This window comes from Bubalus bubalis, chromosome 7, assembly GCF_019923935.1.
Source record: "Bubalus bubalis isolate 160015118507 breed Murrah chromosome 7, NDDB_SH_1, whole genome shotgun sequence".
Taxonomy (NCBI): Eukaryota; Metazoa; Chordata; class Mammalia; order Artiodactyla; family Bovidae; genus Bubalus; species Bubalus bubalis.
This window is the reverse complement of record NC_059163.1, coordinates 19,532,949-19,593,896: the sequence shown is the minus strand read 5'-3', so window position 1 is coordinate 19,593,896 and position 60,948 is coordinate 19,532,949. Positions and strand designations below refer to the sequence as shown.

The window sequence follows — 60,948 nt, the reverse complement described above, 5'->3', positions numbered from 1 at the left end:
TATTTTTTAAAAATTAAGAGTCTGTGTCCACTCTCTCTTGAAACCAGGCAGACCTTTGCTACTTCCTCAATAAAGAGAGTTCAGCAGAAGTGAAGCTGTGTGACTCCTAAAACTAGATCATAAAAATGTCACTCACTTCCGTATGGTTTTCTCAAGTTGGTTGCCCTGGACACCTAACAACCCCACGGTGACACAGTCCGAGCAGCTGGTGGCGTGGCTACTGTGGAGAGGAACCCAATCCCTTAGGCTCAGGCCCGGCTGAACCATAGCCAAGAGGCGGCACTCTTTCCCAGCCTTGGTTGAGCTTCCCCAGTTCACACTGCGTGAGCAGAGGCAGAGTATCCTACCCAAAGTATGAAAGTCACTCAGTCGTGTCTGACTCTTTTCGACTCTCTGAACTGTAGCCCACCAGGCGCCTCTGTCTATGGAATTCTCTAGGCAAGAATACTGGAGTGAGTAGCCATTTCCTTCTTCAGGGGATTTTCCCGACCCAGGGATTGAACCCAAGTCTCCTGCATTGGCAGGTGGATTCTTTACAATCTGAGCCACCAGGGAAGCGCCAAAGTATAAACTCTTTTTTTTTTTTTTTTAAAGTAATTAATTTATTTTTGGCTGCACTGGGTCTTTGTTGCTGCACATGGGCTTTCTCTAGACGCAGCTAGCAAGGGCTGCTCTCTAGCTGCTTCTCATTGTGGTGGCTTGTTGTGGAGCATGCGCTCAGTAGTTGTGGTGCACAGGATTAGATGCCTTGTGGCATGTGGGATTCTCCTAGACCAAGGATTGAACCTGTGTCCCCTGCATTGGCAGGTGAATTCCTATCCTCTGCACCACCAGGGAAGTCCCATAAATTATTGACTCTTGAGTAGAAGAAATGGCTGTTGTTTAAGCCACTAAGCAGCAACAGCTGACTCTGATAGAGCAGCCACAGCAAATAGAATGTGTGGATAATCATTACATACCCTGGACAAGTGAAATGAATTCTCTTCTGCTGTCTCTGGCTTTGTCAATCTGTAAATCTTCTATTAATACTTGTCTTCTCCCCAACCTCAACCTCCTCTGAAGAGTTGCTCCTTCTTGTCTCTAGCAATTTCCTTCTAGCATGAAGTAGCATTTAAGGGGGTTTTGATTTTAGGAGGTTTCCCTGATGACTCAGATGGCAATCTGCTTGCAATGCAGAAGACCAGGGTTTGATCCCTGGGTCGGGAAGGTTCCTTGGAGAAGTCAATGGGTACCCACTCTAGTATTCTGCTGCTGCTGCTGCTGCTAAGTTGCTTCAGTCGTGTCTGACTCTGTGCGACCCCATAGACGGCAGCCCACCAGGCTCCTCTGTCCCTGGGATTCTCCAGGCAAGAATACTGGAGTGGGTTGCCATTTCCTTCTCCAATGCCTGAAAGTGAAAAGTGAAAGTGAAGTCGCTCAGTCGTGTCTGACTCTTTGCAACCCCATGGACTGCAGCCTACCAGGCTCCTCCATCCATGGGATTTTCCAGGCAAGAGTACTAGAGTGGGGTGCCATCGCCTTCTCCGACTCTAGTATTCTAGTCCCTGGAAAATCCCAGGGATGGAGGAGCCTAGTGGGTTACAGTCTGTGGGGGTCACAAAGAGTCAAACACGACTGAGCAACTAACACACAGGGAACTGGCCTGGTATGAGGGAGCCTTAGCCACTGGGAATATATGGGATACAGCATAATATCAAGAGTGGGAAACTGAGACTACTAAAAACTGTCTTCAGCTACATCAAAGATTAAAAAAAATTTTTTTTTATCATAACTTTAAAGTAATTTTAAAATAAGCTACATGGGAAGCACATTATTTTGCTTAATAGCAGAGTTCCACACCCGTTCCAATCAACCTTGAGTATTATTGGAAGGACTGATGCTGAAGCTCCAATACTTTGGCCACCTGATGCAAAGAGTCAGTTCATTGGAAAATACTCTGATGCTGGGAAAGATTGAGGGCAGGAGGAGAAGGGGGCAACAGAGGATGAGATGGTTGGATGGCATCACTGACTCAATGGACATGAGTTTGAGAAAGCTCTGGGAAAATAGAGAAGGACAGGGAAGCCTGGTGTGCTGAAGTCCATGGGGTTGCAAAGAATCGGACACAACTTAGAGACTGAACAACAACGAGACCCATTCTGCATCTCTGGGACTATGGTTTCTGGGACTAGAAAGCTGAGATGGAACTAAATTGCTCTGCATCAGAAAGGTATGTGGGCTTCACCCCCGTGTTCACTGCAGCATTATCTACAGTAGCTAATACATGGAAACAACCAAGACAGATGCATGGATAAAGAAAATCTGTGTGTGGGGGTGTAAACATGTACACATAAAGGCATTATGCTTAGTGAAATAAGTCAGACAAAGAAAGACAAATATCATATGATCTCACATACATGTGGAATCTAAAAAACCAAACCAAATCAAAACCCAAAACACCCAGATTCATAGATACAGAGAACAGATTGGTGGTTGCCAGAGGTGGGAGGTGGGCAAATGAGGGTGGTCCAAAGATACAAACTTCTAGTGAATAAGTCATGGGGATACAAAGTACAACATGCTGACTACAGCCAGTAACATTGTACTGCTTATTTTTGATATTTACTAATATGAGAAATCTTTCATAATTTGTGGTTAAGCCATAAAACAAAACAATTTATAAAATAGTATGCACATCACCCCATATTTTCATAAGGAAAATGACTAGGAAAAAACTCCAAATAGTTTCATTTTGCACAAATGTCTTATCTGATTACAATTCTTGCCACCTTGTATACTTTTGAACCTAATCTAGTGACTTCTTGACACAATATTTTCCATGTGCTGGGTGAGTAAGAAGGAAATTAGGGCAAATATGATCTGTCTCTGTTTTCATGATGCTTATCAGTTACCATCAATGCAGGTGTTAAAACAAAACACAGAAAGATGAAGACTGCTAGGAAGGCAACAGACAGGGTATTCTATAAGTTTTTATAGCAATCCTTGGAAGCCTGAGTACTAGGGCCAGGTTTTAAAATTTTATTTATTAATTCTTGGCTGCACTGGGTCCTTGTTTCTGCATGCGGGTTTTCTCCAGCTACGGCAAGTGGGGGCTACTCGGTAGTTGTGACGCGTGGGCTTCTCAATGCAGTGGCTTCTCTCGTTGCAGAACACAGGGTCCGTTTCCCGCAGGCTCAGTAGCTGTGGTGCATGAGCTTAGTTGCCCCGTGGCCTGTGGAATCTTAGTTCCCTGACCAGGGATAGAACCTGTATTTCCTGCATTGTAGGCGGATTCTTAACCACTGGACCACCAGGGAAGTCCTAGGGTTAATCTTTATAAGAAGAAAAAAAACCTTAATGTACGGTCATGAGCAACAAAATAGGACTCAAAACCCCGCTCTCTGGGCCCAGCACTGCCATTCTGTATATATTGCTGACCTTGTAAATGCCATTTCACTTTTCTTTATTGCATACTTGAAAGTTGCTGAGAGAGTAGATTTTGAAAGTTCTCATCACAAGAAAAAAATCTTGTAACTGTGCCGTGATGGATGTGAAGTAAAATGATTGTGGTGACCATTTTGCAATATATACATGTATCAGATTGTTACGTTGTATACCCATGGACAGAGGAGCTGGCAGACTACACAGTCCATGGGGTCACAAGGAGTTGGACATGATTGAGTGACTTAAGTGCACACACACACACACACACGCACACATACACACCCCTAATGCAGTGTTACATGTCAACTATATCTAAATTACAAAATGAAATAAAATGCCAAGTTAACCTGGGTGAAAAAAGAAAAGAAAAAGAAAGTGGAGTCCCTGTGGCTGGCTTGCTACCAGAGATGACTTGGGAGAGGACAGAGATGTGCAATGAGAATTTTAATTAGGTGGTTTGCTGTGTGGTTTATGGCACAAATCCTCCCTGTGTGTATAAAATCTACAGTAAACTCTGCATTGTTAGGCAATTAATTCCTGGAAATGATTTACTGTGAAGACCTGCCAAGGCCGATGAAACTCCCTGGGGGAGGAAACCACACTTTCCTGGGGTGAGGAGCCTTGCAGGGTAACACCTGGTCTCTGGGTGCAAGGAAAATCCAAAATAACAAAAGCATTTTGACAACATTTAAAACACTTTTTGTACTGGACATTTTCAAACTTATGTAAAGGTAGAAAAGTAGAATGAAGCATCTCTACATACTCATCATTCAACTTTGACATTTTGACAAACTTGGCTCATTTTTTAAAAGAAACCTATTGTATGCTGTGTGGCAGCCTGGATGAGAGGGCAGTCTGGGGGAGAATAGTTACATGTACATGCGTGGCTAAGTCCTTTTGCTGTTCATCTGGTACCATCACAACATTGTTAATCAGCTATGACAGGCTCGGTTGCTCAGTTGTGTCTGACTTGGAGACCCATGGACTGTAGCCCACCAGGCTACACTGTCCATGGGATGATCACAGCAAGAATACTGGAGTGGGTTGCCATTTCCTCCTCCAGAAAATCTTCCCATCCCAGGGATCAAACCTGTGTCTCTTGTATCTCCTAAATTGGCAGGTGGATTCTTTACCATTGAGTCACCTGTGTGCATGCTAAGTCACTTCAGTTGTGTCTGATTCTTTGCAACTCTATGGACTGTAGCCTGCCAGGCTTCTCTGTCTGTGGGATTCTCTAGGCAAAAGTACAGGAGTGGGTTGCTGTGCCCTCCTCCAGGGGACCTTCCCAATCCAGGGATCAAACTCATGTCACCTGGGAAGCCCCTAATTGGCTATACCCTAATACAAACAACAACAATAACAACAAAAACAGAAGCATATGGGAATGTTAATTCCATGATGAAGTATTTAAAGACACAAGAATTGTTGAAGAAATTAATTTTTAATGGCAGTCATCTTAGAGAGGAGCACTGTATTTCTTTCAAAGCAAATTAAAAATTAAAAATGTTTTGAAGCCATTTGAAGCCATATGATTAGCTGAATTAGTTTCTAAGATTTAAGGTGAGATAGCACTGAACAGATGCAGTATTTCATTGCGGCATTTTCTTTCACTACCATGTGAACTTGACCTGTAGAAATCAGAAAAAGAAAGACTAAATCAATGAAAGAATTCCATCTTTACATTATCCTTGTTCCAAGTATCAAAACTTTCATTCCACTGCTATCTTACTGCCAAATTGCTACATATTTATTTATTTTTAAATATTTATTTATTTGGCCATATGGCATGTGGACTCTTGGTTCTCTGACCAGGGATTGAACCCACGCCCTCTGCAATGAAAGTGCAGAGTCTTAACCACTGGACCTCCAGGGAAGCCCCCAAATTGCTACATATTTAAAATCTATATATAAAAAAAAATCTATATCAAATCATGACCCCTGGTTCAGTACAATTTACTCAGTTGGTCAAGAAGTTCATTCAGGTTTTTCCATAAGATTTTATGAACATTTTGGTCAACCCAATATTTGAATGAGTCTCAACCACTAGCTAAGATTCAATGAGTTGTCTAGGTTAGAGCTTACTGTGCTTCCTTGCTTGAAAGTTGCATCTATTTATTCATCCACAATAGTTATTAAGTGACTACTATGTCAGGTACCATTGCTATGTTAGGTAAACCAAAAGAATGCTCTGTAGATTGCCAGCGATAATTTCTCTTATCAAATGTCAGTGAATCATCATTCACACTAAGGTAAGAGACTCTAAAAGGCAGAGCTCCCAGGACAGTCTTTTTCATTAATTGGATAATGGACCAGTAAATTACCACATTCTGTGTAGGAGACTACATAGATATTCATTGGAAGGACTGATGCTGAAGCTGAAGCTCTAGTAATTTGGCCACCTGCTGTGAAGAACTGAATCACTAGAAAAGACCCTGATGCTGGCAAGGTTGAAGGCAGGAGGAGAAGGGGATAACAGAGGATGACAAGGTTGGATGGCATCACCAACTTGATGGACATGGGTTTGAGCAAGCTCCGGGAGTTGGTGATGGACAGGGAAGCCTGGCATGCTGCAGTCCACGGGGTCGCAGAGTCAGATACGACTGAGCAACTGAACTGAACTGATGTCGGGGACTAGGGTTACTTTGGCAAAATTCTGAATTGCATTGGTAACAAATGGCTTTAAAGAAACGTCACTGCTTGGGAAGAGAAACAACAGTTGTGTCTCAGGAGGCAGGTTACAAGGAAGAAAAAGAATAAGAAAACTCACCATCTGGACTCTGCTTGTAAATGGGTTAAGCACATCAGTCATTGAGGAAAGCAGTCAGAAGACAAATACTAAGACACTAAAACGGCACTAAAAGAAATGAGCTAAAACGTTCATGAAGAGGACACAATTTTGTGCTGCATGTGGCAAAAGAGCTGAGAGAGAGACAGATTGTGCCCATGCCAACCGTTGGCACAGATGAATGCAGTATCCTGATCAAACGCTCTCAGAGACCTCTCGGGAGATAGGACTTTTAGAGAATAGCCCTTTCCAGGTGATAATAAAACTTGGATGATAAATTCCATGGGATTGGCAGTAAGAGACGGAAAGACAGGACTGAGAAGCCATCGTCCTCTTGCCTAAGAAAAATAGGAAGAACTAAGAAGATTTAAAATGTGACCAGGAGAGCTTAGGAAACTAGGCTTATGAGCAGTTGCCCAGCTTTGACAATATCACCACCAAAAAGGCAGTACTCTTCTTCCTAAACGGGAGCTTTGGGCATTTTAGATAACTGGTTGAATTGTCCACACTTCATTCACAGAAACTAAGGTAGCTTTCTACCACTTTGGAGAATGTATTACTCTTTTAATATTGTGGTGTTGACAAGGACATATCACTAGATCCATTACACAGTCACGGTTAGTGTGACGTCTCAGTGGGTTACTGTTGACAGCAGTGGACCTGAGATGTAGGCTTTGGGAAATGAATGTTCGGTTGTACACATATCTCTGGTACCTTCAATCATGATGCTGTGAAGATACACATGGAGGATATGTGGCACGTTTATCTGGTACGTCATACGGCCACTCCACCTGTGGCAGACATCCTAACAAATCCCAGAATTCTTTCCCATCCAATCAGGGCTAGCCCTCTGTACCCAGGCTCTCTGGGAAGCTGAGTCCCAACTGATTGGTGCAGGCTGGCCATTGAGAGTCATTTGCCCTCCCTTTGCCAAGGGCCATCTCATGGATCTGTGAGATAGAGGACCAAAGAAATCAAAGATACCTTTGAGACTTCCTTTTGCTACTCACAAATCAAAGAGGTCCTGCCAACTTACCAAGCATCTTTTATAAGGCATTCATTGCTTTTCTTTTTTCAATATCTCGCTTGAGTTGACAAAGGGCACAGTACGGTAAAAATGCCAGACACAGGAAATCCTTGCAAATGGATCCCTGTTAAAAAACAAACAAATAGATCAACAGGTAGCCTGTGAATAGTCACACAATTCCCTGCACTTGTTTCACTTTTCAAACCTCTTTAAAACATACATTTTATGTCACTTGTTTATCATGTTTATCACTATTTTATCACATGTTTATCATGTTTAACACTATCATGTTTATCACTATCAATGTTTATCATATTGTCACTTGTTTACTGCTATTTTTCTTTTAATAAAAAAACCATTTATTTATTCATTTATTTTTGGCTGTGCTGGGTCTTCGTCACTTTTTTTCAGCTTTTCTTTAGTTGCGGTGAGCGGAGGCTACTCTCTAGTTGCGGCGTGCAGGCTTCTCATTTCAGTGGCTTCTCTTGTTGCAGAGCGTGAGCTCTTGGTGTGTGGGCTTCAATAGTTTCGGCTCCTGGGCTCTAGAGCACAGGCTCAATAGTTGTGACGCACGGGCTTAGTTGCTCCATGGCATGTGGGATCTTTCCAAATCAGGGATAGAACCCATGTCTCCTGCATTGGCATGTGGATTCTTCACCACTGAGCCATCAGGGAAGCCCATCCCTATTTTTTTTTTTTTTTTTTTGATGACCAAGTGAAGTTAACTGACTTGCTAACTAAATCTCATAAACTGGTGGCAGTGACTGGTCTTTCTCCTCTCAAGCCAGTACCCTTTACATAATAACATACCGTTTCAAATGATCTGCAGGTTACAATCATAGCCACAGTTCTCTATTATCTGTTCTAGAAGAGTTCTCTACTTTTTTCCTTTTTAGAAACCTTTTGATTTACCTATTTTTACTGATGTGGAATGGTTCCCTTTAAAGCCAGGTGTGTAATGCACCAATTTTTCCAATTGATTGTGAGTATAGGGCTAGGTCACACATCACCCTGTATCCCTCTAATCTTTTTCATTGACATCCCTCATGTTCTGCAAGGAAGGCAGTCCATAGTGAGAGAGGATATAAACCTTACTGGCAAAAGAAGAAATTAGAGAATGAAGAGTGTCTAGAAAAACTGTAGAATGAGCTGCTTGGCAGAGTTTTGAAGGCCCTCTCCATGGGAGGTCCAGTTGGGTCTTTGATGACCCACGGCTAGATATGCCCTAGAAGGGACTCCTGCTCTGTATAGTCAGCACTGGCTGATCCGAGGGGTCTAATCTGATGAGCAGGTTATGTGACTGTGTGTCTTGACTAACTGATATATTTTGCACTCCATTTTTGGATAGCACTTAGTTTTTAAAATTTAAAAATTAAAAAAAAATTTAAAATTTAGTACAATTCCCAATTTCCAGTGAAAAGAGAGACCCAGAGAGAGCGAGCGAGCAGGAAAGGGAAAGAGAGTAGATTTAGCCTATAAAGTTTGGGAGTTCCTAAGTGGTGAGAAAAGTGATTTACTTTTCGTAAATTTTTTTCCTTGCTGTAGTGATTTTGATTTTTATCTGATGGAGAAAGTGTGTGGGACAAAGACTGGACAATGAGATAACCATGTTAGAATCTAATGTCTTGACCTTCATCAGATAAAGGAACGGATACTCAATTTGAAGACAATTTGGTCCCTTGACCATTTCTTTTTCCCTGAAAAATCATCCAAATCCTTTAACCCTTCCTCAAAGTGCTTGTTTTTTTTTTTTTTTCCATGTTTGAGTTCATTATTTATATTTATTCATCTTTTAAGCTTTTATTAAACCAACATTTATTGAATATACATAATATGTTATTAATACAAAAATGAAAATATTCATCAAGGATGTAACTAGTTTTCTGTTTCAGCATGTCTATGCCTGTCTTTATCTCAGGAAGTTTGTAGGAGAAAAAAGTCCCGCTATTATTTGCTGAGAAACCTAGGGAAACCTTTAGAAAACACACCCTAATTCTAAGTCTGTTTCATAATACAGATATAGAAAATATTGAGAAGAAAAAAATTCCTCTTTCAAATGAGAGGACATGAACTACGGGTTTAAACCATGCTGAAGTTAGCAAGGGACATAAACGCCTTGCTCAGAACAGCTTCTTGGGAAATGGTCCCAGAAACAAAGATTTTTGCATTCATCACTCTGTTTGGGAAAGGGGACTGGTGCTTCACTTGTTTGGAAGCTGTTTAAAAAAAAAAAAAAAGAAATCTGGTCATGAGGACTGGTTACAGAATCACTGTGCAAATGAATGAGTTGTGGTACCTGACTCAATACACACGGACTTGGGAAGACAAGATGGTTAAGTGGGAAGAACCAGGCCTGGCTGTAAGTCAGAATAAACATGAGCCCGTGGGGTGGGGTGGACTGAGAGAGTGGCATAGACATATATACACTACCCTGTATACAATAGCTAGTGGGAAGATGCTGTGCAGCCCTGGGAGCTCAGCTCAGTGCTCCGTGATGACCTAGGGGCGTGGGATGAAGCATGGTGGGTGGGAGGTCCAAGAGGGAAGGGTTTTTATATATATACATAGAGCTGATTCACGTTGCTGTACGGAAATGAACACAACATTATAAATTTTGTTTACATTTCAATTTTAAAAAATAAAGTAATAATTAAAAAAAAACCTTGAGCCCAAATTTCAGCATGTCCATGTTCTATGACCTTAAGGCTTTCTCATTCCTACTTTTCATGTCCACGAAGTGGAGATACCACTGCCTGCCCCGCAAAGCATTTGTAAGTAGTATATGAGCACATATATGTCCAGGCAGTATTCCAGCACATAGGAGTTCAATCTGTGGTTGTTTCTTCTCTTTCTCCTCTGCTGTGGAGGTTGTGGCCCTGGCCAAGGGGATGGTCTCTTGCCTGTCTGTGTCCATGAAGGGAGGCGGAGGTTAGAGAGGCTGTGCTGGGGCAGCCTTATAAATGTTTGCATAGATGTAAAGGGGGAACAAAGCAGAGAACCTGAACTGTACAAATCAGTCCTAGGGTTTATTAGCCATTTTAGAGGTCTGTTCTAAGAAAGAACACTAGAGATACACTGTCTATAAATGCACGTATATAATAGACACCAAGAAAACTTATTATACAATCCTAGACCCTAGGAAGATCTTAGAAATCATCTTGCACAACTTTCTCATGAAAGATGAGAAAACTGATGCTAACAAATGATTTGTCAGAGAGCCCAAAGTGAACTGTTTGCTGAGCTGTTTCCAGAAACTTATCTCCAGAATTCAGCTAAGCTCTCCTTCCTCTACCCTCTGACGGACCACTTAGAGAATCTCACTCCCATACTCACAACTACATACATCCATGTACACAACTATGTGCACAAGTACATACACCCGACACTTTGCATATGGTTTTGGGAAGTTTGTGAAACAGTCACGAAGTTAAGAACCCTTGTGTTAAGTTCTGCTGCCTTTTGAGGGATGTAAATGAGAGCACAGGGAGTGCTGAGAGAGGCGGCTGAGCAAGCCCACGGAAGGAATGCAGGCTGCCCGAAGACAGCTGAGCTAAGAACAAAAATTATAATAGTGACTCATGAGCACTTGTTACTTGCCAGACCCTGTGCTAAGTCCTTTCCCTGCATTATCTGCTGTGACTCTTACTGCACCACCTTAGAGGAGGTATCATTGTTACCATTTTATCAGAGAGCCAAGGCTTAGCGAGATGAATTGTTATTGGTTACAATGAGTGAGAGGCTAAGTTTTCAAGTCACTTCTGTGTTTAAAAGCATTTTAAACGCTTTCCAGATCACTTAAAATGAAAGCTAGATTTCTTAAAATGGTCTGCAAGGTCTTGCTGTGATATTTTCTTCTTCTGTTACCATTCCCCATCTCCCACCCCACCTCCAGCCTTTCCACCTCTCTGTTGTACGTATCACCAACCTATACATTATATTCTTACTTATTCTTAGTTATCAGAGAAGGCAATAGCAACCCACTCCAGTACTCTTGCCTGGAAAATCCCATGGACGGAGGAGCCTGGTGGGCTGCCATCTATGGGGTCTCACAGTCTCAGACACGACTCAAGTGACTTAGCAGCAGCAGCAGCATTCTTAGTTATATTGTAACTGTTTTCTTCCATTAGTGTCTAAGCTCTCCCATTGACAACCATCACGGTAATAACTGATGGAGGCAAGAATCTATCACAGATGTTAGAACTAGTGGGTGAAAGTTTGATTTACATGTCTCTACAAGATCCTTATCCATTATAAAGGGGAAAGTAGCAACTCTGTGGTGGAGAATCTTGGCAGACACTATCTTAACTAAGGACTCAACGTGAGCATCACACACAGTGAGACAACCTGATGTCATGTGCTGCAAGGCGAACAGAGCATCACTTTTGTAGAGTTGATGCCAAAAGTGTATAACCGAAGTCTTATCACGAGGAAACATTTGACAAACCAAATTGAGGGATAGTCTACGAAATAACTGATCTGTATTCATTAAAAAAAAAAAAAGACAAACACTGAGAAAATCTTCCATATTATAGAAGAAGTGAATGACAGTTGTCATTCAGTTCCAGTGGTCCCAGTTCATCTTAACCCTCCCAGCCCCTGCATGATTGCAATTTTCCGTTCACAGAATCACTTGCCAGGCTCTGCCTGCTTCCATCATTAGATCTCCCTTCAGATTATTCCCCACCCACACCCTCTAATACTGTCCACAGGTGCTCTGTGCCTCAAGTGATACGGGCACACACACCCATGTTACCCTATCTTCTTCTTCAGGAGAGGGCGAACAGCTGGCTTAACTCCTCAGCGTCTCCATCTCATCTCTGCAGCTTTGCCACCCCTCCCTTGAGGGAGTTCTAGGGAAGACAGATGCCACAGACACCTCCAGTCAACCCCAGGGGCCCTTACTCAGCTCAGCTGAGGGCAGAATTTCACATTTTTGTTGCCCTGGATGGTCAAGAAAGAAAGTAAAGGCCAGGCGCTGGCGGAAGCTGGTCCAGACAACTGATTTTTTTTTTCCATCTAAAGAAAGTTATTGGGATAATTGGTAAAGTTTAAATAATACATTGAAACATGTATAATATCATGTATGAGACGAGTAGCCAGTCCAGGTTCGATGCACGATACTGGATGCTTGGGGCTGGTGCAGTGGGACGACCCAGAGGGAGGGTATGGGGAGGGAGGAGGGAAGAGGGTTCAGGATGAGAAACACAGGTATACCTGTGGCGGATTCATTTCGATATTTGGCAAAACTGATACAATATTGTAAAGTTTAAAAATAAAATAAAATTAAAAAAAAATATAAATTAAAAAAAAATACCCACGGATTAGCTAATAGTACTGTATCAATGTTAAATTCCTTTTGATAATCACATGGTGATAAAATAAGAGAATGTCTTTGTTTTTAGGAAATACACACTGAAATAGAGATAATAGGGTATCCAGTTTATAATTTACTCTCAAATGATTCAGAAAAAAAATAGAATAGATAAATAAAGACAAGAAAGAGAGAAAATCAATCAAATCTGGTACGTTTTTAAATACTGGGGGAATCTGGGTGAAGAGTGTATAGGAAGTCTTTGTATCATTTCTGTGACTTTAAGTCTGAAATTATGTTAAAATAAAAATCTCAAAAAAATTGAAGTGAGCTCCACGAAGACAGGAATTTTTATTTCCTTTGTTCACTGGTGTGTCTTTAGCATCTGTAATAGTCCTTGGTATGTTCTGCATATTCAGTAAATCCCCGTTGAATGAGTGAACACTAGCTTATGACTTAACAAGGTTCTAGGTGCTCAATAACATCTTTTGAGTGAATGAACACTGTTTTACGAGTTATCAGTGAGGTAACTGGCTCAAAAATGTGCTGGCTCTGGGCGGATCTATATACACCCATTTTTCACCTAAGGCTTTCTAAGCAACAGCCACCCACCCTGCAGAGTCCAGTCTGACTCTGAGTTAAGCCAGGAGAGACTCTGTGCTGACCTTCATCCCTCACCTGCTCATCTCCAGCAGCTTTTTCAGAGACACATCTATTGGATCAATAAAAAGTTTTATTGTGAATATATCCCAAGGGATAGATAGATAGTCTCTGTAAATCATTTATAAAGTTTAAGATGTGGGGGTAAGGGATAGTTAGGGAGTTCGAGAAGGTCATGTACACACTGCTATATCCAAAATGGGTAACCAACAAGGACCTACTATACAGCACATGGAACTCTGCTCAATGTTATGTGGCAGCCTGGATGGGAGCAGGGTTTGGGAGAGAATGGATACATTTATATGTATGGCTGAGTCCATTGGCTGTACACCTGAAATTGTTACAGTATTTTTTATCACCTATACCCCAATACAAAATAAAAAGTTTAAAGTTTAAAGGAAAAAATGTTTAGGATGGCAGTGGAGAAAAGGCTAGGGTCAAGTCATGATGGTGAGGAGGGCAATCATGGAGATGCAGTCAGACTGAAGGAAGGCCATTGGGCTGTCGGGGTGACTATTTCCTGGTGGACATGGGTTACTCACCGGGATGCCGTATCGGGTCCGATACATTGTCCTCATGGCGACACTTGATCCGCACAGGCAGAATTCGTTCATGTCAGAGGCAATCTGACACGAAAGGCACAGGGGACAGAAAGCCCCACAGAGACCTGAGTGCAGGGTGAAATCACAGAAATCAGTCAAGATTGTAAGGAGGCTGACTTAATCATACCTCTTCCATGGGCTTCCCGGGTGGCTCAGTGGTAAAGAACCCACCTGCCAATGCAGGAGACATAAGAGATATGGGTTTGATCCCTGGGTTGGGAAGATCCCCTGGAGGAGGTCATGGCAACCCACTCCAGTGTTCTTGCTGGAGAATCCCATGGACGGAGGAGCCTGGCGGGCTACAGTCCATGGAGCTGCAGAGTCGAACACAACTGATCACACAAACACACACACACCGCTTTCAAGAAAATATATACTCAGGAAATGGCCTTAGTGGACACTTGGTGGAAACAATGGGGTCACCTGGCTCTTTATATCTTGCTTCTAGATCCTACACACACTGGGGAAATTTGCTCGTCATATGACTGATCAGACTTAACTGCAAAAACGCCTGCCTTGCCAGGATGGGAGGGGAGTCTGGGGGAGAATGGATACATGTATACATATGGCTGAGTCCCTTCCCTGTTCATCTGAGACCTGTCACAACATTGTTTGTTAATCGGCTATCACATCAGATCAGATCAGTTGCTCAGTTGTGTCCGACTCTTTGCGACCATGAATCGTAGCATGCCAGGCCTCCCTGTCCCAGGGCTGATCTTCAGAATAATCGGTTATACCCCCATACAAAATAAAACGTTTAGGAAAAAAATTGCTTAAAAAATAATTGCTAACTTCTCCCCCCGACAACCTCAACTCATTAAATCATCAAAATAGTCATCCAAAAAAAAAAAAAAGTTCCTGCCTTGTTGATCTGAGCATGTCCAAATTATCTTTCTTCCTTATCCTTGTTTACATTTGGAGCATACGGGAATAGGAAGTTTGTGGCGTCGGAATGTCTGAGCAACCCTCTGGAAACTGTGGGAAGGTGCTTAGGATCAGAAAGCATTGAGTAAAGAAATAATTGAAAAAATGAGAAAAGCAGTAGGAAACAGATTATAGATGGTCATTCTGGCAAAGAGGAAAGTTTTATTATTGTTATGAGGATTGAAGCAAGTAAAAGTTAAGGGATATTGACATAAAAACTTAAAAAGTATAGTGAAGTTTCACTTTTAAGAGTCTGTGTGAGACAAAAAATGACCTAAGAAAATAGTGACAAACAGGAAACTGTTCTCAAACGTGCTGAGTTCAAGCTTATTTTGAAAAGCTCTAGGGTGGAGTTTTGTCATGGCTGTACCCTAGATGAGATAAGAAAACTCTTATTTTTTGATTGATGGTTTTCAGCCAAAGGCTATCTCCACAGAACTTGGAACTTCCATCATATACACACACACAAAAGAGGCTCTTTCTCAAGACAGTGGAAAGACTAGCCACACAGAGAATGTCTACATCCCTTTGGGCAATAGACTCTGAAACAGGAATTTGTCTTACACCAAAGTGTGTTTGGTGCTGTGAAAGAATTTAAGGTTAGGAAAGCTAAAAACCCGAAAGCTTCCTGAAATGCACCGACCACAAGAGTCACAAGAATATTGAAATCTGGAAACACAGACTCAGCCCTGTAGGGAAAAGAGGAGTAAAGGGAAGAGTGGAGAAACACATCAAGAACACGGGGATGCTAATGAGGTGGGAAATATAAAGCCCGATGATCGATCTGGATAAGGATAATAAATTCAAGGCAGGCAGGTAAAATGAATGAATAAAACTGGTTGAAAAAAACACAAACCAGCCAACAGTGGATGATGGACACGAATATGGCAAACTCTAGAGTGGAGGTCCCTTTGAAGAGGGTTAACTAAGGGGGTTAGAAGACTCTTAAGAGTCCCCTGGGGGGGAAGGGGGGGCTGGTGAAAAAAAAAAAAAAAGAGTCCCCTGGACTGCAAGATCAAACCATTCAATCCTAAAGGAAATCAGTCCTGAATATTCCTTGGAAGGACTGATGCTGAAGCTGAAGCTGCAGAACTTTGGCCACCTGATGTGAAGAGCGGACTCATTGGAAAAGACCCTGAGGCTGGGAAAGATTGAGGGCAAAAGAAGGGGGTTGCAGAGACTGCGATAATTGCATAGCATCATGAACTCAATGGACAGGAGTTTGAGCAAACTCTGGGAGATAGTGAAGGACAGGGAAGCCTGCTGTGCTGCAGTCCATGGGGTCCCAAAGAGTCGGACACGACTTTGCGACTGAACAACAACAGCAACAAGTCAGCTTGGCAGCAGCTGACTTCTGCCAGTTGAGATAGAGGACTCCTCTTTCCAGATTTTCCAAATTTTCAAGAGAAGCTGGAAATCTAGATGAGAAAGCTGCATTTTTATGTGGAATCTGATCTGAGAGGCACACCACATCCTGTGGCATGCGGGATCTTAGTTCCCTGACCGGGGGCCCCCTGTACTGGAAGCGAGGAGTCTTAACCCCTGGACTGCCAAGGAAGTCCCTGGCATCTGACTTTTATATGGTTTCTACTGTTTTAAAGTTAATACAGCAAGAGGGGCCATTATGTACAGGACAGACATAACACATCCACTAGTAAAGTCTGCCCAGGTGTTCCACCTTGTGACCGATGATCTCTAGAATAACACGTGGATCTCAGTGAGAGGATAAGCAAGCCATTTTTGTTATGGCAGTGACTGCATGATTGTAGCCCAGGAGAAAGCAAAAGCTACGTTTACTTACAGATCCCTATGTCATCAAAGCAGTCAAAGGGGCCGGTTTGCCAGTCACTGGACGCCGAGACCGCTGAGCCGTAACCTGGCTGCGAAACAACTGGGTTCATTTTCAAGACTGAGTTCAAAAGGGTACTGCCTGTGAAAACAAAACCAAAAAATTATTTAACACCTAACTGTGTTGGTTGGATATAACATAGATATCAATTCAGAAAGCATTTCACTGCACCTCCTTTGGTTGGAGTCAGTCACATTCAACTAACTTGGCATGACATTTCCAGACTCTTGCTGATATTTGAGAATTAAAAATACAAAAGATAGAAAAGCAGCATAAAAGAGAAGGGATGAGGATTCCATTCTCAGGTTGTCTGGTTGTGTATGTGTGTGTGTGTTTTCCCCATTCACCAATTCCTCTTTTATCAGCAAGATGATTTTTTTTGTGTGTGCTATTTTCAAGACAACTGTTTTGCATTTAAAGTATTTTTATTTAATGGTCATTATAATCAGTTTTTACAAAGCAAGTTCATAGGCATTCTCTCAGTTGCTCTGTAGGAGAACTCTGTGAGATAAAGTTGTTTACTTCTCCATAAAATTGGTGTTATGAAAGCAGATGTTTCGGGCTAATGTCAGCATTAGCCAACTAATTACTAGTGGTATCCTGACAGCTAAAGTTTAACTTGGAAAAAGATGAATTTCTCTTTGCAAATGTTTCTCCGAAAAAAGAGGCTTTAAGTCCCACAGAAAAACCCAGTGGTTGCAAAACCACTGGGAAAGGGTGTCCTCCCTATACTTCTTACATTTCATTCAGTGATCAAGTTAAGTCTTGTGCGCTGTTACCTAGTAAGAACTTTCAAGAGAGAAAATGTCTTTGATTTCCTTAATGACTAATGCTAAACCTTTCTCTTTTCTTGTATTGACTCTAACTATGCCGTGCTCTATAGTTTTTAATTTTATTTTTTAGTGTTTCTTTATTTATTTGGCTGTGCTGGGTTTAGTTGAGGCACACGGGATCTTTGATCTTCGTTGCCGCATACAGAATTTTTAGCTGCAGCGTGTAGGATCTAGTTCCCTGACCAGGGATCGAACCTGGGACCCCGGCCTTGGGAGGAAGGAGTTTTAGCCACCGGATCACCAGGGAAGTCCGCGTGCTCTGTGGTTTGGTCCCGGGTCACTTTCAATACTTCCCTTCACTAGTTGGAGGGCAACCTCTACCCACATTTCCCGCTGCTTTACTCCCTTCAGTCTTCCTCCCCTATGTTGCTAAGGAAGTCTCCAGTCAAAGATTCTACCACTGTGCTTCCCAGTCCTGACTGTGCAGCACGTTCATCCTCATGCTCGGTTGCAGATAGATACAGTAGATATGCACTAGGATATTGCTGAACTAATTAGCAGAGAGGTGATGGTTAAGAGTCATGAGAATGGATAATATTCCCTTGCCTAACCGAGTGAATTTAAATTCATGAAGGGTAAGACACAACTTTTCAGTTTTTATGTAGAAGTGTTTTGTATTTCTCATTATAAAGGAGTCTTATTAATTAAAATATTCTACATAGAAGTTATTTTCCACTGGCTTGTTTACAGATATTCTGTCTTAGAAAATCACTGTCACCTTGTTAGCTAACATTTGTGATATAACTTATTTAAATACAATAGAAAACTTGTTTATAATCAACAAAGTTTTCTTCTATTTTTAAAAAATTTACTGTGGGTAAGAACCAGTTGAGGGGGTTTTAAAATTATACATCCCTAGAAATTTGGATTTAACTTACAAAGTCTAGAAAGGGATTGAGGAATCTATGTATTCAATAAGTACCAAAGTGCTTCTTAAGGGAGAGGGGCTGATAAAAAAAAATAAGAGTGGTGAAGGGGACCAGCTGTTTTATTGCCTAATCTGACTGCTTTTAAATTTACATCGTATTTGTTTGACTGCTTTCCCAACCACTGATTCTTCTGAGAACCAAATCAAAAGAGGATAAGAAAATAAGAGAATAATTCATTCAAAATCTTTTTATCCAGCGAGTCTGGCCTTGTTTTGGTATTGGGTGTAGGTACAAAGCCAGAGGGGAGATATCAGAACTTTGAATAAGGAGGAGAAACGAAGAAGAGAACTCATCAGGTAGGACTCTCCAGTAGTGAAATAAAAGACCTAAAACCGCAGAGACACTTGCATAGCACCAAAGACAGGTAGAATAATTCACAGAGGAAGTGGTGGCATTCATTTTCAATCAAAACAAGTCTGTTCTAGAAAGAGATTCACAGAATTAGAGAAGGAACGTATGGTTGCCCAGGGGTGGGGGTGGGGGGAGGAGGAAAGGTGGGGGAAAGGACAGTTAGGGAGTTGGGATGGACATGTACACACTGTGATATTTAAAATGGGTTCAACTAAGGTCCTACTGTAGAGCACAGGGAACTCTGCTCAATGTTACCTGGCAACCTGGACAGAGGGGAGTTTGGGGGAGAATGGATACATGTATATGTATGGCTGAGTCCCTTCGCTGTTCGCCTGAAACTATTATAACAAATAAAAGTGTAAAAAAAAAAAAAAGAAGAAGAAGAAACAAAAAAAACAAGTCTATTCTGTGAATCTCTTTGACCCCATGGGGGGTGTAAGATAAACATCTGACCCAGGGACCTGAGCTGAAGTCCAAACATATGATTTGGGAACAGGTTTCTTGTTTTTTTTTTTTTTTTTTTTGATCATTTGTTCTGGAGAAACTTGGGAAGGCTGACTGGAGAGTATGTGATTCTTGTGTAGGCAACATAGTAGACATTCTAGACAGTGAAAATAATGTGAGGAAATGCCTAGGGGGCAAAAAGAGTGTGGAAGGCATGAGGAACAGTAAAGAGATTTACTTTTTGGACCAGGAAACAGGGTCAGAGTGCATGACAAGGGTACTTCAGGATCTCTTATACTCGCAGCAGACATTGCTAATCAATCCTAGAATGCTCCTGCGGGATGTATCTTCACAAGACAGGGTATCAGATGCTCCTACTGTTTGATCAGAGTTGGCACATGATACGTAAGAAATAGTTAACAAATAAGAGTAAGTTGTATAGGTAATGTGTGGTTCAGCTCTGAATGTTATAGATATACTCCTGGCCTCACGAAAGCGACCCAGAGGGATGGTATGGGGAGGGAGGAGGGAGGAGGGTTCAGGATGGGGAACACATGTATAGCTGTGGCGGATTCATTTAGATATATGGCAAAACCAATACAATATTGTAAAGTTAAAAAATAAAATAAAAGTAAAAAAAAAAGTAAAAATAAAATAAAAAAAAATTATTTACTGGGAAAATCAGTATAGTTAACATATACAGAAAGCTGCTTCTGATACAGGTGTGTGTATACCTTTAAAGAAAGAGCAAAGTAACAGCAAGACTATGTTCTTGACAGAAAACTGCTTTATAATAAAAAACAATGTTTTGGTTATCAGTATAGGTAACCAAAATCAGTTTAGCCAATATATCAAAAAGGAAAACTGTCCTTAAGTACTTCCCTAGAGACCCCAAAGCTAAAACTTACTCCGGGGCAAAAATTGTATCTTAAATATTCTTCTAGTGCTTCATATATTTGTTGTGTTGAGTTGTTTAGGGTAAGGATAAAATTTTCTGGGTTTGATTTAAAAAAAAAAGAGTGAATAATTTCCTAAATAAGAAGTATTGATTAAAAAAAAACAAAACAAAACCTGGAATGGGCAAATGCTGCCATTGCTATATATGAAAACATCTGTCCTGGTATGTATTAAGTATCTATTAATTCAATTCCTAGTCTAACACAGGGACTCATGCCACTTGCTTTAAAATCCCTAAATTCCCTTTCTTAAAGTAAAATTTTTAGAAAAAGTGAAAGTGTTAGCTTCTTGCTGCTGCTGCTGCTAAGTCACTTCACTTGTGTCCGATTCTGTGCGACCCCATAGACAGCAGCCCACCAGGCTCCTTGAGTGTCCCTGGGATTCTCCAGGCAAGAACACTGCAGTGGGTTGCCATTTCCTTCTCCATGCATGAAAGTGAAAAGTGAAAGTGAAGTCGCTTAGTCATGTCCAACTCTTTGTGACCCCATGGACTGTAGCCCACCAGGCTCCTCTGGCCATAGAAATCTCTAGGCAAGAATACTGGAGTGGGTTGTCATACCCTTCTCCAGCGGATTTTCCCAACCCAGGAATCGAACCTGGGTCTCCTGCATTGGAGGCAGATTCTTTACAGTCTGAGCTACCAGGGAAGAGGTATAGTTTAAAAACACCCTACAATGTATGTGTGTATGGATGTGTATGTGTGCATATATGTGCTTATTTACAGATTTTGCATGTCTGAATATCAGAGATAGACCTTCACTGAGGGGCAATAGAGGTCAGTGATTCTTAAATTATGATGTGCTCAGGACTCACCAAGGAGTCCTTTTAGAAAGCAGATCCTTATTCAGTAGATCCAGAGTGAGACCCAAGATTTGCCTTTTTAACAAGCTCGTGGGTGGTGTCAACGCTATTGGCATCTGGCCCACACTCTGACTTGCTAGGGCCTAAATCACGGTTAGGAACCGGTGGAGACAAATGAAACTGGATTCAAATCTATTTTCCACCTGCTCTGTGTTCTCAGACAATTACTAAATTCTCTGAGCATCAGTTTTAGCATCTTTAAAATGAGTACAATCTGACTTTCTTCTTTGTCGTGTTAATGTGATGAGACCATGTCTATTAAACCCCGTGTTCCCTGTGTGTCAATGACCTGACATTGTCTGTTTTAAACTAAATGCTGCCAAGTAGCAGTGTCCATGCATGACTTATTGATACAGAAAAGCACCTGGGATCAATGGGTTAGAAGTCAGAAAGCTTGGATTTTAGTCATTGCTAGTGTTTGGGAAGCTCAAATAAGAATACATACGTGAAGACGTTTTGAAAGCTGGAAATCACCATACACATAGGAGAGCATCTAAGTGCCAGTGAACACTGATGGAAAAAATCTGAATGTGGTATGTTGTAGATATGACCATAGCTGATGCTTATATAGAGTGCCATGCGTCTCATGTTTGGTTCCTGCTTCACACTGGTCTCTATTTAATATTCACAGCAGGCCAGAGCACTCAGGGAATTAGGCTGTTAAGATTCTTTTCACTGCAGACAAGTAAACTGAAGCAAAGAGAGTAAGTGCCAAGGCCAAGGAAAAATCATGATCGCTAGTCGAACTTCTTTAATTTATAGATGAGAAAATGTAGCTTGTCTCAAAGATTGCATGTTGGCTCCACATCCTCTCCTTAGTCTCTTCAGGGAAAAGATATGGGGAGCATCTTAGGGGAAATGTTATAGGAACCAAAAGATGAGAAAGTGGACCGAGAAGCATGATCACGTAGTTAAGGTCGTGGACTCTGGCCCCAGGCTCCAGCTCTCCCAGTGACTAGCTACATGACCTTGGGTGAGTTACTTCGCCTCTCTGTGCCTTAGTTTCCTCATCTGTGAAATGCGGGATATCAATAGTACCCAGGTTAAAAAGTTGTCATGAAGATTAAATGAGTTGATGTTTGAAAAGTCCTTTGAAGGAATCTTGGCAGAGTAAATACTTCATGAATGTTAGTTAAATAAAAACAGTGGTACTTGGCCCTGGAGGAGACAATACTTCCCCCATCCCATACTTCTTTTATACTTATAGGAATTGTAAAGTGTGTGTAGTTTTCCCACAAGGCTGCAGAAGAGCACTGATAGAGGAAACAGAAAATAAGCCACACAGAAAATAAGCCCTGGCGGTCCAGTGGCCAAAAGCACATGCTCCCAAAGTAAGGGGCCCAGGTTTGATCCCCAGTCAGGGAACTAGATCCCACACGCTGCAACTAAAAAGATCTCATGAGCCTCAACTAAGACCCGAAACAACCAAATGAATAAATAAATAGTTTTAAAAATTGGTCTTCAAAGGGGAAAAAAGCCACATGTCTAAAGTGACAGACTGGCAGGGCTGCGATTTGAATTCAGTTCTAAGGGATTCCAGAAACTTCATTCTTCTTCCCGTTGACCTCTATCAATCAGGGACCAGTTGAAATGAGCAAACCCTGTTCAGTATTTTCCTAGAGGGTCCCTTCTCAGGTGAATTTTGGGGTCTCAGTAAGCTAGACAGTTTGTGACTAACTGCTTTTTTATTTTTTAATGTATGCATGTATATATGTATGTATTTTTAATATCTTGAAATCAGTCAATGAAAACTTGACCTGGAGTTTACAATACATATGTAGAGAACTGGTTCTCAGCCAGAGATGATTTCAACTTCTGGGGGACATTGGGCAACGCCTGGAGACATTTTGGGTTGTCCCAACTGGGTGACAAGTGTATAGAGGCCAAGGATATTTCTAAACATCCTGTAAGCACATTTTTTTTTTTTTTAAGAAAAATGGGGTGGAAACATGAGCCTGAAGCCTGTTGAGTGCAGTCTCCTAGCAGCCACTGATAAGCAGTCCTTGTGAGGAATGAAACCTTACTCATTGCTTCTGAGTTCAAAAATGTTCAAAGTGGGGACTCCCCTGGTGGTCCAGTGCTCCCAATGCAGGGGGTCTGGGTTCCATCCCTGGTCTGGGAGCTAGGTCCCATAAGCCGCAACTAAGACCCTGTGCAGCCAAATAAATAAATATTTTAAAAAAATGTTCAAAATGTACATGCTGGAACTCAAGGATCAGGACAGGATCTTGGTCCCCTCACAGATTTGTTCACATCTTATTCAGTAATGCTTCTTCTGTGTGGCAAGTCCTGCTGGGACTTGCCCCCAAACCTACCTCTTGTCTCTTCCTTCTGCTTATTGTTCCTAGTTGACAGTTGAACCTCTCCAGTTCTACTGTTTTCTTTTTTCTTTAAATAGCCCTTTAATTGAAATGCAATATAAAGTTGCTCAGTTGTGTCCTAATCTTTGCGACCACATGGACTGTAGCCTGCGAGTCTCCTCTGTCCATGAAATTCTCCAGGCCAGAATACTGGAGTGGGTAGCAGTTCCCTTCTCCAGGGCGTATATATACAGTAAAGGATAGAAATTGTAAACATAATTGATGAATTTTCATCAAGTGAATTCTTGAAACCACAGCCTGAATTGAGAAGTAGGATATTATAGAACCCCAGAAGCCCTCCTTACTCTTACAGGGAGTCGAGCCCTCCACCCAGAGGCAATCTCTATCCTTTCTTCTAACATCAGAAGCTCATTTCGTCTGTGTCTGAGCCTTATATTTATTGAATAATAAACATTATTTATTCTTCTATTTCTTGCTTCTTTTGCTCATTGCTGTATAATATTCTGTTTTATAGACATACCACAATTTCCTGATCCATGCTACCATTGTATTGTTTCCAGCCTGGACTGTTACCAATAATACACTACTATGAACATTCTTGTACGTATCTTTAGGGGAACTATGTATGCATCTCTGTTATATCTATATCTAGGAGTGGCATTGTTGGGTCCCAAGGTTTGTAAATAGTGCCAAACTGTATTCCAAAGTAGTGGCGCTACCTCCATCAGTAATGTATGAGAGTTCCAGTTGCTCCACATCCTAGCCCATATCTGGAAATGCCACTATCTTTCTTTTTACTCATAGGCTTCTAAAGAATCTGGGAAGCAGACACCTAGGTTTAAAATTGAGAAAAACAGAAACTAGGGTTAAGTGATTAAATCGAGTCATCACATTTATGAAAAAAATACAGATTATTCAGTTAAATTTGAAAATTATGTCCCAAGCAATATTGAACTGTGGTGTTGGAGAAGACTCTTGAGAGTCCCTTGGACTGCAAGGAGATCCAACCAGTCCATTCTAAAGGAGATCAGCCCTGGGAGTTCTTTGGAAGGACTGATGCTAAAGCTGAAACTCCAGTACTTTGGCCACCTCATGCAAAGAGTTGACTCATTGGAAAAGACTCTGATGCTGGGAGGAATTGGGGTCAGGAGGAGAAGGGGACGACAGAGGATGAGATGGCTGGATGGCATCACCAACTCGATGGACATGAGTTTGGGTAAACTCCGGGAGTTGGTGATGGACAGGGAGGCCTGGCATGCTGCGATTTATGGGGTCACAAAGAGTCAGACACGACTGAGCGACTGAACTGAACTGAACTGAATACCAGTGTAGGGGCAGTTACTGCTCCCCAAACTTATAGGAATGGGAAGTGATGGTGAGGAGGTGAAAATAGTGGGCTTTTCTAGGTTGTGTACTAGGCCCTTTTCTCCACTACCACCCCCACCCCCGCCTCCCCTGCCATAACGTCCCAAAGGACAATGGTTTATTTGATTTCTAGCTTAATTATTTAAGAGCATTTCCTCTGGGAACGTATAATTGTTCATTCATGGATAAAGGAAGGAAAACTGAAATTTATTGAGCAGTTTCTATTGCCAGTTTCCATGTTTGGCAATCTGATGTGTGATATTGCCCTTGCAACAATCTCGCTTCCTGTGTTGAAATCTGATACTTGGAGAAGTTAAGTGGCTCAGCCTGGTTCAATGCCAGGTGAGCTAAAGCCAAAGTCAGAGTTCTTTTATTCCATCAAGCCCTCTGTCTTGTGGAAGGAGTTTCATTGACTTGCCTGGGTCTCACATGGGCTCTATTTCTCTCAGCCAGTCTGATCTATCTTGATGGGGTCGAGTGAGATTGTTGCTTATCATTCATTCCCTAGGGCTTCCCAGGGCTCTTCATTCCCTTGATTTCCCCTCTTTTTTCCTCTGTCCACCTCCTTCTGGCTTTCAGCTTCCTACCAGATCATTCCATGGGTTTTATGCCACCCATTTCTGGAACAAGGAAGTTACATAAAGGCAGTTGAGAAGGCCTTGCTTTTGATCACTTTGAGATTCTGCAGCATCTAGCAACCCACAGCAGGCCTGTCTTCTAGTCCCTGGTCTAAGTGTGTGTCCCACTCCATCGCCCCCAGCTCCAATGTGTCTTAAGCAGAATTCTGCAGCCTCCACGTCACACTCGACCAGTTATACTGTTAACCAGAAAATGGCATCCCCAAATGCCATTTTGGCCTTGTTAGGATTACAGTTGTGTGTGTGTGTGTGTGTTAGTTGCTCAGTTGTGTCCGACTCTTTGTGACCTATGAACTGTAGCCTACCAGACTCCTCTGTCCATGGGATTCTCCAGGCAAGAATACTGGAGTGGGTTGCCAGTTCTTTCTCCAGGGGATCTTCCTTGACCCAGGGCTTGAACCTGGGTCTCCCACATTGCAGGCAGATTACTGTCTGAGCCACCAGGGAAGTTATTTTGAGCTGATTATTTTGAGAAACAGTAGACTCAGGAGAAGATAGGAAATAGAGTAGAAGTCATGCTTGAAGGGAAATGTATATTTAGAAAGAAGATCACCATTTGTAAGGTGGTCTCCCTGTCCTACCAAGAAAGGAAGAATGACTCTAATAAGAAATAAATCATAAGAAACTCTTGGATGGACCAGGCCCTTTTCTGCATAACAAACCTTATTCTTGCTGACCTGGCCTCCTCCCCATAACTGGTCCATTCCCAGCTTCTCTTTTGCTTTTAGCAGAAGATGATATTTAAGCCTGAAGTCTAAGCCACTGCTGAGAGTTACAGTTTTCCTTCTTTTCTCCCATGTATATGAGATATAGGTGTTAATCAACTTCTGCTTTTCTCTTTATCTTTTGTTCCAGGGCCCCAGCTGAGGAGATAGATGGTTAGAGGGAAAATTATTTTTCTTCCCCTACAGTGTCATTTTTTTTCTTTAAAAAAATTTTTTTTTGGCTGTGCTGTATGGCATGTGGAATTCTAGTTCCCTGACCAAGGATTGAACCTATGCCCTCTGCATCAGAAGCAGAGTCTTAAACTCTGGACTGTGATGTTAGGAGACAGAGGAGGAAATGGTCCCTTTTGGTTTACAGACTGGGAGTGAAGAGGGATGATTAGTCTCACATCACTATCTGACCTCCAACCCCCTGTAGCCAGCCCCAGAAACCGTCAGCCCCTGCACCTAGGAAGACATCTCCTTTCTTGATCTTTTCCAGCACCCAGCCCCCCATGGCAGGCCCGAATCTGCATCTGGAGCCAATTATCTGGATCTCATAAGAATTCACTGTTGTCTGTATCCTAGTAGGATGCTGCCTAATGTCCCACCAATTATGTCATTTCTGAAATCTTAGCCAGAACAATGAGAACTCTCAGTCATAAGGTAATTTTAAAATGATTATGCGCAGTTGATGGTATGGCATTTTCTAATGGAAGCTAAATCTTTTTATTTTTAAAAGGTCACTCGAAAACATTTCTCCTCATGATTAAAATGGTGCTCATGCCTGCTAACGCTTAAATGAGGAGCCCTCTTGTGTTTTTTTGTTAGTTGGAGGCTAACTGCTTTACAATGTTGTGCTAGTTTCTGCCATACAACAACGTGGGTCAGCCTTAAGTATACATATGGCCCCTTCCTCTGGAGCCTCCCTCCACCCCCATCTCTGTCCCACCCACCCCTTGCGTTTTTGATAGCGCAAGACTGGGAAATTTTCGGACACCAGGAAAGTTCAGTTACCCTCCTTTCATCGAGACGGTGAAGGGGACTTGGCTCACTAAAGCCTCTAATTTGGGGACAGGGTAGAGCATAATGATCACTTGATAAATTGGATCCCTCCAGGCCCCCACTATCATTCTACCATTGCTAATCTTTTTGGTGACCTAATTCATTAAGCTTCTTCTCTACTTTTATCTAAGTTATGAAGGGCTGTCAGGCATACGTGGTTCTAGGGAATGACTGCCTTTTCACAGCCAAACCCCATAAGCCTGCCCTCAGAAGCTCTTTGCAGCACAACACACTCTGTTTTCCTAATCCTTCCCTGACCCTCTCCTTTCCGTATCTGGTCAGCTTCCTCACCACTCTGCAAGCTTTCCATCTATGCCATTCCTGCTGTGAGTTCATGCCTCCACTTTCTCTATTGACCTGTCAACATTGCATCTCAAATGCTATCTCCTCCAAGAAGCCACTCCAAATCCTCCAAGTTGGGTTTGCCTCTCTCCCTCCTTTGAACTTGCTCAACAACACTTTGGTGGTGTGGTGAAGAGCCCCCTGGACTTGGGGGTCAGGATGCTGGGCTCTAACCATAGCTCTAACCATCGATACTTGGCTATCTCTGTGCCTTTTCTCTAAATGACGATGATAGTACCTTCACTTCCTTCTCCCCAGAGTCATTAGGAGAGCTAGAGTAGCTATAATAACTTCAGATATGAGCTATATCTAATTATGCATACTCTGAGAACTTCTGTTTTTTTTTTTTTTTTTTTGGCCTATTTTTGGCTTTTATTAGTGTGGTCAGTAGGTTTCAGTGATCTTTGTGTCCCTCAAAGACAGTGGCCTCCACATAGCTTAGAAATTACTAGGTTCTTGGTGGGGTTCATGGCCCAGTACCCTAAAATATGACACCTTGACATACTGAAGCTGAAGGAGCTTGCAGGCGTGTTAAGTTGCCTCAGTCACGTCCGAATCTTTGCGACCCCATGGACTGTAGCCCACCAGGCTCCTCTGTCCAAAGGATTCTCCAGGCAAGAATAGTAGAGTGGGTAGCTATTTCCTTCTCCAGGGTATCTTCCCGACCCAGGGATTGAACCTGGGTCTCCTGAGTCTCCTGCATTGGCAGGCGGGTTTACCACTAGTGCCACCTTTGGGAAAGCCCCTGAAGGAGTTTGAGAAAATAGCAAAAGCAGGAAGGTCTCTCCCTTCACCTGTCTTCCCAGAAAGCAAGAGGTAAGTAAGAGAAAGGTACCCTCTCTGAACCAGAAGGAAGGCAGACATCCTTAGCACCAGAGATGGAATTTAGGGCTAAGAATAAGCAAACTTTGTTACTTTTTCACCATTTAGTACCCCTCGGGCAAACCCTCTTATCTTGTCAACTCTTCACAAATTTATGGTTTCTTTGTCTAAAGGTATAAAAGTTTCCTGCTCTGGTCACTTCTTTGAGTCTAATTTTCTTGCAAAAGTTCCCATGAACATGTTAAAATTTAATAACATTTGCCTGCATTTTCCCTGTCAAACTTAGTTTAATTTTCAGACCCAGCCAGGGACCCTAAGAGGGTTGAGGAAAGCTTTTCCTCCCCTATATATTCAGTATTAAGTTTATTGATTCATTTATACCAGTGAGTTTCAATCAGGAGTGATTTTGCCCACAGGGGACATTTGGCAATGTCTGGTGTTTTTTTGGTTGTCACAGCTCAGGGTAGGGGGACAACAGCTTATTGGCACCTGGTAGGTAGAGGCCAGGGAGGCTCTTCCTCTCTCTCTGTCCCTTCCCTTCTCTTCCACTTCGTACCCATTCCCACAAACAAGAAATTATTTGACTCAGTAGCGTCAAGGCTGAGAAATTTTGATTCATAGTCTTGCCCTGTTTTTAAAAAGATTTGAACCATCTACTAAATTACATACAAAACAAGACACGAAAATAAAGAGATCAGGGAAAATAAAGCCGGGAGTAAATTTGGCACTTACTCTAAGATTCCTGTATAGTGCTTGGTATGGGCTGAAAATTAGTCTCTGAGCTTCCCACTAGGCAAAGCAAAGAGGGTATACAAACATTGATCACGTCCATAAAATAAAAAGAGATTGAGACCTAGACAGATTTCTCAGTTTCCTCAACAAGGAGATGATACATAAAATGCAGTGGCCAAAGCCTATCTCAATAACTCTACAATAGAAAGAGCAGTGACTTTCCCGAACCTATTCCCTAATACACAGTTATAGTACAATTCTGGGGTAGAATCAGTGAAAGCAGGAAGCTAAAATGATCCCATCCAAGTATCTACCTCTCTGATAATCTGGGATGATTCAAGATTAAAAATCAGATTTTTTAGATTGTTCAGCGAAAAATATGGATGGATATTCTTGAATATTCCTCCATGGATAGTATTTTCACCACCTGGGGTTTGTTAAGATTTGTGCAGCACTGAGGCTAAATTAGAAGTCTTTGGCAAGAATCTGAGTTCAGATACCCATCGAGGGCTGCCTATTACATGTAGCAACAGGTATGCAGAAGAAAAGGCATATAAAGCAAATGTAGTGTCATAAAAACTAAAAGATGCAAACAGGACATGCACCTGAATAGAAGTGTGGAGGTGAGTTGATGGCCATCCTAACTCAACATGGAGATAAGCTAAAGGCATACCTGCAGGAAAGAATGTGTTTTCCTTATAAATCCATTGTATTAATAAAACTGCTTTAGCAAGTGACCAGTGGGGAAGCTTAGAAAGGAGACTTGGCCAACATGGGCTGCTGCTGCTGCTGCTGCTAAGTTGCTTCAGTCGTGTCCGACTCTGTGTGACCCCAGAGATGGCAGCCCACCAGGCTCCCCTGTCCCTGGGGTTCTCCAGGCAAGAACACTGGAGTGGGTTGCCATTTCCTTCTCCAATGCATGAAAGTGAAAAGTGAAAGTGAAGTTGCTCAGTCGTGTCCGACTCTTAACGACCCCATGGACTGCAGCCTACCAGGCTCCTCTGTCCATGGGATTTTCCAGGCAAGAGTACTGGAGTGGGGTGCCATTGCCTTCTCCGAACATGGGCTACGACTGGCATTTAAATATTCATTTAAAACAAGCTGGTGTTTTATTGAGCAGTGCATCTTTCGCACACACCAATGAATCACATTTGACTGTACAACTCATCCAAGTCCAAGTTCTACACCAGAGAGCTGGAAAACTTTTACACCAGGTGTTACCAATACCCACCCATTGTGATAATAGAAGAAAGCAGTAAAATGCTCATGGACTCTCATTTTAGGTAATATGACTTCCTGGTTGGGCTTCCCTGATGGCTCAGCGGTAAAGAATCCACCAGCCAATGCAGGAGACGCAGATTTGATCCCTGGTTTGGGAAGATTACTTGGAGAAGGAAATGACAACCCACTCCAGTATACTTGCTCGGGAAATCCCACAGACAGAGGAGCCTGGCAGGTTACAGTCTATGCGGTCTCAAAAGAGTCAATATGACTTAGCGACAAAACAACAACAACAACAAATTCCTGGTCAATGCTATGAAAACAAAAATTACAATATGGACCCTTAGAGTATATAATAAGTTGACCACTTGTCTTCATTCTGATTCTGGCTCCATTGGTCTAAGTGAAGGAGGCTTTGGAATTGATATTTTTAAAGCTTCCTAGGTGATTCCAGGGTACAGGGAGGGCTGAGAATTAAATTATCATAATTATTAAAGGAAGTCTATCCAAAATGATGATTTGAGTACTGAAGTAATGGAGTGTAAGTCTTTTACACAAAGATAAAACACACATTTCCCCTCTAATTTCAAATTCCCCTCTCACTTAATTTTTCACCCCAAACATGTATAATTTTTAAAACTTAATTCAAATAGTAGAATCAATGAACATAAATCTAAATATCACAAAAATGTCAGAAGAAAATGTTTCTTCTAAATCCAGCATACAAGGCTAACCACTGTTCTTTTTAGGGGGGCACATGGCATGTGGGATCTTTAGTTCCTTGACCAGGGATCAAACCTGTACCCTGGCAGTGAAAGCACGGAGTCTTAACCACTGGACTGCCAGGGAAGTCCAAAGAGTAACTACTGTTGACATCTGTGATGTATGTCCTTCCATTTAATCCAATAAAAATTTGGTTTGTGTGTGTAGGAACACATTTTAATGAGTTTACTCCCAAATGTGGCAGTAAAACATTTTTCCTACAGGGAAAAGAAGGCGTTTTCTTTTTTGTTATAACTGGAGAGTGAGCATTTATCTCTTTTAGAATTGGGATCCAATCATTGGGCTCTAGCTCAGAATTATTATCTAATTAGTTAAAACTTCTACTGTGACTCTTGAGTTGGTGTAAAGGAACAGAAAGAGTCCTTCCAAGAAAGAGTTTGAGTTCTTCCAGCTCATCTCCCAATTTATTTCTGTCTGCAGAATAAAAGGCTGAAATATTATTGGTTGAGTGAATGGATCCTTGAGTTAAAAGTTTTAAGTCATATACAGCTATGAAAACTCTCATCTAAAATCAGATTCCTCCCTTAGGCAATTATTTTCTCAGACTCATGTCTTGCCTTTATTCTATCTGTTGTCTCTTCACCTCTTTCTTGGAAATCTTTGTCTCCAATAGGAACTCAGCAGGGGAGAATCCCAGAAAGAGAAGAGGGGATCACCAGCTTCTGGACCTACAGAGGTCTTATTTCCGCCCATGTTTGGAATATCTATTATCTGGTCTTATCAGCATAGCAAACCTGTAACTGTCTCAGAGTTAATATCTTGGCTAAAAGAACCAGAAGACCTAAGAAGTACAGGGCTGTAATTTAAAACTTAAGCTAAGTTGCTTCAGTCATGTCCAACTCTGTGCGACCCCAGAGACAGCAGCCCACCAGGCTCCCCCGTCCCTGGGATTCTCCAGGCAAGAACACTGGAGTGGGTTGCCATTTCCTTCTCCAGTGCATGAAAGTGAAAAGTGAAAGTGAAGTTGTTCAGTCGTGTCCGACTCCTAGCGACCCCATGGACTGCAGCCTACCAGGCTCCTCCGTCCATGGGATTTTCCAGGCAAGAGTACTGGAATGGGGTGCCATTGCCTTCTCCGAATTTAAAACTTGCTGCAACTTAAATTTGAACTGGAATCATCTGTCCCTTGAGTCAGGTGGGTTGAAGATCACTTACAGCTAATAGCTCCATTTACTTCAGCACAAACATCTTGAAGGGACTTAGCTGAATTTTTAAAAAGTCTTTTTTGATCAACACTCAACTTTGCTAGGAGAAGGCAATGGCACCCCACTCCAGTACTTTTGCCTGGAAAATCCCATGGGCGGAGGAGCCTGGTAGGCTGCAGTCCATGGGGTCACTAGAGTCAGACATGACTGAGTGACTTCACTTTCACTTTTCACTTCCAGGCATTGGAGAAGGAAATGGCAACCCACTCCACTGTTCTTGCCTGGAGAATCCCAGGGACGGGGAAGCCTAGTGGGCTGCCCTCTATGGGGTTGCACAGAGTGGGACACGACTGAAGCGACTTAGCAGCAGCAGCAGCAGCAGCAACTTTGCTAAATAATTTTAGATTTTGTGCTATTAGCAAGGGATGGGGTTGTGGGGGGAGGCAGCAGGAAGAGCCCTCCACCCCACTCAATGCCCACAAATTGCATTGGTGATAGAAGAAAAGAGGGTTAAGATAGTGCTGGTCATTAGCCATAAAATCAAAGGTCAAAAGTTACAGAATGGTGAATTTGGGTGGTGTCCGTAACCCAAGGGCTTCCCTGGTGGCTCAGTGGTAAAGAATCTACCTGCCAATGCAGGGGACACAGGTTCGATCCCTGGGTGGGGAAGATCCCCTAGAGAAGGAAATGGCAACCCACTCCAGTATTCTTGCCTGGAAAATCCCATGGACAGAGGAGCCTGATAGGCTACAATGGGTTTGCCAAAGAGTTGGACATGACTTAGCAGCTAAACAACAGTAGCAACAGCTGTAATCCAAAACTTGAGCAAGTCCTATCCAATACTTTCTAAGACGATAACTAAAACCATTTCTGAGGGCTCTAGTCAATATAAATGGATCTCAAAACTTCAGTGAAAATACTATTAGCTGGTGGCCACGAAACACTTAAATGTTGACAAACTTAACTCGGGAAAAAAAGCAGGAACCAATACACTTAATTATCAAACTTTTGTCCTCCTAAAAGCCTCTGGATGTCTTCTTCCAGAAGATGATTTATGCACTAGGAGGGGCAGCCGTTAAACGGACCCACACATTTATCTGCACACACACATTTATCTTTGTTCTCACCTCCCTACACAATCTATGCGCTAAGAGGGGCAGACGTTAAAAACGCACAGGCACATTTATCTCCATTCTCACTGCCTCCCACCCTATCCCCAAATGAGTTTAAAAGTAGCGTTAAGTGCCAATTTCTCAATAAAGCTGATGGCTGAACAATGATGCTTGCTCAGTACTCTTGGTTTCCTCTGCATTTTGCTAATACATGGAAGTGCACTGGGGTGGGTCTTCCGATGGATTGCTTTGGATGGTCTCGAAAGAGCTAAACTAAGCATATCTTCAGGGCTGCAATAAAGTGAAATAAAATAAAGGAAAAATATTTATTCTCCTTCCTCAAATAAAGGTAATCTTTGATGGAAATAATCAAATTACCCTGGACTTCTTTACATATGAAGGAATGTAGATAGCATACCACACGTTTTTCAGTGTGTTTAAGACCTTATCACTGACTCAGTGGGCAGGAGTCTGAGCAAACTCTGGGAGTGATGAAGGACATGGAAGCCTTCAGTTCAGGTGTGCTGCGGTCCATGGGGTCGCAGAGTCGGACATGACTGAGTGTCTGAACAACAAAAGGCGTCTCAGAGGGCTTCCCTGGTGGCTCAGACAGTAAAGAATCTGCCCACAATGCAGGAGAACTGGGTTCAATCCCCTGGTGGGGAAGATCCCCTGGAGAAGGGAATGGCAACCCACTCCTATATTCTTGCCTGGAGAATTCTATCATCAGAGGAGCCTGGCGGGCTATAGTCCATGAGATCGCAAACAGACACGACAAGGCCTCTCAAGGCTTCCCAGGTGGCTCAAGTGGTAAAGAATCTGCCTGCGAATGCAGGAGAAGCAGGAGATGCTGTTTTGGTCCCTGGGTTGGGAAGATGCCCTGAAAAAGGAAATGGCAACCCGCTCCAGTGTTCTTGCCTGGAGAATCCCATGGACAGAGGAGCCTGGCGGGCTGTAGTCCATGGGGTCGCAAAGAGTCAGACACGACTGTGTGGCTGAGTGTGAGCGTCTGACCTGATATTTTAAGATCAGCTGTTTTCAGGTCCCTTGCCTCTACTGGAGTTTGAGCTCTATGGATTCTGGCCACTCATCTTTTTATCCTAACATGATGCCTGAAACAGAGTAGAGGCTCAATGAACAAATGTATGAATACAGAAACAGTAAGTCTCATGTGCACAATTTCAAAGTCTCGAGACCAGACATCCATCTAGATGTCATGCCTTTTATCGACCATCTTTAAGAAATAAAAAAGAAAAAAAAAATCTTTTCTCCCTGACCCTTTTCTTTAAATCATACACGTGAGAAGAATTAATCATTCCCTCAACAGTGAAAATACTAAGATTTGCCTTGGTAATATTGCCCATAATAACAACAATGCAAATCAGGAAAGGTGACAATGGCCAGACTGTGATGATTTCAAAAATTTGTTTTTGTTATATAAAAACAGAGAGAATTAACTTCAGACAGTAAAATAATAATAAACTGCAATTACAAAATAACAAAGTTTCTAGAAGGAATTTAGAATAATCTGCTTAAACACACCCGTCTTAATTTCTTCTTTATAACTAAGAGTATTTTTTCACTTAAAAAATGTCTCTTCATCTTTAAGAGACAGTCTATATACATGATCTTATGAATTGCCCCGTCAAATTTAATTTAAAAGACCATTACATGTTGCAGACATGTGGCTTTTAACAAAAATTCACTTATTATTCAATTCTACCTTATATTAGTTATATGATAAGAATTTACCAGCTCAATAATTTATTAAAATAATTTTCTTTTGAAAGAGGATGAAAGAGAAAGACAAGAAGTTTGCAACATTAAAGTTATTGCAAAAATACTCACCACACACAGGCTAACTGCAGAGGACAGCAGCTCAGATCAGCAGGAAAAACCTCTGGAACACCGCACTTTTGTTGTGTAGCCCAGGGCTGTCATCAGTTAAGGCGGGGTTGGGTGGTAAGGAGGTGTGGAAAGTTAGGAGGTGGGACTGGAGGAAAGCAAGCAAGCCTGTCTTTACTGCTTGGAGTGGGTTGGGGTGGTCAGTGTTTCTCCATTTAATAAAGTGGACACTCTGTTTCATCTGATTACATTTATTTTATGTGACATTTGCCTGATAATACTGCTTCCTTAGACAGCAAGATTTATCTATGATTGGGCAACAACACATCTTACGAAGGTCCAAGTTTTATTTATTTAGAATTTCTAGAATTCATCTATTTCCTAAGGCATTTAAGGGTTTTGACACATGTTTAAAAGTGAGAATTGAGCAGCTGGCCTTATGATTCAAAAATGCTAAAGACATATTAGATTTCCTTTTTGTCAGATTGTTTTCTAAGCTAAAGCGCTGGATGGCCAATGAGAGACAAGATAAGCTATTGAAGGTTAGGGGTGCCGAGAGGGACAGTGGCAATTTTGGAGTCACCCATCTGGTGCTGGTGTGGAGCCTGGATTCCAGAAGGTAAGATTGTCGTCATGGAGATCACTGCAGGGACAATTTCATAGAAAGAGAAGGTACAGGGTTTCCCTGGTGGCTCAGTAGTAAAGACTGCCTGCAAAGCAGGAGACTTGGGTTCCATCCCTGGGTCAGGAAGATCCCTTGGAGAACAGCATGGCTACCCACTCTAGTATTCTTGCCTGCAAAATCTCATGGACAGAGGAGCCTGGTGGGCTATACTCCATGGGGTCGCAAAGAGCTGGACACGACTTAGTGACTAAACCACAACAACAATGAAGGATGCAGAGGACCTCAGCAGGGATGGAAAACAGAGGCGTAGCTTTAATGGAAGCCACCATTCCTACTGTTTAATCACAACAGGAATGGGCAGTTCTTAGAGAACGGGCACAGCGATGAGAGAGGAGCTGAATCACTTCATGAATCAGTAGATAGGTACACAGATACGCAATACTGAATATGAAAACTTCAATTGTTTCCTGGTTGCTGACGTAAACTGTGTTCATTTAGCGGAGGTTAAAACATTCCTTATCCTTTTCGATGTGACTCTAAGTTGTAGACTTTTTCCCGTGGTGTTTGAATATAAAACTTGAATGAGTTATATCACTGAAACTACTTTACATTCTCCTTGGTTAGTTGTGTGTACAGAAGAAGTTGTTCTTGGAAGTGGAAGATAAGGGGAAAGGAGTACCTGGGCACTCACTGATTTTAGGGAGACCTTCATCGAGTCTACTGACATTCATACATACCACTGAGTAGAAAACCCAGGTATCAGCACAATCGATACGACCTTATTGTAGAAGACTGGAGTGTGAGCTGAAACCATAGCACTCAGCCAGAATGGGCGGTGATATCATTCCCGTCCTAGGAGAGTTTATGGCCTGGGATGTGAGACACACCGTGTGGCCCATATAGAAAATATCCTTCCCTGGTGGCTCAGTGGTAAAGAATCTGCCTGCCAGTGCAGGAGACACAGGTCCCACCCCTGGGCGAGGAAGACCCCATGGAGAAGGAAATGGCAACCCACTCCAGTATTAAAAAAGAAAGAAAGAAAGAAAGAAAGAAAATATCCTTTTGTTGTTCCTTCAGTTCAGTTCAGTTCAGATGATCAGTCATGTCCGACTCTTTGGGACCCCATGGACTGCAGCACACCAGGCTTCCCTGTCCTTCACTATCTCTCAGAGTTTGCTCAAACTCATATCCATTGAGTCGGTGATGCCATCCAACCATCTCGTCCTCCATCACCCTCTTCTCCTCCTGCCTTCAATCTTTCCCAGCATTAGGATCTTATTCAATGAGTTGACTCTTCGCATCAGGTGGCCTAAGTAGTAGAACTTCAGCTTTAGCATCACTCCTTCCAATGAATATTCAGGGTTGATTTCCTTTAGAATTGACTAGTTTGATCTCCTTGCTGTCCAAGGGACTCCCAAGAGTCAAAGCAAGAGGTCATCAAGTTCTAGGCTACTTATTCTGTGGATCTTGGGCAAATCTCTTAACAAAAAAGGCTGTAATGTATTAAATCTCTAGCATGTGCTTAAAGCGAAAATCGTTTCAACTAATGTCATTTATCTTCATCATTTGATATTCATAGCAACTGTCATTGTTACTACTACTACTAATAATAAGGAAACTGAGTCCAGAGAAGTCAAATAGTTTCCAAGGGCCCTATAGCAGCTAATCTGAAAGGGTGGAATGTGAATCCAGGCTTATCTGACATAAAAGTCTGTATTTTTCCACTATGACTCTTAACTATAAAACAGTGGTGAAAACATCCACATCTCAGGACCCTGGTGAGGATTAAATAAGATAATATGGGAGAGCCTGGATACATGGACGATATGCAATAGAGTCACGCTTCCCTCCCCTCTCATCCCTACCCTTTCCCAGGATGAAGCCCTTTTTTAAAGGTTCTTTCAAAGCCATCTGTGTACCCCTCTCCTCCACAGTAGGACATCTTACCTGCCCCACTCTCCAGCTGGACACTGAGCCCTTTGAAAGACAGGGGGAGGCCTCTGTCACTGGCATGAGTGAAATTCAGGGACCCGTGGGGTCACATTAAAATGTCTTTAGAGTTATGGTCCCAGCCAGCCACAGGAGTCACGGTAGTAAAGAATCCACCTGCCAAGTCAGGAGACGTGGGTTCAATCCCTGGGTCAGGGAGATCCCCTGGTGGAGGAGATGGCAACCCACTCCATCATTCTTGCCTGGAAAATCCCAAGGACAGAGGAGCCTGGTGGGCTATAGTCCATGGGGTCACAGAGTTGGACATGACTGAGCACTCACTTCTCATTCACTGAGCCAGTCACACAGAAATAGGAAAAGAATCACCCAGGGATTAATTGAATTCTGTCAAATGGGGAAGGATCCAGGATTTGGGAACTTCATGTGTTCTGCCCATTTATACCTATTGAACATTTTTAAAAGGGACCCACCAGGTCATCTGTGATTGAGTTAAATCAGGCCCCCCAGGTTCTATATTCTAGTCTCTGATTCTTTTATTCATTCATTCACCAAACATATACATATATACTGAGTCCTTGCTAAACAACAGGACTGTGTGAGGTACCAGCGATATAAGAGCAACAAACAGGTTTCCTGCTCTCAAGATGCCCATTTGGTTTTATCCTAGTAAAGGAGAAAGAGGAAAGAAAAAACACGCAAACACAAACAAACCCCAAGTCAACACCCAAGTGAATAAAACTGCTGTGTATTGTTCTAAAGAGTTGCAAAGACAGTCATCAGGGGGCTGTGGTTCTGAAAGAGGGAGTCGGGGAAGCCAGGACCTACCTCAGACAGGATGGGCAGGGGAGGCCTCCCTGGAGCAGACACCCGAGGGGGATCGGGAGGTAGCTGTGTGGATGGGTGGGAGGAGCATTCCCAGAGAGGGTGGATTTGAGGAAGTGAAAGGAGCATCTGTAGAAGTAGGAAGTGTTCAGATGGTCTATGTGAGGAGTCCTGGAATGGCAGCAGAGAGAGGTTTATAGGACTATTCAGGAAAGGCTCCACAGGGACTTCTGTGGTGGTCCAGTGGTTGACACACTGAGTTCCCACTGCAGGGGATGTGGGTTCGATCCCTGGTCAGGGGTCCTATGCACTGTGTGGCCAAATGTTTAAAAAATTAAAAACAAAAACAACAGAAAAGACTCCTTGAAGAACTATATATATATATATATATTAAAATTTGTTTATTTATGGCTGTGCTGGATCTTATTACTCTGTAGGCTTTCTCTAGTTTCAGCAAGCGGGGGCTACTCCCTAGCTGTGGTGCATGGGCTTCTCATCGTAGTGGCTTCTCTTGTTGCACATCATGGGATCTAGGGTGCTTGGGCTTCAGTATTTGCAATGTACAGGCTTAGATGACCTGCAGCATGTGGAATCTTCCCGGACCAGGACTTGAACCCATGTCCCCTGCACTGACAGAAAGCTTCTTAAGCACTGGACAACCAGGGAAGTCCAAGAACTGTATTTTCAAGGAGACAGACTTGTGAACAGGTGTGTGTGTGTGTGTGTGTGTGTGTGTGTGTGTGTGAACTCCTGCTGAGAAAATCACCAGGCCATTTTTTTTTTTTTTTTTTTTTGTCTTTCTTTGATCAAAAGATGTGGCATGGCCACAACCTGGCTGGTGTTGCTCTTTTCTTTGCAAACAGGTTCCACAAGCTCTGGGGCTGAGAATGTGGAGATTTAGTGGTTGATGACAAATTCTCTGAGAAAAGTGATCAGGTTGGGTATTGACTAGACTGCTTTGGAGAGTCATTGCCATTTTCAAAAAGGACTAAGTAGCCACTGGCCTGTGTCATATGGGCTCTGCCTGGGGTGGAGTTCTATAACTATTGCTTCTGGGGTTACTCACTGAGTAAATGTTTATCAAGATAGGGGTGCCCAATACGGCTTCTGGAGTTAGAATCACGGCTGGCTCACTGTGTGACCTTGGTCCAGGTGGTCACCATCTCTGCTTCAAATTCTTCATATTCTTCATAGAGTTACTGTTGGGATTAAATAGTGAACGTGTCCTAGCAGTCTGAGCTTCCCTGGTGGCTCAGTGGTAAAGAATCCGCCTGCCAATGCAGGAGACTTGGGTTCGATCCGAGTCAGATCCCTGGAGAAGGAAATGGCAACCCACTCCAGTATTCTTGCTGGGAAATCCTATGGACAGAGGAGCCTGGTGGGCTACAGTCTGAAGGGTCACAAGGGTCAGACTTGACTTTGTGACTAAAGTCATGTAGTCATACCACCACTACCTAGCAGTCTATAAATATGTCTATAAGTATTCAGCAAATACTGCCTTTTTCCTCCCTTCTCCCTTGAATTAAGGAAGTGGGGAAAAGGAATCATAACAAAAAGAAATTTAAGAAGTAGAATCCGCAGACTTGCTATATGGAATATGGACAGTGAGACAGCAAAATTGAAATGGATCTCAAGTTTCTATCCTGGGACACTGCTTGGCAGTTGTATCATTTAAGACTCTTTCTGACTGCAATCACAGAATATTAACTGTAAATATTAAGTGTTAGTCATGGGCTTCTCTCATAGCTCAGTTGGTAAAGAATCTGCTTGCAATGCAGGAGACCCAGGGTCGATTTCTGGGTCAGGAAGATCCCCTGGAGAAGGAAATTGCAACCCACTCTAGTATTTTCGCCCGGAGAATCCCATGGACAGAGGAGCCTGGCAGACTACAGTTCATGGAGTCACAAAAGTCGGACATGAGGTGGATTCTTCACTGTCTGAGCCACCAGGGAGCCCAAGAATCCTGGAGTGGGTAGCCTGTCCCTTCTCCAGGGGATCTTCCTGACCCTGGGATTGAACTGGGGTCTCCTGAATTGCAGGTGGATTCTTTATGCCCGAGCTACCAGAGAAGACCATATTAAGCAAAAAAGGAAATTTATTGCTTCATATCTGAAAAATCTTGGGTGCAACTAATTTTGGGACCAACTTGCTCCAGGTCCAACCATGTGACCAAGGCCTAGTGGTCTTGGTTCTGCTCTGCTTCATGCCAACTTCATTCCTTCTCAAACTTCACGTGGAGGTACAGGGGCTACCAACAACTCCAGACTTGTCCTCTCAGATCGTCTCTAATAAATAGGTAAATAACAGTAGTTAACACCCACATTTGCTTACACCAAAAAGAGCAGGGCAACTACTCTTTTTACATATATTGACACTTGTAATTTTCACAAGAATGATGTAAGTAGGAAAATCTCTCTAGAAACCAAGGAAAAATAATCCACTTTTATTGAGATTAATAGGACCCTGAAAACAGTACTAAAAGGAACATTTAGAGCTCCAAAATGCCTTCATAATTTAAAAGTAAAACCAAAAAAATAAAAAGGAACTAAATATTCATCTTAAAAAAGTTAGAAAAAGGAAACACGAAATTGAAATCAATCGACAAAGGTAAAAGTTGAAATTAATGATATAGAAAAAAATAATGTATTAAAATAGTATTAATAAGAAGGACAAATTAGAATCTGCTGGAAATAACTCCAAAAGTTAGTGAATAGACTAGTAAACTATATATAAAACAGACAAAAGAATGCGCAAAGTTGATGAGGTCAAAAAAGAGAAGGAAATAAAAGAGGTTAGGAATGAGAAAAAAAAGTCATGACCATAGGTATGTGAGAAATTCAAAAATTTGAGAGACTCATTATAGGCAACTCTATAGCAATGATTATGAAAGCCTACAGAAATGTGTGATTTCCTGGCAAAACACAAGCTATTAAAACAGACCCAAGAAGACAGAAAAAACGAAAACAGAACAACAATAATGTGCTTGGAGGTCAATTCTGAAAAGATTCTAGGGCCTGATGGCCTCAGAGTTGGGCTTTAATCTACCTCTAAATGTCTGACAATTCCAGTGCTAAGTAGTTTAGACCCTTGCTCCTCAAAGTGTGTTCCTGGACTGGTAGTATCACCTGGGAGCTGGTTAGAAATGGAAATTCAGCCACTTCTCCAAGCCATAGAAAAGTCTTTTAAAATGATGTTTTGAAGCCAGTGTAATTTTAACACCAAAATTTACGAAAGAAAAAAATGTATAGATTATTTTTAATCACTAATTATAATTATAGATTAATATCACTGATGATTTAGAGAGGAAAATTATAGAAGACTTCTTTATACATTATATCAAAAGAATAAAAGACAATAAATAAGCAAGGTTTATTCCACAACTGCATGAGTGGGTCAGTCTCTAAGTCCATCACCATAATTTATTACACTGATAAACTAAGAGAAAACATCAGCAGATATTCTAACAGCACTTGCTTAAATTCAACAACCATTCAATCGGAATAAAAATTCTAAGCAGGTAGGTATAAAAGAAAATTGTTTAACCAGGCAAAAGACTATTTATTCCAAACCAATGGCAAATATTATCTTAAGAGAATGTGATAAGGTGGATGGATACTAGATAAACATAGAGAAACCAAAAGGTCTTTTTCTGCTCTAATTAGTTCAGTTCAGTTCAGTCGCTCAGCCGTGTCCGACTCTTTGCGACCTCATGAATTGTAGCACGCCAGGCCTCCCTGTCCATCACCAACTCCCAGAGTTTACCCAAACTCATGTCGAGTCAGTGATGCCATCCAGCCATCTCATCCTCTGTCGTCCCCTTCTCCTCCTGCCCCCAATCCCTCCCAGCATCAGGGTCTTTTCCGATGAGTCAGCTCTTTGCATGAGGTGGCCAAAGTATTGGAGTTCCAGCTTCAGCATCAGTCCTTCCAATGAACACCCAGGACTGATCTCCTTTAGGTTTCTGCTCTAATAAGAACCAGCAAAAAGTAAAAATGGGAACATATTTTTTTTCATTTATAATAGTGATGAAAACTATAAACTACTTAGGAATAATTCTAATAAGAAAGTAACAGAAAATATAGAGAAAAAAATCTTACTGTCTTGTTAAAACAGAAAAAAATCTGAATAGCTGGAAAAGATGTTCATGTTTTTGGATGAGAAATCTTATAATAAAGTCAATGCTTTTAAAATTGATTTCATGCAGTTCCATTAGAATGAAAACAAGGGTTTTTTTTTTCTTTCTTAGAATTAGATAAAATGATCATATAGTTCATTGGGGAAGATAAGTGTCCAATATTAGGTTAAGAAAACTATGAAAAAGGGAAATAGTATCTAAAGCTGAAGCTCCAGTACTTTGGCCACCTGATGTGAAGAGCCAACTCATTAGAAAAGACCCTGATGCTAGGAAAGATTGAAGGCAGGGGGAGAAGGCGATTACAAAGAATGAGATGGCTGGATGGCATCACCGTCTCAATGGACATGAGTTTGAGGAAATTCGAGGAGACAGTGAAGGACAGGGAAGCCTGGCATGCTGCAGTCCATGGAATTGCAGAGTCAGACACGACTTAGCAACTGAGCAACAACAACGAACAGCTTTTGATGTTTTATTTAAGTTACATTTTTGGGGGATGCCCATGTAGAAATATCCAGCTGCTAATGTGAAAAAATGCATTTTTCATTCTCTGGTAGGACCAGAGAAGTGGGTCTGAGAACTTTCTGTTGAGATCTTATGAATGACTGAGTCACCACGGAAGAGAAAATGATATTCCCAGGAGTTATGGTTGGAGACCTGAGGTTAGTCCAGTGGTCACTCCAGTGCTACTTCCAGACCACGTCATTCTGGGTACATCATTCAATGGCTTTAATGAACCTTGTATGTGTCCTCAGTTACACGAAGAGCTATTAATATTAACGCCTGCCATCTACTCCACAGAACATAAGCGTGATGTCTGAGTGGTTGTGGTCGTGGTTGTAAACCAGCAAGCACTATGCAAGTTAAGGATGTGGGTGAAGATGGTGCTGCCTGAGACTGAGCACTGGGGTTCTGGCCTCACCCTTTCACCTGGTCCACAGATACCTACCCATCCTTCAGATCTCAGACCCAGTTGCCTTCCCTGATCTCCCCTTGGCCCAGTGCCCCCATCATGAACTGCTATTCCAAGTCCACCTTTGTTCCTGTGTTGATTTGATCCACACCTGTCTCTCTGGTCTCAGGGGCACCCCCAAGGGAGCAGGCTCCACATCCATTTTGCTCCCTCTTGGGAGAACATTGCAGCCCCTCTGGAAATATTCACTGAGTGAATAGAGGAGAAAGCCAAGTGACAAAGGTAACAGGAAGGATAGAGCCAGAGAAGGAGGAGGAAACGCCCTCCAAAAAAAAAAAAAAACCATAGCTGGAGACAAGCTGTAGAGAACATTTTTGTAAAGGAGGCAGGGCAATGATGCCCTATGCTTTAAGAAGCAAAACTGAGAAAGGAATGCGAGAAAGCCCTGGATTAACTGTCAAATTGCTCTGGTTACAGTGTGGCTGCCACGGAAACAATTGTGTAAATATGAAAAGTGGCAAAGCTGATGGATGAAAGTCTTTGGGTTTCTAAAGAAGGGAAATGTAAACACTGAAACTTTTCCTATTTCCGTTAGCTCTAGGTAACCTTGCTCTGTGAAGCAAGAAGACAAAATGCATGCAAATTCAGCAGACTAACTTGAATGGAGATGTTGAATGGTAACGGTGGAAAACCAGGTGTGTGATTCTACCCCACAGGTCTGTAGTTGTTGCTAGAGAAGTTTCCAGTTAACCAACTTTTGTTCAAAACCCAAACTCTGTTAATACTGTGTGGCACACTTCAAAGCTGTTAAGAGAGTAGATCTTATATGTTTTCAGCACAGAAAAGAAGCTGTAATTATGTGACTTGATGGAAGTGTTAGCGGCAATCTTTGCCGATAGGTAAGTGTATCAACTCAACAGTTTGCACACCTTACACTCACTCAATGTTATATGTCAGTGATATGTCAATAAGGCTGGGGAAAACCCCATAAGTATTGTTGAAGGAGGAAACAGACAGACTCCATCTTGGGCTGGACTGTGGGCTTTGAGCTATATGCCCAGTATCTATGGAAATGACATACCAATTGGAAAACCAGATCCCCCGGATGTAGGAGCCTCAGGACCTGTACCTAGACTCCCCTTTGCCTAAAAGAATATGCTAATTATCTCTGTAACAGAACAAAGTCGTAAATCCCATTATGCTTATGGGGTATGACCACAGGCCTATTGATAAATGTCTACTGTTTAACTATCTAGGCTTGTGACACATGAATCATGGGTTAACTTTGATCGTATCTCTCTCTTACCTTGTCCAGACTAGTTTCAAGGAATTTGGGGAGATGGGTTCGAGCACATACACTTAGGGTATATAAGGTTTTCACAAAAACTGGTTGGGGTCCTTGGCTAAGAGGAGATTCTGCCTTGGGCCCACCGGTGTAATAAACTGCACTCCACTATCTGCATTGTCCTTCTGAGTGAGTTTATTTCCCGGAACGCATGGCTACAATATCATAGCTAATTTGGGTCCATGTATTTTGTGCATTTAATAACTTTCACACACTGTTTTATAGTGTGGACACTAATTTTTCTAAGCTCCATTTTTGTCTGGGAATGTGAAATATTTGGATGATATTTTATTCCTGTTTGACCCTACAGATCGATGTTTCTCTGTAGCTATAAAAATTCCAGAGGTGATAAGAACACCTAAGCTTTAAATACAATCTGTCATAAAATAAAATGCAGTATCCTTATACCTTGGAGGTCTCCCCCTTTTTCTTGAGTGTATGGTGGAGACTTTCAATGATTACATTTTTAAATATTGTGGTAAAAAATATGCATAACATAAAACGTACTGACTGTCATGGTCCGGGTGTGGGTTGGAATAGAATTTCGACATGAGACAGAATGAGAGGGAAATAAAGTTTATTAGAGTGGGAGACGCTGTTACAACAGTGGGCCAGCTCAAGGGAGAATCGACACTGAACAGGGGTCCTTAGTGAACCCTTAGTGAACAGAGTCCACTTTTATAGCCATGGTACAAGGAGTGGGATAGGGGTCTTGTGGGTCATTTGCTGATTGGATGAGGCATGTATACTGGTAGGGGGAAGAGTAAAGCAAATACCTTCTCCCTATGGGGTAGCGGGGGGAGACAGGTTATACTGCTCAGGAGGACCTGAGATCCATTAATAGTTACCACATGGGGGAGGGAAGGATGATGAGGTCTGGTTTCTCCACTCCTGCATTCCAAGACCCTCCTGGGTTTTATCTGCTCTTTTGTCCTTGGGTCGCCGCCGCTGCTGCTGCTGCTACGTCGCTTCAGTCGTGTCTGACTCTGTGCAACCCCAGAGACAGCAGTCCACCAGGCTCCCCCGTCCCTGGGATTCTCCAGGCAAGAACACTGGAGTGGGTTGCCATTTCCTTCTCCGATGCATGAAAGTGAAAAGTGAAAGTGAACACTGATCACCTATTTTTAAGTGCACAATTCAGTAAAACTAAATATACTCACATTTTTGTTCCACCAATCTCCAGAATTTTTCATCTTGTAAAACTGAAACTCTATATTCATTAAACAAAAACTCCCTATTTCCTTCCCCATCCCACCCCTGGCAACCACTCTGATGGTAACTTTTATTTTTGGGTCAGTTTCCTGGAAGTTCTGCCTGGGTGGGTGTCTTTATGACATCCCTGGGAAACCAGAACTGGTAGGTACCCATAGAAATTAGTGTGTCATTTGATTAATCCAGAGGATTAGTGATTAGGTACAATCCTATGCCAAGAGGAAACAAAATTCAGGGGTGGATTCATAGACACTAAAGTCCATGTGGGATCTTAGTTCCCTGACCAGGGATCAAACCCAAGTCCTCTGCATTGGGAGGCAGACTCTCAAGCACTGGGCTACCAGGGAAGTCTCTGTAATTTTTAAGTCACTCATTTTCTACCATCTTTTATAGCATCCACACTGATATATTCACCACTTAACTAAATTTGGCTGATGTACTTGGAATGTCTACTAAGTATTTACAAGTCCATCATCATATCAACTCCTTAGAAATGCCCTAGAGGAGGATGTTATTATTACCATCTTTATTTTGCAGATGAAAAAATGAAGTTCAGAAAGCCTGGGTGAATTTTCCAGAGTCACAAAACTAGAAAAGGTAGAGTCAAGATGGACTCAGTTGCTCTGAATAAAGGTCGGGCTCTCTTGATTTCCGCATATGTTAACCACAGCTAGAAAGTAGACAGTCAAATAGGTCGTGCATCTGTGCTCAGTCACTCAGTTGTGTCTGACTCTTTTGCAGCCCCATGGACTGTAGCCTGCCAGACTCCTCTGTCCATGGGACTTTTCAGGCAAGAATACTGGAGTGGGTTGCCATTACCTCCTCCAGGGAATCTTCCCTGACCCAGGGATTGAACCTGCATTTCCTGAATTGGCAGGCAGATTCTTGATCATGGAGCCACCTGGGAAGCCCCACTAGATTGGTCATCAACACACATATTTGTTGAGCACTTACTCTGCCAGGCATCCAGGATCCTGTAGTAAATGAGATCCAAGTAAACCAGTCCTCTGTTAGCCAAAGTTGTACTGCAAGAAGACAGAAAATCACAGAAGATCACAAATGCATTGCCAAAGGGAGCTTTGGGAGAGTAAAACACAGGAATCCCACATGTGCTGGGGCGAGGTAGAGGGTGGAAGAATCATGGTAGGAAGAGAATCACAAACAAGTATTTTCCTTCTGAAAACAAAGCTTCAGGGCCCAGTCCTTAATTTCTATTGCCTATGCAGCCAAACACATTCATTCATGCTTGTTTTGCTTTGTGGGATGATTCAGTTACTGCACAGGTGGGTTCAATTGAACTGCGGGTAGAAAGTTCAACCCCACCCAGACCAGTGAAGCTGGTTTGGGTTTTCACATCCTGTGAAATACACACTCTATGAAAAATCTTGTTTAAATACACTATTTTGGAGCAAAAATTAAAATTAGATCCTGGGTGAGGAAGTAGCACCTGGCCCATCACCTACTCTACTTTAAGCAAGGGAGGAGCCTCTCATCTTTGTGGGGATGAAAAGTGTTGTTTGACTTGATACAAATCTTGAAAACCAGACTGCTGCATTGCTCTCTTCCCCAGAGTTGACACAATCATGGAAAAAGTTGACAGGAAAGTGCTTTCAAGACACAATTGCAAAAATTAACAGTAACATTTGAAAGAACTCACTTCTGCTTAAAAGAAAAAAAAAAAGAACATGTTTCTTCAGTTACTTGCCTTCTTGTTGTAATTAACATTCACTTTAACACACTGTATGAACTTAACCATTGTCAATGGATGTTGCAGAGCTCTGAATACACTAGACTCAACAAACTGAGTGGATCATTACGTGGTCCCTGGGTTGTAAAGATGCACCAAAGACTTTATTCTTGCTGCTCTTCTATAGATTATAGTCTAAGACTACAGGAATCTTGCTTTCCAGACTTTCTGGACGTATCCAAATTTCAGATTATTCAGTTCCTGGTCAAACCACAGCTCCTTGGAGACAAGGGACTCCCTTGTCTTATCTGTTATTGTATATCTGTTTCCAATAGAGTGTTTGCATATTGCACAAGATCAATGGATTACTTGAGCAGGAGAGGAAATATTTTCCTCTACCCTTCTAGGTTCTTGTGGCTGGTCTGTTAATGAAATTGACATAAGATAATTAAAAGGAGAAAAACACAGCTAGTTATGTTTGTACAGGAGCCCCACAAAGACAATGAGATCCAAGGACAAGTTAGGTAATTATGGCCAGGAAATGGGATGGCCCTGGGACTTCAAAAAGAGGTGGTGATTTATGGAATGATAAGAAAAGCAGACTAAAAAGCCTATTGATGAAAGTGAAAGAGGAGAGTGAAAAAGTTGGCTTAAAGCTCAACATTCAGAAAATGAAGATCATGGCATCCGGTCCCATCACTTCATGGGAAATAGATGGGGAAACAGTGGAATCAGTGTCAGACTTTATTTTTTGGGGCTCCACAATCACTGCAGATGGTGACTGCAGCCATGAAATTAAAAGACACTTACTCCTTGAAAGGAAAGTTATGACCAACCTAGATAGCATATTCAAAAGCAGAGACACTACTTTGCCAACAAAGGTCCATCCAGTCAAGGCTATGGTTTTTCCTGTGGTCATGTATGGATGTGAGAGTTGGACTGTGAAGAAGGCTGAGCGCCGAAGAATTGACGCTTTTGAACTGTGGTGTTGGAGAAGACTCTTGAGAGTCCCTTGGACTGCAAGGAGATCCAACCAGTCCATTCTGAAGGAGATTAGCCCTGGGATTTCTTTGGAAGGAATGATGCTGAAGCTGAAACTCCAGTACTTTGGCCACCTCATGCGAAGAGTTGACTCATTGGGAAAGACTCTGATGCTGGGAGGGATTGGGGGCAGGAGGAGAAGGGGACAACAGAAGATGAGATGGCTGGATGGCATCACTGACTTGATGGATGTGAGTCTGAGTGAACTCCAGGAGTTGGTGATGGACAGGGAGGCCTGGTGTGCTGCGATTCATGGGGTGGCAAAGAGTTGGACACGACTGAGCGACTGAACTGAACTGAAGAAAAGCAGATATTCTTGTTATTAGGTGTCTGTCCTGCCATGCAGTTCAGATAAGAATTATCTCTTGGGCTTCCTGGTGGCTTAGTGGTAAAGAATCCACCTGCCAATGCAGGAGACGTGACTTTGATCCCTGGGTCAGGAAGATCTCCTGGAGAAGAAAATGGCAACCCACTCCAGTATTCTTGCTTGGGAAATCCCATGGACAGAGAAAGCTACAGTCCATCTGGTCACAAAAGAGTCAGACATGACTTTACAACTGAACAACAAAAATTCTGAACACAGAAAACACAGCTGGGGATTTACAGCTGAAAAGTAGTTTGAGGAGGTCAGTAGTAAATGGAGAGGTAGTAAGGGAAGACATTATGGGTAGGGGGATTTTTGCTAAACTGAATAAGATTCTTGCTGAAGACAGACCAGAGTGATGTGATAACTGTGGGGGAGGAGGGGGAGGAGGAATTTGATCAGATATAAAGGTCAGGGAGGGATTCCCTGGTAGTCTGGTGGTTAAGATTCTGAGCCTCCACTGCAAGGGGCACCAGTTCAATCCCTGGTCAGAGAACTAAAATCCCACATGCCACACAGTGCAATCAAAAGTCATATATATATTTAAGGTGAGGAATTCTCTCTAAACGGACTTAGCAAGATTCTTGCTGCATTGGACTCAGCAAGAACAGGACAGGGACAAGGTTGAGACCTGGTGGGGAAGATGTCTCAGAGGAGCCTGACCAAAGTTTGGTTAAGGAGAACTGAGTCTTCATCGGGCTTCCCTGGTGGCTCAGAGGTTAAAGTGTCTGCCTGCAAGGTGGGAGACCTGGGTTCGATCCCTGGGTCAGGAAGATCCCCTGGAGAAGGAAATGGCAACCCATCAGCTACTTGGGCTCTTGATCTAGAATAACTGGACCTGAATTCTCATTCTGTATCGTCTTGAATGATTTGCTCTATCTCTCTGTGCCAGTTATACATTGATGATGGTAATAATACCTACCTCATCAGGATACTGTGAGAAGTGAGTAAATATACAAGGCACCTAGAACTGGCACCAGGTAAGTGGCCAATAAATGTTAGCTGCTGATGCTGGTGTTGCTGCTTCTTACCACTCTGATTAACTCCTTTGACCGTAGAACAAACATTCAGAAAGCAGAGGAAGTGAAGTGTAGTCAAAGGCCTTGTTTGAGTCTCAGCAGGGCCATTCACCAAGGTTATCCAAGGGAACTTGCCTGACCTATATTGAGTCTTTTGTTTCCTCATTTTTCATTGAGATCAATGAGTCATGCCCTCTCTCTGAAAGTTTCCTGCAAGAGTCAATGGAGATAACTGGTGTGAAGTTGTAAAGCTCTGTTCACATGGAAGGAATTATAAAATGCACTACTTTTACCCTTGCTCGGCTTCCAAGCCCAGGCTGTGTTTCACAGGCTTTTCAGAAACCTCTCATCAGCATTCCCCCCACCCACTTCCTTCAACCTTTGGACTTTTCTGGAATCTACCTTAATACTCACTTTACTAGGCTTCACTCTACTGTCCTACCCACATCTACCTGCTGTTCACATGTTCCCATCAGTCACAACCCAATCTAGACATCATGGTATGCTGAGCCTGTCCTCTTACATTTCTTTAAAATTTTGAGGAACTCTGACTGAAGGAGCATTACCAGTAGCATTGCCAGAGAAAATACAGGGCCCCGGGACTTCCCTGGTGATCCAGTAGATAAGAATCTGCCTTTTAATGCATGGGACATGGGTTTGATCCCTGGTCTGGGAACTAGGGGCTTCCCCCATAGCTTAGTTGGTAAAGAATCCACCTGCAATGCAGGAGATTCGGGTTCGATTCCTGGGTCAGGAAGATCTCCTGGAGAAGGGATAGGCTACCCATTCCAGTATTCTTGGGCCCTTGTGGCTCGGCTGGTGAAGAATCTGCCTGCAATGTGGGAGACCTGGGTTCGATCCCTGGGTTGGGAAGATCCCCTGGAGAAGGGAAAGGCTACCCACTCCAGTATTCTGGCCTGGAGAATTCCATGGACTGTATAGTCCATGGGGTTGCAAAGAGTCGGACACGACTGAGCAACTTGCACTTCACTGAGAACTAAGATCCCACATGTGGTGGGGTAACTAAGCCTGTATGCTGCAATAAGAGAAGCCCTTGTTCTGCAACTACTGAACCCATGTGCTCTGGAGCCCCTGGTGTGCCATAACTTGAGAAGCCTGTGTACTGCAATGAAGAGCCCCCTGCAGCGATGAAGACCCAGCACAGCCAAAAAAATAAAAGCATAAAGTGAGAAGAATAAAACAAATACAGGGTCCCTAGTTAAGTCTGAATTTCGGATAAACAATGAATACGCTTTTAGTAAAAGTGTGTCCCAAATATTGCATGAGACATACTTACACTAAAAATTATCTTTTGTTTATCTGAAATTCAAATTTAACTAGGTCTCCTGTATTTTTATTTGCTAAATCTAGCAATTCTACACCCCTTCAAAAGGGGAACAGGTAAAAATATATAGGAGGAAATGGGACCCGGAGGGCAAGTGAGAAGGGAGTGAGAGAACTGTGTGAAAACACCCTGAATACTACCTTCCTCATCTCACAAAATCCCAGGCCCTTAGGTTTGTGCTGTGCTTAGTCACTCAGTCATGTCAGACTCTTTGCAATTGCGAGTCCATGGACGGTAGTCTCCCAGGCTCCTCTGCCCATGAGGATTCTCCAGGCAAGAATACTGGAGTGGGTTGCCATGTCCTCCTCCAGGGAATCTTCCCAACCCGGGATCGAACCCAGGTCACCCACATTGCAGGCAGATTCTTTACCCTCTAAGCCACCAGGGAAGCCCAAGAATACTGGAGTCGGTAGCCTATCCCTTCTCCAGGAGATATTTCTGGCCCAGGAATCGAACTGGGGTCTCCTGCATTGCAGGCAGATTCTTTACCAGCTGAGCTACCAGAGATGCCTCCTTTAGGTCAACCATGGTGCAAATTTTCCTGAACTACTCCAAGGAAAAAGATGATGAGAACATGAACTCTTTCTTTTACCTTGCCCAGAGTGTTCTTTCTAGAACAAAGATTTGATCCCTTCCCTGCTTTAATCATTGATTTTGTAGGGATCTTCAAACTCTGACCCAGGCAAAATCCAGCTGCCTTCTTGTTTCTGTAAATTAGGTTTCTGGAATACAACCACGTTCATTCATTTTCATTTGGACTTTGTCTGCTTTCGTGCTACCATAGCAGAGTTGAGTAGCTGCAGCAGAGATTGTCTGGCTTGCAGAGCCTAAAATGTTTACTGTCTGGCATTTTATTAAATTAAAAAAAAATTCTTCCTCCTCATTTTTTCCTGGTAAACTCCTGCCCTAATGTGAGATGTATCTCTATTTACACCCTATAATCCCTGCTTCTCTGTGCTCCCATAGTATTTACCCATTGCTGCACTTTTTAAAAAAGCCTCTCATAATTACAGATTTGGTATCTATTTTACTGGCAGTGGTTTTCTTGGGTTCCAGGAATCATATTTTGTTTTTCTTTGTAGCTTTCTGAGTGCCTAGTACAGGGAAACACATACTAGGTATCTGTTTAATAAATAAGAGAAAGAAGAGTCTGGGTGTTAGACCCAGAAAGAACCTATTTTGAGATCCAATATCTTCCTCTTACTGTCTATTTATTCAGCATTGATTGAGCAAATTACTAAACCTTTGTGAGCTTCAGTTCTCTCAGCTATAAAATGAGGATAGTAATACTTAGTGAGATATCAATGAGGTAATGCATATAAAGCATGTGGTGTATTATTCACTCTTTCTCTCATCTTGTTTGAATGAGAGGAAAGAGGAGAGGAGAAAGGTGAACAGTGATTTCTAAAGAAGAGGTGGATAGAGGAAGTGATAAGGATACCAGATGGATAATTTACCAGCATCAGAAACCACTGAAGACTGTGCCTTGTTTGAGTGCCTGTCTCCAGACCGTCTCTCTGCCTATGGTTGATTCTCTCTGAGTGTGGGAACAAGATTAGGTACCAACACAGCTGTGTTGGGCTCTGGGAATAGCCACTGTACCACAAACCAAAGATTCGTCTGGACAGAGCCAGAAATGCACACATAATGTCAAGATGCTCAACAAGCCACATGGTCTCCATGGCTGGTTCTAATGACCCTTCCCCAGATTGTGGGTATCTCAATGCCTGAGTCTTCCAAGTCCATGCCACGTGTAAGCAGAGCTCTGCCCTGCCTTGTTCCTGATCTCACTCAGATAGAAAATTTCCCCCATAAAACTAGGAAGTTAGCTCTGAACCAATGGGTCAAAGAGTAAATCACAAGAGAAATTAGTAAATATATCAAGACAAATGAAAACAAAAGCACAGCATTGCAAAATCTATGGGATGCAGCAAATACAACTAAGAGGGAAATGCCTGTATGTTAAAAATGAAGTGAAAGTGAAAGTCACTCAGTCGTGTCCAACTCTTTGCAGCCCCATGGACTATACAGTCCATGGAATTCTCCAGCCCAGAATACTGGAGTGGGTAGCTGTTCCCTTCTCCAGGGGATCTTCCCAACCCAGGGATCGAACCCAGGTCTCCTGCATTGCAGGCAGATTCTTTGCCAGCTGAGCCATAAGGGAAGCCCAAGAATACTGGCATGGGTAGAAAAATCTCAACTCAAAAACCTAAATTTATACCTCAAGAAACTACAATAATAAGAAAAAGCAAAACCCAAAATTACCAGAAGGAATGACTAATAAAGCTTAGAGCAAAAATAAATAAAATAGAAAAACAAAAGAAAAAAATAACAAAATTAAGAGTTGGGTTTTTTTAGCCCATTAAATTGTCAAACCTTTAGTTAGACTAAGAGAAAAAAGAGAAAACTCAAAAAACAAGAATCAGAAATGAAAAAGGAGACACTATAACTGGTATCACAGAAATAAAATGGATTATAAGAGACTACTTGCAACGATTATATGCTAACAAACTGGATAACCTAAGAAAAGAGATCAACTTCTGGAAACACACAACCCAGCAAGACTGAATCATGAAGAAATAAAAAACCTAAACAGACTTATAATTAGTATGAGAATTGAATTAGCAATCATAAACCTCCCAACAAAGAAAAGCTCAGGACTAAATGGCTGGAGAATGCTACCAAATATTTAAAGAAGAATTAACACTAGTTTTCAAATTCTTCTCCAAAACAAAGAGAAGGGAGCCCTTCCAAATTCACCTTATGAGTTTAGCATTACCCAGATGCCAAAATTGAACAAAGATACTAAAAGAAAAAAAATTACAGACTGATATCTCTGATGAATATTGAGGTAAGACTTCTCAGCAACATACCAGCAAACTGAATTAAATAACACATTGAAAGGATTATACACCATGTCTAAATGAGATTTATCTCTGGAATGCAAGGATAGTTAAACATACAAAAATCAGTCAATCCAATACATTATATTAACAGAATGAAGGAAAAACTCACAAGATTACCTCAACTGATGCAGGAAAAGTACTTGACGAAATCCAATACCTTTTCGGGAGAAGGAAATGGCAACCCACTCCAGTATTCTTGCTAGGAGAATCCCATGGATGGAGGATCCTGGTAGGCTACAGTCCATGGGGTCGCGAAGAGTCGGACACAACTGAGTGACTTCACTTTCACTTTTCACTTTCCTGATTGGAGAAGGAAATGGCGGCTCCAGTATTCTTGCCTGGAGAATCCCAGAGATGGGGAGCCTGGGGGGCTGCCATCTATGGGGTTGCACAGAATTGAACACAACTGAATCAACTTAGCAGCAGCAGCAGCAGCAGTAGCAATACCTTTTCATGAACTCAACAAATCAGCCTTAGAAGGAAATTACCTGAACATAATAAAGGCTATATGTGAAAAGTCCATAGCTAATATCACACCCCAATGGTGAAAAACTGAAAGCCTTCCCTCTAAAATCAGAAACAAGGCAAAAATCCCCATTCTAACCATTTCTATTTAAAATAATACTGAATGTCCTAGCCAGACAATTAAGCAAGATAGAGAAATAAAAGGCATTCAAATTGGAAAGGAAGAAATAAAATATTTCTATTCACAGACATTATCTTATATGCAGAAACCTCTAAAGACTCCACCAGGGAGGGGATATATGTATACATATATTCGCTTCACTGTGAATGTGAAGTGAATCGCTTCCCTGTACACTGCAAACTAACATAACATTGTAAAGCAACTATATTCCAATAAAAAAACCAACAGAATTGTGGGATACAAAGTTCACACACAAATGTCAGTTGCATTTCTATACACCAACAATGAACAATCTGAAAATGAAATTTAAAAAGGAATTCCACTTAAATATTAATAGCATCAATAATATTAAAATACTTGGAAATAAATTTAACTAAGGAGTCAAAATTTAACTAAGGCTCCAAAATCACTGCTGATAGTGACTGCAGACATGAAATTAAAAGACGCTTGCTCCTTGGAAGAAAAGCTGTGACAAACCTAGACAGCATATTAAAAAGCAGAGACATTACTTTGCCAACAGAAGTCCATCTAGTCAAAGCTATGGTTTTTCCAGTAGTCATGTATGGTGGTGAGAGCTGGAACATAAAGAAGGCTGAGCTCTAAAGAAATGATGCCTTTGAACTGTGGTGTTGGAGAAGACTCTTGAGAGTCCCCTGGACTGCAAGGAGATCCAACCAGTCCATCCTAAAGGAAATCAATCCTGAATATTCATTGGAAGGACTGATGCTGAAGCTGAAACTCCAATACTTTGGCCACCTGATGTAAAGAACTGATTCATTGGAAAAGACCCTGATTCTGGGCAAGATTGAAGGCAGGAGGAGCAGGGGATGACAGAGCATGAGATGGTTGGATGGCATCACCGACTCAATGGACATGAGTTTGAGCAAGCTCCGGAAGTTGGTGAAGGACAGGGAAGCCTGGCGTGCTACAGCCCACGGGTTCGTAAAGAGTCAGACAGGATTGAACTGAACTGAACTGAAGGAGTCAAAAGACATGCACTGTAAATTACAAAACACTGTGAAACAAACTTAAAAATACATAAGTAAATAAAAAGATATCCCATGTTCTTAGATTGGAAGACTTAACATTGTTAAAACTGAACACTGTCCAAATCAATCCACAGATTTAATGTAATCCTCATCAAAATCCCAATGGTAGAAATAGAAAAGTCCGTCCTAAAATTCATATAGAATCTCAAAGCACCTTGTATTCAAACCTTCTTGAGAAAGAAAAATAAAGCTGTGGGCTTTATAATTTCTGATTTCAAAATATATTACAAAGCTATATTAAACAAAGTCATATAGTACTGGCATAAAAATAGACACACAGACCAGTGGAATAGAATAGACACCCCAGAAATAAACCATCATATATAATATATGGTCAAATTATCTTCAAGACCACAATGGGAAAAGGAGAGCCTCTTCAGTAAATGATGCTGAGAAAACTGGATATCCATAGGCACAAAAATGAAATTGGACCCTGACATTATGCTATATACAAAAAGTAACTCAAAATGGATTAAAGACCTAGATATAAGACTTAAAGCTATAAATATCCTAGAAGAAAACCTGTCATACATTATGATATTGTATTTCAGAATGATTTCCCGGTATGATGCCAAAAGCACAGGCAACAAAAGTAAAAATAGACAAATGCAAATACTGCTGCTGCTAAGTCACTTCAGTCGTGTCTGACTCTGTGTGACCCCATAGACGGCAGCCCACCAGGCTCCCCCATCCCTGGGATTCTCCAGGCAAGAACACTGGAGTGGGTTGCCATTTCCTTCTCCAATGCATGAAAGTGAGAAGTGAGAGTGAAGTTGCTCAGTCGTGTCCGACCCTCAGCAACCCCATGGACTGCAGCCTGCCAGGCTCCTCCGTCCATGGGATTCTCCAGGCAGGAGTACTGGAGTGGGGTGCCATTGCCTTCTCCGAAATGCAAATACATCAAGTGTTAAAATGTCTGTTCAGTTCTGTTCAGCAGAGACAACAGTCAGCAGAGTAAAAAAGCAACATACAAGGTTGGGAGAAAATATTTGCAAATCATATATCTGATAAGGGGTTAATATTTAGAATATTAAGAACTCAACAACAACAACAACCCACCCCCAAACCCAATTCAAAAATGGGCAAAGGACTTGAACAGACATTTCTCCAAAGAAGATGCACAGCCAGCCAACAAGTGTATGAAAAGATACTCAAGATTACTAACCATCATGGAAATGCAAATATAAACCACGATGAGATATCACCTCACATCTATTAGGATGGCCACTACCAAAAGAAAAAAAAAAAAAGAAAGGAAATAACAAGTGCTGGCCAGGATGTAGAGAGATTGGATCCTTGCATATTGTTGATGGGAATCTAAAATGGTCCAGCCACTATAGAAACCAGTAGGGAAGTTCCTCAAAAAACTAAAAATAGAATCACTATGTAACTCAGCAATTCTACTTCTGTGTATATATATCAACAAAACTGAAAACAGGAACTGAAAGAGAAATTTACACATCCATGTTCATTGTGGAGTATTTACAACAGCCAAGAAGAAAAAGGAGAAGCAGTCCCAATGTCCTCTGAGGGGTGAAGGCATAAAGAAAATATGTCATATATGTAAAATGAAATATTACTCAGCCTTTAAAAAAGTAAGTTCTGTCATATGATACAATGTGGATGAACCTTAAAGATATTATCCTAAGTGAAATAGACCAGCCACAAAAAGGCAAATCCTGTGTCATTCTACTTTTTGTTGTTGTTCAGTCGCTAAGTCATGTCTGACTCTTTGTGACCCCATGGACTGCACACGCCAGGCTTCCCTGTCCTTCGCTATTTCCCAGAGTTTGGTCAAACTCATGTCCATTGAGTCGATGAGGTATCTAATGTGGTCAAATCCACAGAGACAGAAAGTAGAATAGAGGTTGCCAGGGGCTTGGGAAATTATTGTTTAATGGGTACAGAATTTCCGTCTAGGAAGATGGACAGTTCTGAGAGATAGATGGTGAGGATGGTTACACATCAGTGTGGATATACGTAATGCCACTGATCCATGCACTTAAAAACGGTGACAGTGATGAATTTTATGCGTATTTAAACAATGCACACACAAACAAAAATATATATTTGAAAAATTAGATATCCCTAAATGTCATCCTGAGAAATCCTGGTTCAGTAAATCCAGGGCCCAGGAATACACATTTTGAACATGCAACTGTAGTGATTTGATACGTGTTAACAAGCATGGCACCCCACTCCGGTACTCTTGCCTGGAAAATCCCATGGACAGAGGAGCCTGGTAGGCTGCAGTCCATAGGGTCGTGAAGAGTCGGACATGACTGAGCGACTTCACTTTCACTCTTCACTTTCCTGCATTGGAGAAGGAAATGGCAACCCACTCCAGTGTTCTTGTCTGGAGAATCCCAGGGATGGGGGAGCCTGGTGGGCTGCAGCCCATGGAGTCGCTAAGAGTCGGACTCGACTGAGCGACTTCACTTTCATTCTTCACTTTCATGCATTGGAAATGGCAACCCACTCCAGTGTTCTTGCCTGGAGAATCCCAGGGATGGGGGGAGCCTGGTGGGCACGACTGAAGTGACTTGGCAGCAGCAGCAGCAGCAACAAGCTGCTGGGCTTCCCAGGTGGCGCTAGCGGTAAAGAACCCACTTGCCACTGCAGGTTAGATCCCCTGGAGGAGGACATGACAACCCACTTCTGTATTCTTGCCTGGAGAATCCCTTGGGCAAAGGAGCCTGGAGGGCTGCAGTCCATGAGGTCTTATAGAGTCGGCACGACTGAAGCAACTTAGCACAGACACACACAAACAGCTGAGGTACAGGAAAATCAACACTTCTGTTCTGGGAAGCCTCTCAGGTGAGCTGCTGGCAGAGGCCTGCATGGCTGAGACGCTTCCTGCTGCTGGACTGTTCCTTTTCCCTTTGCTGAGAAACTGGTTGACCACCACCAGTGTGTGAGGTGCTGTGCTAGGGTTTGGGTGTAGAATATGAAATCCAGTTTCAGACTCAGGGAAGTACAAAGAAATAGAGACCCCTGGTAACTTGCAGCACTGTGACTCTTCCTGTCCTCTTCTGAGCAGTGGGGCAACGATGCCCAGCTCCCAGAGTTGCTCTGGAGACAGAAACGAAATACAAGGTGTGTGAGTGGTTTTCATTTTTGTAACCGTTTATTCACTGTTTACTTTTAGGGCGAGTACTTGCATCTTGGCTCCATAAAGCGCCAGAGCAGAAGTTCTTAATCCTAGGCATTACCATTACCCGGGAAGTTTTTTTTACATGTTTTTCTTTTCATTATTTTTTTATTGGCGTATAATTGCTTTACAATGTTGCTTTAGTTCCTGCTGAACAACAAAGTGAATCAGCTATATGTATGCATATGTCCCCTCCTTCTTGAGCCTCCCTCCCACCACCACCTTCCCTATCCCACCCCTCCAAGTCATCAGAGAGCAGCAAGCTGAGCTCCGTGTGCTATACACCAGGTGCCCACTAGCTAGCTGTTTGACACATGGTACTCTCTCAGTTCATCCCACACTCCCCTTCCCACACTGTGTCACGTATCCATTCTCTACATCTGCATCGCTATTCCTGGTGAATTTTTTTTTAAACATCTCTACTGACTTTCCCTCCATCGGGGTTCTCTTTCAGCTGGTCTGGGGAGTGGCCCGAACATGGGCACTTGTTTTAAAAGTTCTCAGGTCTTTCAGCCAACAGCCAACTGGAGAGCTATTGTGCCATGAAACACAGAGAAGGGGCTGCTGAGTTCAAACCAGTAGGACGGGAGAGGCTCACAGAGCTGGTCATGTTTGTGCTGGACCTTCGGAGGCTGTGTGAGATTGGGGGATCATCTTTGGAGTAGTTATGTACACATGAAATAGAATTCAAAAGTTTAAAAGGATCTCTCTTGATAGGCTTATCTTCCTTTTTCTCCTGGGCCCCTGCCCTGTCCTCCTCTCTGGAGCAAATACTCTTAGCAGCTCTTGTTTATACCAGCAGAGACAGTCCACACAGTTGTCGATAAGGAACTTGTCGGTTTGGTAAGTGGGAAGGAGAAGAGAGGTGCAGGTGTCATCTTCTTTTTTTGGGGGGTCTAGCCACACGGCATACAAGATCTAAGTCCCCCTACCAGGGACTGAACCCACGCTCCTTGCATTGGAAGCATGGTGTCTTAACCACTGGACTCCAGGGAAGTCCAGATGTCATTTTCTGTTGCACAGGTTTCCACCTGGCACAGAATGGCATCTATGTGTAGCGTGACTGAGGAAGATCATCTAACAAAATAACAGAAAGGTGATTTTTCAGAATGGTTTTCTTTCTTTTTTTTTTTTTTTTTGAGGAGTGGAGATTGTTCTTTCTTCCTGTCACAGTACATTCTGAGAAGCTTGGTTTTTTAAATCACACTTTTTATTTTGAGATAACTGTTGATTCACATCAGTTGTTGGAAATAATACAGAGAGATCCCATGTACCCTTTGCCTGAGTGGTTTAATATTAATTCCAGTACTAATCAAGGTACTTCAAATCCAATTCTCTTATGGTTTTGAAAAAACTGTACCCAGGAAATGAGAGCAAGCTTGCAGGGGAAGGCTGGTGAGAAGAGAGGAACAAAGTATTTTCAGTTTGCCTTCTTGGTTTCTGGGAAATTGAAACTTAACATCTAAATGTGCTTTCTTCTCCGTGGTGACTCACACCACTTCTTGATCAGAGTGAATGCTGGTGAATCAGGGCCACACCAGGTGAGAACACCAGGTGGAACAGAGACTCCTTTAGTGCAGTCCAGCAATTTCTAGACCAGGTTCTCTAGGTTGGAACTTGCAAGAGCACTGGGACTGCTTCTTTCAAAACTCACCTTCCTGATTTTCAGACTCCCAAGAGTGAACACACG

At 42.3% G+C, this 60,948-nt stretch overlaps 1 protein-coding gene and 1 long non-coding RNA gene across 5 annotated transcripts; both read right to left on the bottom strand.

The window, feature by feature from the left end:
* Positions 1-4,845: 4,845 nt before the first annotated feature.
* LOC102394342 (placenta-specific gene 8 protein) lies at positions 4,846-35,694 on the bottom strand. Of its 3 annotated transcripts, XM_025289795.2 has the most exons (5): positions 35,635-35,694; positions 16,534-16,662; positions 13,749-13,873; positions 7,245-7,359; positions 4,846-5,051 (listed from the first exon to the last, which is right to left on the bottom strand). In XM_025289795.2, the coding sequence occupies exons 1-4, from the start codon at positions 35,684-35,686 to the stop codon at positions 7,255-7,257; spliced, it is 411 nt and encodes a 136-aa protein (XP_025145580.2). In that variant the 5' UTR covers positions 35,687-35,694; the 3' UTR covers positions 4,846-5,051; positions 7,245-7,254. The 3 variants fall into 3 exon arrangements, with proteins under 3 accessions (XP_025145580.2, XP_044801645.1, XP_044801646.1); XM_044945710.2 differs by lacking the exons at positions 4,846-5,051; positions 7,245-7,359; positions 35,635-35,694 and adding exons at positions 8,312-8,443; positions 35,055-35,199; XM_044945711.1 differs by lacking the exons at positions 4,846-5,051; positions 7,245-7,359; positions 35,635-35,694 and adding exons at positions 8,312-8,443; positions 34,221-34,318.
* A 4,831-nt stretch (positions 35,695-40,525) lies between these two features.
* On the bottom strand, positions 40,526-54,685 carry LOC123334396. Of its 2 annotated transcripts, none has more exons than XR_006552150.2 (3): positions 54,530-54,685; positions 47,005-47,075; positions 40,526-40,733 (listed from the first exon to the last, which is right to left on the bottom strand). It is a non-coding gene; the product is annotated as an uncharacterized LOC123334396 (long non-coding RNA). The 2 variants fall into 2 exon arrangements; XR_006552151.1 differs by lacking the exon at positions 40,526-40,733 and adding an exon at positions 45,865-45,910.
* Positions 54,686-60,948: the final 6,263 nt, after the last annotated feature.

Excerpts from the sequence above, each read along its gene's own strand:
- LOC102394342 (XM_025289795.2), bottom strand. The coding sequence starts at position 35,686 with ATGACGACAATCTTACCTTCTGGAATCCAGGCTCCACACCAGCACCAG. Across the intron at positions 13,874-16,533 it reads CTTTGATGACATAGGGATCT|GTCTCTGTGGGGCTTTCTGT; the intron begins GTAAGTAAACGT and ends CCCTGCACTCAG. Across the intron at positions 7,360-13,748 it reads GGACCCGATACGGCATCCCG|GGATCCATTTGCAAGGATTT; the intron begins GTGAGTAACCCA and ends GTTTTTTAACAG.